Here is a 64,569-nt window from a genome sequence, read left to right as displayed (position 1 = left end):
ACCAGGATTCGATCTCGGGACCTCCTGATTCGGAGGCAGGGTCACTAGCGACTAGGCTAGGATGCCGGACTAGTCGTGCAGATAAATATGAAGCAGTGAATTGAAATATGAGCTTTAGATGTTTTTTCAGTATCTGGACGTCCCTCCCATAATAGAAAGTCAGGAAAATAACGCCAATCTTTTGGAAGAATTGATTTGGATAGCGAAAACTACTGTAAGATTTATTTTATTTTTATTTATAATTGAATGTTAATGTTATATGAATTACACTTCGGTTTAAGTTTATAAAGTAAAACGTTAAGCTTTTACTGCGGCAACAACAACCATTTTTTTACTGCCAAAAATGGCTAAAAGGCAGATGTGCAAACCAATTGCAAGCCATACGATGATTATCGCTTGCTTGTATATTATGACGATAATTAAATAGCTAATGTAAACAAAAGCGAACATATTTGGGCGGTTTGGGCCGATTTTTTTTGTTGAATTTCGATAAAATCAAGTGAATAGATGGAGTTCCCTATGCTACCGCATTTATTTAGCGCAGTTTTACCGTAAGTATGTCCAAAAAATCACCCTCCGAGTTACGAAAACGTATGGAGTAAGGGAGTTCTGCCGCTAGAGTGCACATTATTAGCACCTATCGTGAACCATAGACTATACATACTGTGTCTTAAACTGTTTTTTGACAAGTTTTCACTAATAATAAAATGCATCAAGGCGGTTTGTTTACAAAGGGCCTACCGGGAAACGCGAAAATCGAAATTTAGTTATCTGCCTCTTTATAGCTCGAATGCATAAGAGTGATAAAGAGGTTAGATAACGTAATATAGATTTTGTTGTTTCGCGGTAGAACATCAGATTGTGATGAATTGTGGTAGTGGCGCCCGCCCCCTACGCAGTTTCCCGTAATATTCCGTCCCGTAACATTTTTTTGGTCCCAAATTGGGATTTCGTGTTTAATCCGTCCAAAATGAGGACCTCTTCGGACTCACAAAGTGTCATCAATATCAAAATCGACAACAAAATAAAAAAAGCCTATTTTGCATCCGAAACGAAAAAACCAACTGTCCGCTTTACGAATTTCATTCTTATTACAGGCATCGGATTATCAGAGACAGTTCGACGAAACCTCTGAAAAGTTGCTCAAGGCGCTGTTAGAGAAGAGAAAAAGGTTGAACCCATCATACTTGCGGGTGATGGCTCGCTACGTCGGCCTCGGGCTTCTGAAAACTCCAGTGAATCACTAGTCTCTGACTCTGGGCAGTTTGGAATTCACTTTGCTTTGAAATTGTTTGTGAACGTCTGTTTCGTCATGTAAATTATTTTGTGGTATTGTCTATTTATCATTAAATTATTAGGTTCGATATTTGTTTTTATTTTGGTCCATTACATTTAGTTATGCCGGTCACGCCACACTGGTGTGGAGTCGTCGGTAGCTTGACGACTTGTATATAAGTAAATGAGGATTCGCATATCACTCAATCCTAAAACGTTAGTGTGAGCATACAATGCAATTATTGCGTTTGGTTAACTAAGAACTGAGGGCGAAAATCGAAATTAGCAAATTGCTGGGATCTTTCTCTTTTACTCTAGTGAAGGCGTAATAGGGTTGTTTCCAATTTTTTGAAACGCTTGTATTACATTCTATATTAACTAAAAGTTGCCCTAAAATTGAACTTTTATACTAAAAACGGCTTTAAATATGTTAAATTAACAAAATATATTTTGACGGAAGCTTTCGTGCCCAAAACGCTCTTTGAAAATTGTGTGACGTCACAGTTTAAGGTTTGACAGATAACTACATACGCACGTAGAAGATACGAACTGTCAACTGACATTTTTCATTTTTTTTTCTTCTTCTGGCTTTTACTCCGTGCCAATTTGCACAGGGTGAATTCGCCAATGTCGGTGTTGACTTTCACACGAGAGGAAAAAAACCTATTAGGGTTGTTTCCAATTTTTTGAAACGCTTGTATTACGTTATATATTAACTAAAAGGTGCCCTAAAATTCAACTTTTATACTAAAAACGGCTTTAAATATGTTAAATTAACAAAATATATTTTGACAGATGCTTTCGCGCCCAAAACGCTCTTTGAAAATTGTGTAACGTCACAGTTTACGGTTTGACACATAACTACATACACACGTAGAAGATACGAGCTGTCAACTGACATTTTTCATTTGTGGTTTATCGCCTAACTGTCAACACTGTCAATCCGAGAGTTATGACGTCATCAGAATCTTCAATGACGTTTCGAGTTTAGTCACGTAACGTGTGCCAAAAGATATTTTAAATTCAATATTTACAAAAATATGGTCATTACAGGTTCCCTAAAAGTAGGTAGTTTAACATGTTCTTATAATCGAAAAAAAATTATTGGGACACAATTCTGCCCTAAGATTTGTAGATGGAAACAACCCTATTAAAGTGACAGAAAGATGCCCGCAATTTGCGGACTTCAATTTTCGCGGTTATAGAGCCCTGATTACAAAGGTTACGGTTACAGGTAGGATCATCTTCAGAGCTTTTCTACACGATGGCCCATGGCAGTGGAATGAGATAGCAATATCACTTGCTCCCTCTAACGCATAAATGCGTCCCTTGGACTGGCGTACGTTGAGCCATCGTTTAGAGGAGCCATCAGGGTTATTACAGCGGGAGCTGCAGCCCGTGCCAGCGACAGTTTATGGTGCTCCCACATTGCCTGTTGATATAAAAGGTTATACAACATCGTGTGACAGGGACATCATGATGGTATTGGTAGTTATTTGTCGACCCTGTGTCATTAACCAAAAAAAAACATGATAGCGTGATTCAGTATTTTTACTCCACAGAATAGCGCCATTTAGCGTCAGATTATTTCGTCAGAAATATTAATATGCAATAAAATCAGTTAGGTAAAGAGATCGTGATGCACAATAGGACATAACTAATATTACCTAGAAAACGGTACGATTCATATTTTCAAGGAAAAAGTATAATTTTATTTAATGGATACGGTACAAGTAAAGCAACGGTAATTTCATAGTTTTGTTTGATTTTCTGTAACAAAAAAAATCCGGCGAAACAAGAATCAGGGCGGCTACCGGGAAAATCGAAATTCGTCAATTGCGGGCATTTTTCTCTGTCACTCTAATTACGTGTTAGTGCGTAGCGTAGTGATTATATGCTCTTTGAGTGAGAGTAAAAGCGAAAGATCCCCGCAAATAGCGAATTTCGGTTTTCGCGGTAGGCCCCCAGACTAAAAACGAGAATCAATCTGAATATCTACGTTATTAATGTAGGCACTGAGAAATTAGTACGCAATAAACGAGGAAAAATCTTGATAGCGCAATTCAGGATGTTGTACTGAACTGAATAGCGCCATCTAGCGGGGGATCAGTGAGCTGACAAAATTATGTACGCAATAACCGAGGGAAAATCTTGATAGTGCGATTCAGGATTTCGTACTGCACCGAACAGCGCCATCTAACGTGAGATTCGTGAACTAATGTATGCAGCTGGAATATCAAAAGAAAAATCTGGACAGCGCGATTCAGATAACCATCGCGGTCCTATACGCCCCTGTTACGGCTGGTTTGATCCGTACTGAATGTGACAATATAAACTCGGTCTAGGAAAGTAGTGGCAAATAAAATTTTGGCATGTCTAAAATTGCTCCCTTAAAAGGTATTAAATCTCAGTATCTACTTTTACTAGCCCGAATCTAGTATCCCTGAAAGGCGAGAAGTCAGACCACGCTAAGTTTTCATCCGAGTGCTACGTCAAGTATAGTATGGAGTTTGTCGGGATATATGTATCTATATTATCCTATTCTTGCTGCCAAGTTTGTGCAAACTTAGGGTAGTCAGAGTCTATATCATTAAATTAAATGAAAAGTACAAATTATGGTTTTACATTTTTTTTATTGGTTTTGAGTTGATCACTTTTGGGGAGCACTCTTGTCGGAGCTCTTGGAGTCCCGCATCGAAGCTGAGCGCCTGCGTCTGAGTTCTTCTTGGCGGCGGACCTGAGAAAATAATATAAAAAATTCAATATTGGATTTCTATCTCTATATCTTCTATCCCTTTTTCCAGGCATAGTACGATTTATACGCGCGAATTGAAATTCAACCTTAGCCATTCGATTTAAAGTTCAAATTAGATTGCACTTTCGGAAAATGTGACTTGTCTTCAAATGAATCATCAAAGCGGGATTTATTTGAATTTTTTAAAGGGATAACCTTGTAGATTGGTGCGGCCTGGAAAAGGGTTAACGGTTAAATGGAAAAAATCACCAAGTTGAGCGCGGGACTTTGGAACATTCCGATGCGTTAACCAAGCAATATTTTATAACGGCGCAATTTCAACTGCGATAATAAAAAATCTGACCTTCCAACCATGATGGAAAGGAAACTAGGCCTTATTAATATTAGTCCTTAGGTTTCCTCACCATTATTTTCACGATGTTGCTTGGAAGACAGTTTAGATATTATAATTTTTTGTTACATCCAGCTTACGTAAGATGGTTACGATATCGACGCCATTTAGTTTTTTATAATCGCACGGTGTTTTTTAAAAAGTTCTGTCATAATCATAAATGTCTGCAGAAAAATATTTTTTTTTTAGTATGTGTGTGGCTATTTTAATATCTCCGCTTACATTGACAGTATGCCGAGGGGTAAGAAACAGCACTTAATCTTACAGCATGATATGATTTCCATAAATTAAATCATGGTTATATGATATCAACTGTCACAACTTTTGTCTTCGTACACGATAGACGTTTTCGTATGGCAGGAAGATATGAAACCCTCCCTTTTGCGTGATCTGACAGTACTTACTACCATAATTCTCAATGTGCACTGCGCTTTAATATGCGGGTCCACACAGAGCCAACACACGCGCGAGACAATTTCCTCGCCCACAAAGCAAGTCTACACTGGCCGTGTTGTGCGCGAGGAAATTGCGCGTGGACCCGCCTAAATGACTCTTGAGCAGTTGCGAACAGTCAAGGTATTAAATAACGAACAGACAAAAGTGTCAAAAATAGTAGGTACTGTGTGTGTACATATTTTTGGCACGTCGTCCCTGTCGATTTTTATTTCCTTCACTGTACCAAGCGCGCCCTAACAATTGAGTGAAATATCACTGGTTGTGTTTACACGCCTATACTGTCCTGCTAAGCGAAATCTCGATCTCAAAAGAAAATTAATTGCAAGATTCTTAGTCATTTGGCTTCTTAGGAGAGTGGTATAGAGGGAATGAGTCATGGTTATGGTAAGTTACCTTGGATTCCTTCTTCCTCTGAGCGAGCAGTTTGGCGTAGTCTGCCTCGGCGGCCTTGCGCTTGGCGAGGCGCTTCTTCTTCAGCGCCAGGCGGTGGCGTCTGCGCTGCAGCACCACGGGCGTCACTAGTCTCTGGATTTTAGGGGCCTGAAATATACAGAAAATTCATTGACATTTAATTCGTTTTACACTAGTATATGACTTATATGAGGTAACTAGGTATATGCCGGTTTTATCCAATTGTACTATGTCGGTGTGTAGTATGTAGTATTGGAGTTCGTCACGTCTTCTGATACAAATGGATATTTTTTAAGGGTCAGAAAACTCTTTATAGGCAGTAATCACACTGGCGCGGTTTCTGGATACTGTGTCAAGTGTGATAAGACACCATTTGGACCTTTGCCCTTAAAAGTATCATGCTGCAGAAAGAACCTAATACCATAGATCCAGACAACCATAATCACCTTTTATATCTGTGGTATTATGTTACTGACTAAATTACAACTAAGTGTAGGTAAGCTGTAGGGTATTACAGGCGACGTTGCTCCGATTTGCGTGTGGGACATCGCTCTTTACGCGCATAGCGTATGATAACCCCGATATCCATCGTCCAGACAAGTTTGAGGTGAATGATCTACTTTCTTAATTTTAGAAATGTTTAGCACACTTGTAAAGAACACAGGTATGAGACCTGTGTTACCTGCTCGGTGCCAATATGCTTTTCCCTGATGCTGCTGCTTGCTACTATTTAGAGAATAGCAAACAATATTTAAATCAGGGCATTCTTTACATAAAAAAATAAAATAGTCCTAGATGGCAATACATTTTGTTTTTTTACCACAAGTAAAAAATATTTATAGACTTTTGTTAATGTTAGAATTCTTAAGCAACAAATAGGCTTGTGACAGAAAACCCCGCTCTTCTAAAAAAGCAAGGGCAGAAACCAATATGTTTGTGTATATAAATCTGATCGCAAAACGAAATACTTCTTTTATACTAAAAAGTAGTACTAATTAGATGATTACAATAATTTAAATTTTCTTAACTAATACTTAAAGAATTCCTAATGATGACTTTTCTGTATCCAAACAATATTAAAGAAAGGCAACACAAATGTTAAAACCGGTTTTAGGAGATAGTCACAGCTAGAAATTTGGCTCCATAATATTTTCCTCTAAAAAAAATACTACTTTTGATTTTTGTGTATCAATACAATCTCTATCATAACATGTAAGACAATCATGATATTGTACACACCTTTGATCTGGGCTTGGCATTCTCCTTGCCCTCCTTGGGCGGCAGCACGCGCTTGACGACGTAGCGGCGCACATCGTCCTCCTTGCTCAGGTTGAAGAGCTTGCGGATCTTGGACGCACGCTTGGGTCCGAGGCGGCGGGGCACGTTGCCGTCGGTCAGTCCGGGGATTTCCTGTGATAAATAAAAGTGCGTTTTAATTAGCCTTTCATTTTCATAATCAAACGTTTTTCTATATCGATAGAATCTGATAACGAAGAATAAAATGTAATCCTTATTTACTTATGCTATTTAACATGAACAATATGATTGAAATTTGTAGTATAATACGAAACGCGTAGTGAAAGTGTGGAACAGTTTGCCCGAATCCGTAATCAGTGCACCCTCAGTGAATTCTTTTAAAAATAGACTCGACAAACATTTTATTAATGGACAAAACACAACTGCAGGACATTGATGTGCACATATCAGCTATAAGCTGCCTGTGCATTTATAAATAATAATAATAATAATGTTGTAAGTACTTATACTAAAATATATAGTTGTTAGTGTATATAAAAAAAAATGCTGAATATTAGCTATTATTAGCTAAGTGTGTGATCTAATTTTGCATAATGTAAAGATGACCATTAATGTTTACCACATTTAATGCAAATAAATATATTTAATTTAATTTAATTTTTATAAAATTGTGAAATACAGAAGAATGCTGAATAACATAGGTGGTTTTTAATATATTGTATGGGAGATTGCATGTTTACAATATTAATTGAGAATCATCAAGTTGGTTATTATAATTCAGTACAGTTAAAAAACCATTTATTGATATATAACACAACATGTGAAATACTCTTATATCATATGCTTTTTGATATAGAATATACTTTCTCAGCCAAGTAGAAAATATACATTACAAGCTACAAATGTTGGGTGTTAAAGTAAAGCAAATGAACTTTGTAAGTGCACAAGCCTGTGTTTAACACCAGTCATGTTATACCCTGCCGCATATAATTACACAGATTTGCAGATCTGGGAAACAGTAAGAACAGGGATGTTTGTGTGAAAACATGCTATAGCAAAACATTTTTCACTGAAAGCTGAAAGAATACAGTTATTGCAATTTCAGCTAGTTAGTTGATGTCAAATGTAAATTAACCTCTAGTCATTACTTGGAATTTTGATGCATAAAATTTTGTGATAAATGCAATTTTGATTTATAAATGAAAATAACCACAAACACCTTTATACAGGTCTCTGGGCAGCTTAATACATAAAGATTCAATTGCACTGCACTAACTTTTACTTATTCACCGGAATCCTAGGTCAGCTTTTTATATATCGAGGGCTTCAGGCCAAAGGGGCGTATACGCAAAAATGCCATTTTTCGTTTTTAACGGCGTCGTATTCGTCTTGTAACAATACGTAAGCACAATTTTTTTCATAATTTTATCATAACAATTAGTTAATTAAATAATTAAAAAATCATTTGGCGTATAACTGACAGTCATCATTTTAATGTCGTTCCAAAAAGGCGTACTGAAGGCGTATAAGTGATATTTTCATTCAGTCCCCAATATTCATCGGAGTATAAAGGCGTACGTACATACTTCTCCCACGTGACAGTGCGAACCACGAAATAGTGTCACGCTATATAGGCGTACATACATACGACCATAAACTTTTACCAACTATCCTCAAAGTGCGTCGCGGCAAAGAGGCGTATGAACATACGACCGTACAAAAATTACGTTGGCCTTCAAATAATGCCTGGCCAAAGGGGCGCGGAGACAGCGTCCTTGATTGCTGCATATTGCTATCCCTTTCTGTCTAGCAGGTAAGCGCACTAGGGCCGCCTGGCTCTCAGTCAGTGTCTAGTGCTAATCAGTATGGTGTGCATCTCGTGCGAATAATAACAATGAAGTGGAGCGCTCTGATGCTGATGGCTCTGCCCTGGGCATTCAAGAATGACGTGGGCGGCTGTCTCCTCTGCCTCCATGTACGCTCTGCAGATGGGGCTATCTGTAACACTTAGGGTTAGTAGGTGTTTGTTTAGTGGGGCGGTACCGGTTATGGCCCCAGTCAAAAGCCGGAGCTGTGGCCTCTTCAGCTGTCTCAGTCTCCTCGACAAACTGGGGTCGATTGTCGGGAGGGCTTCCTTCGCCTGCCTGCACGTGCCTAGGTTAGACCAGTACTGTTGGTGTTTTACCTTGGTGTTGTGTCGCAGCATGTTCCAGAGCCAGGCATAAGGCAGAGGTATAATTGGCTCCGGTCCTGCCACCCTCAGTTCCGAACCTCCTCTCGCCAATATGTCGGCCGCATCGTTCCCTCGCGAGTTGCCGTGTCCCTTGATCCACTGCAGAGTTACGCTGGTGGTGGTACTTACCTCTGACAGAGCTTTGTGGCATTCGTAGATTAGCCCTGAGGTCAAAGTATAACTTTGCAGAGCTTGTAGTACTGACCGACTATCAGAGAGTATGCGGATGGGGTATTCCAATACTTTCCTTGAGGCGATTGCGTGCCATTATGATGCCCATACATTCTGACTGGAAGACTGTGTTGTGGGCACCTAGTGGTGTTGAGATATGTATGTTTAGGTCCTCTGAGAATACTCCAGCGCAATTGCCTGACCTTGTCTTTGTTCCATCCGTGAAGATTCTCAGCTCTCTTGGGTTAAGCCCTTCACGAGGTTCTTCGTGTAACTGTATCTTGTATTTCTTGTCGAACACGAATTATCTGGGTATCCTGTCAGTCACCGCTTCTATTAGCGGTTCCTTACCTATCGCCTCGTAGAGGATCTCGGTGTGTGGTACCCTAGGTGGTCTCCAGAGATTAGATTTTTTGAGACGTACCGCCGTAGCCGTAGCGCTTCCTGTTGTATAAAGAGGTGCAGCGGCGGCAGGCCCAGTAAGGCTTCCAGGGCTGCGGTTAGTATTGTCCTCATGCAGCCCGTGGTCGCCATACAGGCCAACCTCTGGAGTCGTAGTTTAGCTTCAACTATGGATAGTTTGGTGCGTGGCCACCAAACTATCGCACCTTAGCTTATTATTGGTCGTAGGGCTGCCTGGTAAAGCCATAGAGTTATCTTTGGGGTTAGCCCCCAGGTTCTACCCACCATTCTACGACATTGCCAGAATACGACTGTGGCTTTGTCAATCTTGCCGTTTAGGTGATTGCTCCAGTATTACCCCTAAATACGTTACCTCCGCAGATAGTTGGAGTTCAGTGTCGAACAGTTTGAGAAGGCGGAAGTTTCCCAAGTTGCGTTTGTTAGTGAACATAACCAGCTCAGTTTTGTTAGGATTGACTGAGAGTTCGTTGTTAAAACCATTTGCAGTTGCATGATTGCCGCTCGTCAGTATCACTATGTCGTCAGCATAGCCGATTGTGTAATAGTGATTATTGTTTAGTGTGGTGATCAGGTCATTCACCACAAGGTTCTATAGTAGTAGTGGCGATAGGACTCCTCCTTGGGGGCATCCTTTTGCCATTAATGCCTGCTGTGTTTCGCCCGTCCCGAGTTTGATGTTTCGTTGGCACAACATGTTGTTTATCCATTCTGTCATAACTGCATTCGCGCCATGTCTTACACGTGCTGCTGTAATGCTGCTGAACCTGGTCCTGTCGAAAGCACCTTCTATATCTATGAAGGTTCCTAAGCACATGGATCTGTTTTTGATCGCCACCTCAATTTTACTTACTACTGCATGAAGTGCTGATTCTGTAAATTTGCTAGGGCTGTAGGCATGTTGGTTTGAATGCAAGGGCACATAAATTAGCACCCTCTCTCTAAGGTACCTGTCACACAACCTCTCTAATGTTTTCAACATGAAAGAGGTCAGGCTGATGGGCCTGAAGGATTTGGGGTCCGAATAGTCGCTTTTACCTGGTTTCGGTATGAAGATAACCTTGACCTCCCTCCATTGCTTCGGCACGTACCTGTGAGCCAGACCGGCGCGCAGAACGATGGTCAGCTTCAGAGTGAGATGCTTCCCGCCCCATTTAAGAAGCGCAGGGAAGATCCCATCCATTCCTGGAGATTTGAATGAGTCAAAGCTGTTTAAGGCCCACTGCGTGCGCTGCGGGCTGATTACCTCGTATGTCTGTAGCCAGTCGTCCTCCGTCGGGGTGGTTGTAATTCTTAAGTGTTCATTCCTCTGTTATAATTTGATGGAGACGTAAGTGGGTTAAGTTGTTAGCTATACTACTTTTAGATTTATTAGTAGAGAAGATTTAATATTGTTTCTTTTTATGAAATGACGATAAATGATGTCGTATTTATTTCATTAGAAGTTTTGAATAATATTTTATTGTTTAAGATAGTTATAATTTTGTTACCAGTGGTACCATTAAAGAAGGAGTAATGTTTATTGGCTGAATACAAGTTTTGATACGTTTTAACCTTTTGTTTTAGTTAATGCACTCTAAATTTAATCGTTTGATTGTTTCTTGACTGCTTTTTTAGTAAAGCTGTCATTGTGTTGTCTTAGCAATTTCTATGCATCCTTTACTACCGATTTCAATACTTTTCTGTAAAATCGTTCTGTACTACTCGACTTTTGAGTGACTACCATTTACCTAATACTATCACAAATAGTAAAAATGATCTTATTGGAATTCAGTTAAGTCAGTTTTCTTAAGTAAGCCCACACGTCTTAACGCTAACTCCCACCGAACGGCTAAACGACTGCTATTATAGGCAAAAAAATCAGAGTAAGCGGCGTGATTGTCTTTCGAAACACTTCTTCTTATCGTGTGGGTTGTAAGATTGATGTACCTTAAAAACCCTGGTGTTAGAGTTGTTGAGCCGCCAAAGGCCTCTGACATGGCTCTCATGACGAGAACCACCGGATAGATAGCAGCCGGGACCAACGACTTTACACCGTGCCTTCCGAAGCACAGAATCATCTTACTTTTCGGACAATCAGGTGATTCAGCCTGCAATGTCCTAGCCATACCGGGAATAGTCTCACAAAGTCACAAAGCGACTTTTGTTTAACAGTGTCCCCACCGGGATTGAACCCAGAACCTCCGAATCGAGAGACAACCGCTCTAACCACTAGACCACGGAGGCTATTGAAACACTGAAATGCTCAAAGTGGCAATTCAAAACAGTTACTTACCCAATCGGTAACCAGCTCGAGTCGACATTGCTTACGCTCGTGGACAGTTATGACACTATCAAAACCATCAGGAAACATTTTAATGGTAAAATCTAGATGAACTTATGAATATTTACTCAAAATATTATTTGGCGCCCTATTATACGACCACAAATAAAGGATACTTACACGATAGTTTCGTCAGCCCAGACGGGCGTATAAAAATCAGAAAAAATAGAAGAAACTACACAATGATGACTAAATTACTGTAAAATTAAAGTATTTCGAATTATTAACAGTATTTCCACCTTTCATGATTAAATTATGGAATAGAAAAAAAAATGAATTATACGACCATAAATCTCAAGTATTTTTCTAAAAATTTCACCCTAAATGTCGGAAATTACTGTCGTGGTAAAGAGGCGTAACTACATAATTACTGCTTTTTAGAATACGTAGAACGAAACTAGGCATGACACATGAAAAAGATAGTAATTTAAATACTCTATGCAAAATTGTAGAACAATCGGTACATTGTAACAAAAGTTATTCAGTTTTTTGTGTCTCCTGAAAAGTAGGGTTCTTGCTTATACGCCCCTTTAGCATGAAGCCCTCGATATGTTTAGTACAACCTACAACCTAAGAAAATGATGTAATTTTATTCTTACCTGGGTGCCCTTACGGACAATAACCAGGGCCAACACAGACAGGTTAGCATCAACAATGCATCCGCGAACTGACTTGCGCTTCCTCTCACCATCACGACGCGGTCTGTAGCACGAGTGGCCCTTGGACATCAGAAGACGCACACGGCCTGCAATAAAAAACTGTTTTTATTTATTGTGACATTTTTAAACAATGCAGAATGTTTGTAGTAGTTTAATTCCTGTTAAACATAGGGTGGAGGGTATGTACCCAAGAGAGGGAGAGAGACCTCTAATGAGATGGGATGATGACATCGCGCAGGTAGCTGGCCATACCTGGAGCAGAGTGGCAATAGATCAGAGAGAGTGGAGAAGGTTGGAGGTGGCCTTTGCAGAAGGGCAAGCAGACAAAAAATACAAAAGATGGGAAATAATAGAGAGATAATGTGCTAACTGTTCTTTGTTTTATCAATAAAGGCTATTTTAATTTAATTAATTATAGCGGCAACAGAAATACATCATCTGTGAAAATTTCAACTAACTATCAGTAATAATCTTAGTAATAGGGTCCCATATTATCCTTTGGGTACCGAACCCTAAAAAAAGCAAGTAACAAGAACTAGATGTTTTAGATGTTTCACATACAGTTTAAAAGTGAAAATTAATGGTTTCGAAAATGTAGATGCTAATAATAATGTCCAGCACACTTGTAAAAGAACACAGGCATTAGAGCCTGGGTTTCCTGCTCGGCACTGTTATGTTTTCCCCTGCTCTCAAGTTTTGCTAGTCTATAAAGATTAGTAAAAATATTAAAGATTCAGGGTCTCGAGAAATATAACCTTAAAGACTTGACACCATTACCTAAGTAAATTCAGACATGTAAATAACAATGAAATGTAGTCAGGTCAAAATCATATTTAAGAAATAGAATATATACTAACTGTTGGTCAGGACTCCCTGCTTCATGGGGAAACCTTGCTTGTCATTGCCACCGGCGACGCGGAGGACGTAGCCCTTCCATTCGTCTCCCAGCTGGTCAGCCTCCACCTCTGCGCCCATGCGCTTCTCGTAAAAGATACGGAGCTTGTGCTCGTCCACAACCTCGAATAACTTCTGGCATCCCGTTGCCGGGTACGAGACGTTCAACTAAAACAATTTTGAGGTTATAAACACTACACAAATACCAATTTAACTTACAGAAACGGGTACCATTGAGTAAAACTTTTAGCAATCATATTATTTACAAACTCAATAGACTGTTTAACGAGAAATATAAAATAAATTAACACATGATAGTTTCACTCCACAACAAGACTAGGAAATATCTAATTTATTCCCAGGAATCGCAACACTTGTTGAATAAAAATTGTAGCTGGTATTTAGTTTGATATATGAACTATTGCAGTTTCACATTATTTTGGCTGTATAACAAGTAAAAATATTAAATAAATATTATAAACCTTCATGACTGCGGTTGAGTTCTTCGAACGTCAGCCATGAAAAAGAACCAGAGACAAGTTGATGTGCTAGAGATGTTCTTCAAGAGACGATGAATATCGGTTAATTGTAAATACCGATAATGAATCGAAAAACTTCCCATTTTCGTATACCACAAACTTATTTGAAATAATTTAAGAATAGATTTAATTGATTGGATTAGAGTAATAAAATATATAATATTCTTATTGACATATAATCTCCTTTTACCTCCTGCAATTGTCTATGATGCTGACATTCGTGTTTAAATATCAAATGTCCATTTATCTGTCTAATTATTCCTATGCACGCTTCTAGTTCATTAAAGCCAAGTTTCCTTTGGCATTTCGTTTCTATGTATCAATTTAATGAACTAGAAGCGTGCATAGGAATAATTAGACAGATAGATGGACATTTGATTTGATCTGTAGCATTAGTTTATGAGACTGCTAGTTTGACAGTCCAGACGCGGTTTATTTATTTAGTATAAATTTTATTTGGACACTTGGAGAGACTTTACACCTCCAAATTTTATTAGTATTAGTATTCTGACATTGGGGACCTTTTACATCTCCAGATTTAATGTGTTTTTAACCATAGAGACTATACATCTCTATTGTATTGTAATAATTATTTATTTTAGGATTATTATAATGTAAAGTTTACCCAGGTATTGGCTGTTGTATTTATAAATGTTGTTATGTATTTTTCATGTCACTATATGATGTTACTATAAATGTTGTATTGACTTGTAAAAGAGCCCTTGAGGCCTACTTGCAGAATAAATATTTGAATTTTGAATTATGAATTTTGATATTTAAACACGAATGTCAGCATCATAGACAATTGCAGGAGGTAAAACGAGATTATTATGTCACTTATTGATGATTTTATAGGATTATAAATGAATCGTTCAGCGTGAAAAATAAGTATGTGTGGTTAATAAAATAATGATTTAAAAATCACTAAAGCTAATAGCTTTGATCTTCATTAGCAATTTCAGCCACAAAATAGAGATTTGTAAATAATAAATAAATGCACTGGTGCTATTATAATAAATATATAACTCAACTTTTCAGGATGCTATCACTAGATCCTGATCCGTTGCCAATGAGACATTTTTGTCAAACAAACCAGAAACTTTTTGGAGTCTGTTAAAAACTAGTTTGAGTTGAGTTTATCGAGTTATAAGTATAATATTGATAAAATTTACCTTTTATGTCAGCGGAGTTGCGTCATCGTCATCTAATAGGTAAACCGGGTCTTCTCCGAGACCACAGGGACAACGCCGTCCTCGAAACGTCGGAGGTAAATTTTAAAACTTAATACGCGATTAAGTCCCGTTTGTGTTGGTTAATAATGTGTAAAAATCGTGAAAGTTTAAATCAGTGTAAACTGGGATGGTTAGTGAATATAAACACTGTATAAAACCTTCTTTAGCAATTGGGCTACACACTAATACGATGCGATGAAGCACGTGTTTGTAATATAAACATGTGATTTAAGAATTTAAACAATAAAAGACAATTTTTTATAAAGAAAAAAAAAACAAAAATATAAGAGAAAAGGGTTGTTTCCATCTACAAATCTTAGGGCAGAATTCTTTTGGATTATAAGAACACGTTAAACTACTTTTAGGGGACCTGTAATGACCATATTTTAGTAAATATTGAATTTAAAATATCTTTTGGCACACGTCACGTGACCAAACTCGAAACGTCATTGAAGATTCTGATGACGTCGTCACAACTCTCGGATTGACACTGTTGACAGTTACGCGATAAACAACAAATGACAAATGTCAGTTGACAGTTCGTATCTTCTACGTGTGTATGTAGTTATGTGTCAAACCGTAAACTGTGACGTCTCACAATTTTCAAAGAGCGTTTTGGGCGCGAAAGCATCTGTCAAAATATATTTTGTTAATTTAACATATTTAAAGCCGTTTTTAGTATAAGAGTTGAATTTTAGGGCACCTTTTAGTTAATATATAACGTAATACAAGCGTTTCAAAAAATTGGAAACAACCCTAATAGGTTTGTAGAAAAATATTTCATTAATGAAGAAATACTTTTGTTAAACTTGCGTTTGTTAAAATCGGTAATTACCGGTAAAGAATACACTAGCTCTATTTTTATGACAGCTGTCATTGGATGTGACACGACGTTGGTTGGTCCGAGTTGCGCGTTGGGTAAATTGTTTTCACAGTAAGGCTACTGCTTATTATAAAGATGATATTTTCATGATTTTTGTTGTGTTTATTAGGAACTCTGATAAAACATATTTTTCTGTTAAATATCGTGCTGCATACACTCTCAAAGTGTATCATATCAATGTCATTATAGAGTTTAGCCTGAGTTTGGACTACATCTTGACAGTTACTTCACCCCGCTATTCCTCGCCCTTCACCTTCACTTCACTTATGAAAAGTAAGAGGCAGGATAATGTGAATTAGCCGTGATTAAAGTATTAAAATATTTAAAAAATGATAAAGTGATGTATTAAATTTACTAGTAAATAAACTGCCTCACACTGTATCAGTCAGTACATTGCCAAAGAAGCTGGTGATTGTTTCGGTTGGAAGATTTTTATATCTCATTCGGTTGTACATTTAGAGGAAGAGGAGCTATCATCATGAGTAATCAAGAGAACCTGGAAATGGCCCATAGGCAACATGTTAAATATTTCATGCGGTTCCTAGATATTTTGCCTTCATCATTGTCTTCACATGATACTACAAGGTATGTGTTATTGTGACTTCCTAATGAGAATGTTGAACTTTTCAGTAGTCGCAAACACTTTGATTACATATTTTATTGCTTTATTAATTATACAGCCAATAAAAGCTAACAATTAAATCCAATGTTCCAAGAAACATGTGATTTGTATTTTCTTGGTAACTTTGTATTAGGTTTTTTATGAACTTGATGTTATTTGTACTTGTTACTGAAGTAAGTACAAGAAGAAAACTGTTTATGATGTTATTATGTCTGAAATGTTCTTGTAGTCTGGTAAGCTTATCATCCAAAAAGTGTATTTTTCTGTTAGTTTTCCTGTTATTAAACTTTTTATTTTAAGTATTAGATGGTAGTTTTTGTATTATCTAAGTATGTATATATTTATTTAGGTATGTACATCATTGCTTAGTTTTCATAGTACAAATCTGGCTTTGTTTGGTGCTAGGTTGGTTAGAAGATTATCCCCAAATATTTAATAATTTAGAGTCCAACTAAGTTAACTTTGGACAGGCATTGAGAGAGTGTGGAAGTATCATAACAAATGTCAAATTACTATGAAAATATGACATATTATAATCGGCACTTTCACACTTTGTCACATCAAATTAGTTCAGAAAAAATTTGGCTCTCCTGTGATTATCACTGGGATGTTAAGCCTTAAATGAGGATGTAAGCATTGCCTGGGACAATTCACTTAATGACGGGGACACCGGGTCATCAAGCTTCAAACGTGTAAATGTCCCAGTGTATTTGGACTAAACTCATTTCTTATTTCAGGGTAACAATAGCATATTTCTCAGTGGCCGGGTTGGATGTGCTGGGCTCCATTACATCTATATCTGTGGAGCTCCGGTCCCGGATTATAGAATGGCTGTATCATCTTCAAGTGCATCCAAACAAAGAGAGTGAGTGCTAATTTTTTACTTGTTTTTTAAACACATAATAACAGTAAAAACTAAGGCAGTAGGATAGGAATCCTGTCCAAAACATAAATACATTGGCCATGTTTTATGGAGACATAAAAAGTGGTATTTAAAATAGCCTTAATTTTGGCACCTTTACTGTTCACAGGAAAGATGTTTTTTTTTTGATACAAAACATGTATCCTGAACCCTAACACGGTTCTGCCTCCTTCCTTCTTCTTTTTCGCGTTGTCCTGGCATATGATATTTCATACATAACATGGTTCTGTCTAGTTCTGCTAAAAATCTAGACCTATAGTGTCCAAACCTAGGCACAGCCTAGGTAGGTGCACGTTTATACTTTGGCGAATTGACATTGACAAAAAGTGTAGATCAGGGTTTTTTAAAGTTGGGTCCGTAGCATGTTTACCAGGGGCCTGTAGTATTTTTTTTATTTTTTTATTTATTACAGATAAATCACAATTACAGAATATTTGATCAAAAAGTATCGTTAAACCACAATGGTTTGTTTCGATACTCCATTCCACAGTATTTAATAATTAGAAATACAATGCAATACACATATACATCCAATTCGTAAATGACATTATAATTGCAAATATCACAAACTGAGCGCGTCTGTTATATAGTAGACCAGTTACAGTAAAAATACTTATTAGGAATTAAATCTTATTAGACTTATGTGTAATTGAAACTTATAGTAAAAGTATATTTTAAAATAGGTATGAATATGGGTTTTTATTCTTTTCCTAAAATATTTTTTGACAGGGGTCCGTGAAATTGTGAAATTGATTGAAATGTTCAAGTGGTCTGTGACTGCAAAAACTTTAAGAAACCTTGGTGTAGATTATGCAATCCAGAAAAAAACTAGTAGGAATTATCCTCATCCCCATCCAAGTCCAGATTTTCCTAACAATTTGGATTCATATCGCAAAACATGGTGGAAGCATAATAATTTTACAATTTGTTATACTCTCACAGATTTAAACTGTGAAATTGCTGCTGTGTCTGATTCAATCATGCAATTCTCATGCAGTAATTTTAATTTTAAGTTAAGCCATTTGTTGAAACATTCAAGTTTATAAGGAAGTGCCAATGTTGTCTCAAAATTTAAGGAAATACATTATTAAATAATTTCAGCAAAGTATTTTAAGAAATTTAATTATATTTAAGTAATTTTTAAATTTTGCCAATAAATGGCACACAGACAGGAAAAAATAAAATATGCAAGAAATGTAGAAAAATTGAAATTTACTTTACTGTCTGAAATAAAGGATTTATACATTTTATACATTTTATACAATTTTTAAATTTTAGGAAGAAGTACATTTTTCTCATACTTAGTTTACATTAAGATTTGGCTAATTCTGTCTTATACCTATTGTTTCTATTCATAGGGATGTTGTATTAATTGTGAGGAGACTGGATTTGTCCTTTATGAAAGAATAATTCTTATTTACTTCACGGTTGCGCAACACGCCTGTGACACCATTGGTGTTTATAGCATCCGTAACTTGCGCTGGTCATTTAAAAAAAACCGGGCAAGTGCGAGTCGGACTCGTCCACCGAGGGTTCCGTTTTTTTAGTATTTGTTGTTATAGCGGCAACAGAAATACATCATCTATGAAAATTTACCATCACGGTTCATGAGATACAGCCTGGTGACAGACGGACAGATGGGCGGACGGACAGCGGAGTCTTAGTAATAGGGTCCCGCTTTACCCTTTTCCTTAGTCAGTACTGATTACCTCTGATTGTTGGGTATAATGTTAAATAAACATGATTTATGTTGATAAATGTATTTACACAGCCTTGCATTGTACGTGAGTGGTATTGTGTGCTGTTGGGTAAACATTGTAGTTTCTTATCATTTTAACGGCTTTTATATGGCGGTTAAAAGATTATAAGTAGCTCCACTTGATTTACTTTACTTTTATGGCTCAAACATATGTACATGTCTTTAGTCACGACACAATTAACTTAAATATAGTATTTTTCACCACACCAACTGGTAAAGGCCCTCTTGATTGTTCAAAAACGAATGAGAAAGTTGCATTTTATCCACATGTGGGGCAAAGTAATCAGATGCAAATTTTTTAGTTGTTTCCTTGTGTTAGCTAGTGGAATTGACTTTTAAATGATGATTTTGAATGATTATTTTTTTTACGTTCATTTGGATTTGATTTCATTTGAATTTTTTGGTATTTCATAGTTAGTAGTTTCCTCGTGTTGGTGTGGTGAAAATTTTTGTGTTTCACTCGGAGGCAAAGTTGGTTTAACCCTCTTGCATTAAAACTTAAAAATTCTAACATGAAAAACTCGGCCTAATATTTGAAAGAACGCCCGACATACTTTTCAAACTGCCAGCATTCCTGAAATGTAGGTACATCACAACCGAATCAATGGTACCTTTTAAAATAGACAAAGAGTTATATTTTTAAACAATAAACGTTTTCTTTCACTGCGTGACCTCTGTGTCTCATTATAGAAACCAGTATTGCTCACGTAGTCAATGCGAAAAAATAAAAACCATGTACGAGTACCTAATAGTCCTAGTCCATATATGATAACTTTGCAACGATTTGAATAGAGCAAAGTGACGAAGTGTCATTGTAAACGTCATAATTTCATAGAAATTTGGCATAAATGATGACATTCCACACGTTGTCATTGCAAATGCCATGCAGAGTTCGCTTAGTCCGACTCTAATGGTCTAACTTAGCCTTTATTTCCATAATTCGTCTACTCTATACAGTATATTACTAAAAAATATTTAAAATCCTACGTTTTGAATTACCAAACAAGATTAAATGTCGTAGTATTTTGATACTAGATTGACCGACTCCGGTTAAAGTCGCGGGAAACCGTTGGTTGAGGGCAGTGAATGACCATTCGTTGTGGAGGTCCTTAGGGGAGGCCTTTGTCCAGCAGTGGACGTCTTTCGGCTGAAATGATGATGATACTAAATGCAAATTTATGTAGCGACCCTTATTTTCAGTAAATCGCACGACTGATATTGGGGTTTGCTATTTATATCTGACAGATACTTTTAATAACTTTGGTTCCTTATTGTATTTCAGCTGGTGACATGTCAATGTGCGGCTTCCAGGGCTCGTCAACCATCAACATAGAGCTACACCCCGAAAACGCGCACTACCGCTGCGGGCACCTCGCCATGACTTACACTGCGCTATGTACCTTGGTCACACTTGGAGACGACCTCAGCAGAGTTAACCGGAAGGCGTTAGTAGAAGGTAAGTCGGAGGGACATAACTAACACTTGTATTAACAACCTAGACTCAAAAACGCGCACTATCGCTGCGGTCACCTCGCCATGACTTACACTGCGCTATGTACCCTGGTTACACTTGGAGACGACCTCGGCAGAGTTAACTGGAAGGCGTTAGTAGAAGGTAAATCGGAGGAACACAGCTATGACTTGCATTAACAACCTAGACTCAAAAATGTGAACTATCGCTGCGGGCACCTCGCAATGACTTACACTGCGCTATGTACCTTGGTCACACTTGGAGACGACCTCAGCAGAGTTAACCGGAAGGCGTTAGTAGAAGGTAGGAGGGACATAGCCAAGACTTGTAAGTGTTATTATTAACAAGCTAGCCCATAACGCTCACTATAGCTGCCACCTTGCCATGACGTAGGTACCGCCTTGTGTCACACTTGGGGGCGACCTTAGTAGGGTCAACTGGAAGGCGTTCGTAGAAGGTAAGCTCTGTTTTTATATCACAGATTACGAGTCTCTCTTTCCGTAGCTTAAATGACTTAGCAACAGTTTGTAGTTAGTGAAAAATAAGCAGCTTGTATTTAATTTGGACATAACCACATGTTCATATACAGTACATATACAGCTTTACTTTATTGAGCATGATCGTGTGCCTTTTTTTTTTTTTTTTTTTTTTTTTCTTCTTCTGGCTTTTACTCCCTGCCAATTTGCACAGGGTGAATTCGCCAATGTCGGTGTTGACTTTCACACGAGAGGAGAGTGTTCGGTAATATTTTGAGCTTGTGGAAGGATGTGGTAGGGAGAACCTAAAAAACAAATAATTGTTATGGACATCACAAACGAACACATGACGTATACAATTGTTAGCAAATAAGCGGGAAGCGGATGACAGAACGTTAATGGTGCCAACATGAAGGAAGTGAGAGAGAAGAAAACCATATAAATGTATAATGTAGAGTATGTATAAAATTAAAGATATATAATTAGGTCTGAAAAGATAATACTTTATTTATAGTTTAATGTTATTTGCTTGTAAATATTTAATTAGGATAGAAGTTAGAATAGGATCCATGTAACAAAGTAGCGAGCTGAAGCATATAGGTCGTGGAACATTATCGGGCAATACATCGTACAGTGAGTAGCTACACTTTGAGCATGCAAAGAAAATGTGGTCCAAGTTGCCCTCATCAAGCCCACAATCACACAATGAGTTCGCACGAACACCTATCATAGCCAGAAATAACGGAGTACATACTTTGCCCAAACGTAAGCGACAGATGGTGGATATTACCCATTTCGGAGACGTACGGAATCGATAGAACCACGGTTTTCGAGATATACGAGGTTGTATACAGCCATAATGTCTACCTGTCACTAATCTCGAGGTATCCCATTGCTCCTGCCATGTATTAAATAGATCCGACAGTGAACCACTCAGAAGGTCTGTACTGTAAATATCCTCTTTTATTAATCCAATGTCAATAGCTCGTTTTGCCCATGTATCAGCCATCTCATTGCCGCTAATACCACAGTGGCTTGGAACCCATCCGAGAACAATATTTAGGCCCCCTAATTCACACCTACGCAGTACAGCTTTGATTTCTAAAATCAAAGGAAATTTGGCTCTAAGTTTGAATTGGTTGCCTACAATAGCCTGTAGGCAGCTTCTACTATCAGAGAAGATAATAGTTTTTTTAATACTATGGGTCTCTGCATATTTGGCAGCTTCAAGAATAGCAACTGCTTCACCTGTGAAAATCGACGCTTGAGGAGGACACCTAAATGAGAGGACAATATTGTACCGAGGAATCCACACTGCTGCTCCCACACATCTTGCAGGATCTACCTTTGAAGCGTCAGTATAAACCGGTAAATAATCTTGCCATTTATCTAAAAATTTATTAAATTTGTTGTTTGCTGCAGGATCATTTTTGAAAATTCCTATGTCTAATATAACTTTAGGGGTATATATTAGGGTTTCAAATGCCGCTTCAAATAAAGGATTAGTGCCGGATGTATATAAACTTGGGTAAATATTAATTAATTTTAAAAAAGATATCATTATTTTAGGAGAAGTTTTATGTGTCCAATATTGGTTTTCAGTGAGTTCCAGTGCAAGTGACCGCAAACGTGGAAGCAGCAAATGATTGTAGTAAGAACTGGCTTTGATTAAAAATCTATCGGCAAGATATTGTCTGCGGAGAGGCAAAGGAGGCTCAACACCTTCCACCTGCATGGCGTTCTTGGGAGAAGAACGCATAGCTCCGAGTATGATCCTCAAACATTTAGCTTGTATGAGATCTAATTTACCTAGTCCATCCTTATTGCAAGGTTCCATTAAAAATGACCCATAGTCTATATGACTGCGTATGATGGCATTGTAGAGTAGCTTCTGACAGTATGGATGTGAGCCCCACCAAACACCTGACAATGCTCGCAGAATATTGATATTTTTTTCACACTTACCTATTATATACTTGTGATGTGAAATGCCAGACATTTTGTGATCTAAAATGACACCTAGGAATTTTACTGACTCCTTACTTGGAATCATAACACCGCCATAACGGACATCTGCAGCAGGCATGATTCTTCTGCGACTGAACGTGACTACACAACTCTTTGTTGGCGATAGAGTAAGACCATGTTCATCAAGCCAATCTTTGAGGTAACCCAGAGCTGTGTTCAAACTAGCAGCGGCTTTATCTATTGACTTTGCTGAGGTGTATAAGACCAGATCATCAGCATACTGCAAGATATTACAAAAGGATAAGACAGATTGCTCCAAGTCGTAGGTGTAGATACTGTAAAGCAGAGGGCTGAGTACAGATCCTTGCGGGAGACCCCGCCACAAAGTCCGAGGTGGATGATAAGAATTACCATTCCTAATTTTAATTGACCTACCCATAAACAACTTGGTGACAATATGTACAATCTTCGCGGGAATGCTCAGATGTAGCATTTTTGCCCTGAGCACCGGAAGAAGGACATTGTCGTAAGCCGCAGAGATATCTAGAAAACATCCTAGCAGATATTCGTTTTTGGAAAAGGTAAGTCGGATATCAGTTGCTAAAATGTTTAAACTGTCCATTGTACTACGGCCCTTTCGGAAACCAAATTGAGTGTCAGCTAGAATGCCCTTATTTTCTGCAAACCATTCCAGTCTATTTTTAACCAGGTGCTCCAGTATCTTTCCCATTGTTGCAGAAAGAGCAATCGGCCGATATGAGCTAGCCTCGTCTGGGTTTTTAGACGGTTTTAGGATTGGAATAATTACTTGGGTCTTCCAGTCTCCTGGGATCTCCCCCGTGTCAAAGGCATGGTTTAGGATACCAAGTAGATATTCCTGTGATGATGTATTTAACTTGGACAAGAAACAATATGGTATGCCATCCTCTCCAGGTGTAGTATTCCTTAGTCCATTAAGCACTACACTAAGCTCTGAGAATGAGAAAGGCTTATCCAAGTCGCTGGAGGTGCATAGCAACGGGGGAAGTAACAAGCAGGATGCTTCGGGGACAGTTGGAGGGGCAAGTCTATCTGCGAACTCTGATAGCCAGGGGGAATCCGTGGTAGTCTTAGACTCTGGATTAAATGAACCCCTGAACCTCTTTACGTTTCGCCATATAAGTGTTGAGGGGGTTCTAGGAGAGAAGCTCTCGCAAAACCCCCTCCATCCCTTCTTCTTAGCCTTTGCTAGGAAACGCTTTGTACGGGCCGAGATTTTTTTTAATGAAATAAAGTCATCCAAATTTCCTGACTCATTGAAAGCTTGCTCCGCAGCATTTCTTTTTTTTACGGCTGCTGTGCAGTCAGCGTTCCACCACGGGGGTGATGGAATTTTATGTTTAACAGCTCTCTTTTTTGGGATAAACTTATCGGCAGCTTCTAATAAAACATTTTTAAATTTTAAATATTTTTCGTCTTGACTAATTTCGCTCGTGTCCCACTCTTTTATATTTTCCTCTACATAAAAAGCATAATTGGGCCAGTCTGCTGATTGTATTTTGTGTTTCAGCAGCGGTTCAGGGGAAGGAGATGGAAGAATAGATGAAGGCTTAGTGATAATAATAGGGAAATGGTCACTGCCAAATGACTGACGTAATACCCTCCAGGATAATAAAGAAGATAAACTAGGAGAACAAACAGATAAATCGAGAACTGATTGGGGATTCTGGCCTGGGTATACCCGATGCGTGGGAGTTCCATCATTAATAACTCCCACATTGATGACATCGAACAGATCCAGCAGGGCTGACGAAAACGAATCTGAATGGTATGATCCCCAGGAGATATTGTGACAGTTAAAGTCTCCTAAAATTATAAGAGGAGGTGGGACAGATGTGAGAATAGATTGTAATTCATCTATATCAACTTCTTCAGGATGGGGGATATATATAGAGATGAAATTAATGCCCATAACCTTCGCAGCTACGGCATTAATCCCATCCGAGTGAGGGGGGATCGGAATTTGGAAGAAAGGGTAACAGCGCTTGATCAATAACGCGCATCCGGCGCGTCCGTCACTACGGTCTTCCCGGAGACATGAGAAGCCCGGGACTCTAAAAAGAGCGCCGGGACGCAACCATGTCTCCGAAATAGCCGCAATAGACACGGCGTGGTCGTTGATGAGCTGAATAAGGTCAGGTTTTTTTGGTATGATACTTCGACTATTCCATTGTAGAAATGTGACCGGGGGGGCCATTGTGGAATGTAAGTCTCTCCGCGAGTGTAACCATTAAGGGTGCAACGTCGTTCGGTAGGAAATCGCTCCATTTAGCGATGATGTTTGTTAAAAATTTCAAACAGAGTTCCATTAGGTCTTCATTGGGAGTGATTCTATTGTAAGAAGAAGAGCCATTCAGAGCTTGACCATTGGGGAGTTGAGGTGGGGGGGTTCGGACGATATTGTTGTGAGCTTCTCTATCATAACCCGGGGACAGAGGGACCCTCGTCCGGGGTGCTCGGTATACGGTCTTACGATACGAAGTGGTGGGCGGAGGAGTGGGCATGGAAGTATTAGGGTGGCATGGGGACTGGGAAGATCGGGAAGAGTCTGTAACCTGCTCAAACATGACTCTTGCTATATCTGAATATGGTCTGCGAACTGCTGAAAACTGTGCTGCTGCTTCTGCGTATGAGATGTTCTGCTCAGACATGGCAAGTTTAATGGCTTTTTGTCTACCATATTCATTGCATACTTTATCTGTAGCAAAATGCCTACCTGTACAAAAGATACATGTCACATGTTCTGGGGCTACATTGCATCCATCACCGGGGTGTTTCTGTGCACACTTATAACATCTAGCATCAGACCGGCACTGTGTTTGAATATGACCAAACCTAAGGCACTTCCTGCATTGAATTATTGGCAGTTGATATACTTCTACCACTAGAGAGGTGTAATAGGCGAAGATTTTCGACGGTAAGGATTGCCCTTCAAAAGTAACTACAACTGATTGGGTTGGCACCCAGGATGAGGAGCCATCATTGTTTGCCACCTTCCGTTGCAGACGTCGAGCCTTAAGAATCTTCCCTTTGCCTTCTTTGAGATTCGTACCATTGACTAATTCCTCCATAGTCCAATCCGAAGGAACTCCACGAACAACTCCCATACGCGATACATGGTATGAGGGGATATCAGCTGTAAACTTATTTTTGTCAAGTAATGGGTGCTTTAAGAAGCTATTTGCATCAGCTGCTGTGGAGAAAGTAACTGCTACTCTGTTGCGACCTACCGACTTAATACCACCTTCCTTCTGGATGTTGTTTACATTTCCTTGAGTAAGCAAAAGGCCTACATTGATGGGTTTCAGAGAGGCATTGGACGATGGAGCGGACTCTCTAGAGACATGAACTATAAATGGTCCATCATCTTCGGCATTGTACTCTCGGTATTTGCTGTCTAGACTGGGGTGTTTGTATAAATGTGGGTTGAACTCGACTGTATTATTTTCATTTACCTCAACTGGATTATTTTTATTAAACTCTGCCACATTACTATTATTAGGTTCGACTGTATTATTTGTATTGCCCAACTGCTTGCTAGTCTCTATCGGGTCGATTACAATTTTTTTTGGGGAAGGCTCCAGCTGGGTCGGTGACAAATTTAAGTTGCGTTTACGTGAGGTTGTCTCCCAATTCATGTCATTATCACCGGCCTCATCTGGAGGCTTCTCCTTTTCATTCCCATCCATCCAAACGTCTACAGTATTAACCTACTGTATTGTGTAAATATACCACCACCTGATTAGTAAATAAGGAAAGTTGTTTTATTTATGGGAATAACCTAAAAACGAACCACTCACTCAACGCGCTACTCCTCAATCGATCGTGTGCCTATTTATACATAAAATGCTCATAAATGACACGTTCTAGTTTTAATTATAGTTATTTTAATTTGTTAATTACCTGCATGCTCACTCATATTTTATGTGTTATCTTGTATTTTCTCTATTTAAGTGAAATGTTAAATTTCATTTGAGAAAATAAATTTCTTTAACCACAAAACCGAATAGATTTATGGCTGACATGACGAAAAATTACATATAATTATCGAACCTGCTTATAAAATTTCACGAGAATCGGTTGAGATGAGAAATGTGACCTGTATAGATAAAATATATACCTACCTATACAAAAGTAACCCAAACTGAAACGGATAACCTTCGCTCGCTCTTCGCGTTTGCTCTGTTTAATATGAAAATGACAGTTCGATTAGCCATTCGTATTAAGATAGATCAATTCGAAAACTTCGAGCAATCGATATCATTCTAGTATAGGTATATGAATGAAAAATAAAATTTGGTGAAAGCAAGCCCAATTAAATTTATATTTATGTTCCACGTTGATTAATTTGTAGAATCTATGTTTTATTTAATATGTACCGTTCCAGGTGTAAAGGCGCTTCAGACAGAAGAAGGCAACTTCGCAGCGACGCTGTCGGGCTGCGAGTCCGACATGCGGTTCGTGTACTGCGCGGCCTGCATCAGCTACATACTCGACGACTGGTCCGGCTTCGACAAGGAGAAGGCGGCCGATTACATCATCAAGTCGATAGTGAGTCATTTTCCTATCATTTTGTTGTGTTAGCCTTTAGAATTTTTATACGACAATTATACGAAATATTTACACGAAAACGTACGTACGTAGCAAAGAGAATTTGAAATAGACGTGTATTGTCAAAGAAAACTTTGTAGCGACGTAAATTTACTGCCATCTTTCGACACATCATTAAAACTTTTAGAAATCAAAAAGTGGCGCCATCTAATAATAAATCAAAGGCCAAAGGTATCGCAGCATCGTTTCGAGCCATAACCTTTATGTAGTGCCCGGTAAGATGGCGCCACTCTTTGATATTTAACAAATTCAACACATATCAGTGAAAGAATAAAGATCAAAGTTAAATGGCGTTCTAAAAGTTTTAATTATGTGTCGAAAGATGGCAGTAATGTACGTCGCTACAAAGTTTTCTTTGACAATACACCTCTATTTCAAATTCTCTTTGGTACGTAGTTAGTTTAGCCATACCTATACTTTTGTACGATGTTTTTTCGTTCTAATCGAAGCAAAAACTAAGAGTTCTGCCTCACTTATAATCATGAGGTCACGTCAACTTTCAAGTATAGATTTGTATGGCGCGAAACTCGAATTCTACATGGACCTAATGTAGCTCTACTAGTTATACAAGAAGTGATTCATTATTTAAAAAAAAAGTCGTGTGCACACTCTGTTTTTTCTTTAATACAGCGATGTGTTTCTTAAAGATATATATCCGAGAGATAAAAATGCCTGAAGCAGTTAATTTGCAGCATAGTGGTAGGTAGCTATTTGTACAGATAATTATTCTTCTTTATTAATTATGCGTGACTAAAAAATATAAAAATCTTGACAATTTTAATCCCTACAAAGCAGAATCATAAAAATTATTCATTTAACGATGATTTATATTATTTCCAAGGAACTTATTAAAAACTCGCCACTAGATACTGATACGTGATTTGATTTATTTCTGAGTTATTTTTCAATTGATACCATTGATTTGAATTGACCAATTAGACTTCTGTCTAACGGTGTATAGCTTTATACTACTGACCTGAAAATGTAGTATTATTTCCAACTGTGTATTTTCTTGCACTTTCCTTCACCTAAACCTTCTTTAGAGCCATACTGTTTGATTACTTATATTTTTCGCATGTCTTTATTATATTTACTGAAAATTTCCCAGTTTTTAAAATTAACATTCGTATGATTCCATAAGAAATATATTGAAAGTGTCATTTGAAAAGACCCGCGTTACAGTGGCGCCCCTAGCCCCCAATTTAGCTCGTCCATAACCCGTTTTTAGATGGGTTATGGTGATTAATATGTTGTGGTTCTATAGAAAAAAATAAGACAAAAAATATATTCTTAAAGGCAACTTTGTATGGGGCCTGGTCCAAAAACTAACAGAAATGAGAGGTCATTAGATAGGTATTTCTATGTATGTACTTAGCTTAAAAAAGATGGGCAAAAATAGCTACGAATTGGAATCCAAAAGTTGGCAAAAAAAAAGGGCAAACCAAAAACTAAGGAAAAAATTGGAAAGAAATGGCAATAAATAGACAAAAATGGAAGAAAATGCTGGACAAATACCTAAATATAATAGAAAAAGGCGATTCGGAAGAGGCCTAGGTTAAAAGACCTTACGAACATGTTCATAGAAAATGTTAATATAATAAGGAATTGTTAAATAGAATGCCAACAGTTCGTATAATAAAGGCTTTAATAATAATAATAATAATGTATGTACTTCATTTCGTTCTATGGGCACCAAGCGGAATTCCATTGCAGAACCGAGATATTTAGTCAAAATGTTGTCACCCTTATTACCTAGGCAATAGAATCCAATGAATAAATGAATTGCTGCAGCGTAGATGTTCGCGCACCGCTGGGCGAGCGCGGCAAATTGTGCTCATAGAACAAAATAAAGTTCATAGAAATACCTATCTAATATCGCATAGTCCTTTCCTACCTCAACTACTACCGTAAAAACGCTTCTAGTATCTAGTTGGAGTCTAACTTTGCGCCGAGTTGAACAGATAAAAATGAGGGAGTGTCAACATAAATGTCACATTTTCATAGAGACATTAATGGTAACATTGCCGCGCTTTGGCATTCCAAATGCGATGTAGACTTAGATTGGTCCGATTCTATCACATTTTAATATTTTTACGTTTATTTGGGCACAAACGGTACAATAATTCTTACAAATGGTAATATTAATTAATACATAAACCAATAAAGTTGCCACTAACTACTAGCGTATATACAAAAAAACAGAACGGAATAACAATTATATCTACAGATCAAGCATTTGTAAGCATTCAAAAAAAAGAGAATAATGAAGTTAAAATATACTAAACATTATTCAAAGCATTACTTAAACTCAACTAACGGAATATTAAACATAACATTGTGCGATAAACTATTATTATTACACTTGCACGCTTCATCAATGAAGGAATTCGCTTTATATTTTTTTCGCGTAAAGGGGATGTGAAAGAGTTTGTGATGCCGTGTGTTCAAACGAGGAGTTCTAAAATCAATTTTATTTATTAAATAAGGAGTCAATATGATATGTTAAAATTTGATATAAAATATTTAGTTATATATCTCAGGGCTACGACTACGGCATCGCGCAGTGCCCCTCGCTGGAGTCGCACGGCGGCACCACGTACTGCGCGCTGGCCACGCTGCAGCTCACCGGCCAGCTGCCGCGGCTCTCCCCGCAGCAGCTGCGCGGCCTGCAGCGCTGGCTCGCCCTCCGCCAGCTCGACGGCTTCCAGGGCCGCCCCAACAAGCCTGTCGACACCTGCTACAGCTTCTGGGTCGGAGCATCGCTTAAAATGCTCAAAACATTAAAATACACAAACTACGGCAGCAATAGGAGCTACGTTTACGAAACGCAGGACGTTATCGTCGGCGGCTTCTCGAAGTGGCCGGATACTTGTACGGACCCGATGCACACGTATTTAGGTTTGGCCGGGCTCAGTTTGATAGGGGAGAAGGGGCTTTTGAAAATTGTGCCTACTCTTAATATAACTAAACGGGCGTTCGAACATTTGCAAAGTTTACACGAGAAATGGGCCAAGGAGTCATAGTGATGGCATTTTTTTAGGCGTGGAATACATGGGATCGCGTGGATTCGAGCGATTTGCATACTGTCATGAAAACGGTTATCTAACTATCTTTATTGCGACCATATAAGATCTACAAATGTTTAGTTAAGGTCAATGTGGGGAAACCGGCTTATAAATTTTTTGGGTGATAAGATCGTCAAAGAATAGATTGATAAAACGTTTATTAAAATGCTGCAGAAACACACAATTTACACATTCATTACAAACTGAACAAAACTAAAGTATACAATTCAATTAGAAGAAAAAATAATCACTAAACACGAGAAATGGATATACTTCCTGTACGCATTACAGCAAAAACAAAAGGGTTCCGAGCTATTTCACAGCTCTTTTGAACAAAGCACTGATATTCTGTCGGAACCCGGATCACGTTACAGTTACGTACAATTAAATATGATGGTAAAATACTAGTATTTTAGTGTAAAAAACGTAATGGTGTAAATATGTTCCGAAACGAAATACTTAAATAAAAAATGGCCATAAGATAAAAGTAAGAAAATGCGTAGGTTTAGTTCAAAATCCATCTGTATACGTACTTTGCTCAGACACAGTGAGAAAGGAAGAGCTTCAATCCTGCTCCACCGACCTGTATGTGTAAAAGCGCAGGAGTTAGAAGAGACAAAAGTGATTATAGACGGTCTTGTCTGATAGACGGTTTTCTCCACATTGACCGTCATTGTTAGTGGATACTATCGTCAAAGTTCCAAATCGGCTGATACATAGGGCAACGCTGCGAAACGCGATTTCGTGTATACTGCATTTAATATCTTGTTATCTTGTTGAAATCAGATTAGAAGGATATTGTGTGATGTTTCATAATTTTAAGTTCGCGAATTAAGCGAAGCTGGCACAAATAAATCTGAATTAACATATGGGTCTGTATGAGTTTGGGTGTGAAGATTTGTTTTGCTTCGTGACATATCTCTAAATCTTATTTTTATGGATTGTTTGCATACTTAACAATTTATATTGTCTTTTTTTAATTAATGTTCAATGTTCCTGTATGAAATGCATTTTGTTTTATAAACTATGAATAAGTACTTAAAGGTCGGTGCATACGTCACGTGGGTGAATTAACTATTTTTTTTTGTTTTTGTTCAGCTAGGCGTCAAAATAGTACCACAGTTTTTAGAATAATCCGTGTACAGTAGCTATCAGAAATATCGGAGCAGCCAAGGTGCTCAAAAATATCTGAACACGCACGCTAACGCTTTGACAATAGAGACGTGTTCAGATATTTGTGAACACCTTGGCCGCTCCGATTTATCTGATGGTGACTGCGCCATATCATATTTTACGGTCACTGATTTGTCCAACGTCAACTTTTGACAATCGAAGTTACGTAAAATTACGGAAGGTGTGTGGAGATAAGGAACGAAATCTCCATGTACCAAAAAGTGTCATCAAAAAACTTTAAATAGGTGGCGCTACAATAAGAGTACTTGAACAAAAAAATCAAATCATAGACAGCGCAATTCACTCCGTCAATAACGCCCAGGTTCTTAGCTACTCTAGCGCTACTCTGGGGAGATTTGGAACTATTATTTATAGCTGACAGCTGGACACTTTTGCAACAGTTCTACCATAAGATATGCCACTCCTCTTAATTCCACACTCCATACGCAAAATGTATGGAGCTGTACAGCGCCATCTCGTTTATCTGTCAAATTTGAAGCACGAAATTGTCTTAGCTTTTACACATCTCACTGAATCAATGTAATTTTGCTCGAGATATAAAATTGAAGAAATTTGAACTTAATGTAATTCTATTGTATGTTAAAATTTCTTTAATTTTATATATTGAGTTATAAACTTCTTCCCGCCGTGTATCGATATTATTATGCTTGGAAGATAGCCAATTGCAGAAAGGGCTTAAACTACCACAAACATGAATGATCTTTTAATTCAAATGTCATTGTACCAGGATTCAAAGAATGACCAAAGCTCCCGTAACCATGGCAACGTGTGACAAGAAAAAGTTGATTCACCCACGTGATCTTTGCCATGCGAAGGGTAGTCTGTTTTTTTTTTACTATGAAGTACTGGGAATAGGAAGTAGAATGGAAAGCTCGTTGTTTGTTTGCATAGAAAATGTATGGCGCAGTACATTATAGTTAAAAAAACAGACTGGGGCAAAAGAAACACATGTAAGGAAAATAAACGGAGATATCAAAAACTACATTAAATGAGAATATAAAAAAACTGCTTTTATAAAATTAACTAAAAATGCTTACCCAGAACAGCCCAGAAGGACTTTCCTCATGCGGTTACTGTGCAAAATAAACTGTTTCTCTTGTGGGGTATTAGTACAGCTTACAGTAAGCTTAAAATTACTCCTTTTCCCGTCTTGAATGGTGAAACGGATCGTATGCAGCGACCTTAAATAGATGCTTTCTGCCTCTATACTCAGAAATAACAACGATTGTAATAATATAGCACTTAAAGCACTTTGGTACAATGTATGTATGTGTCCCGTGCCATAAAACTGTGTGAAAGTCGGCAGTATTGCTGTAGTTAGGTATTTATGAAATTATTGCACAAATTTATGTAATTTATAAGCTTTTATAGGTATAATTAAGGCTTTCATTTCGTCGAATTTACTTGTCTTATAACTAATAATATATATCTTTACATGTTTTTGTTAGCTTATTTTAGTTAGGGTCCAAATGATGGGCAAAATCTTTATTTTTTTCTAAATGTCCCTTAGCTTCGCATTGGTCCGGTCAGCCTATTTCTTTCTCGCTTTCACTCATAGCTGCGTCTGTAACGGACCGATCTCGATCGAACAGGCCTCGGACCGTACCAAGGTCGTGGTCCGGTACGCCCGTCTGTTATAGCTTTTGTGTATTGTGTATTTAACTTGCCCCAAAAATGTGTTATAGATACTTGCCAATATTATCTTCACATTTCAAGCCTCTACTTTTTAAATGTTACTGGATGCCTAGCCAAAGTTACAATCGTTAGCGCTATGATAACGTAACGCTTTGTGTCTCTCTGTCACTCTTCCATATTAATGCGACATTGACAGTTGTGTTTCGTTCGCTATGAACCGTAAACGATTGGCATGTTGGCTACGCACCCTGATGCTTCTCAACCTGTCGTCTACCAAGTTGTCAAAAAAGCACCCCGACCCAATCCAAATCCCGAAGAAAATCTACTAACTCCCTTATTCATAAACGTCTACTAAAGTTAACAAGCCGCTAATAATCGTTGGTCCCTTTCCGACGTATTGGTATGATGGAAAGGGACAAATGATTATTAGAGGCTTGTTAACTTTAGTAGACGTTTATGAATAAGGGGGGTTAGAGTGTACCGGCCAATTGTTGCCATTGTTACGACGGATTCTATTAGCACCCGAGCAAATTCGCAGTCGAAAAGCAGCTTTATTTTGATTTTAATGAAACTGATTTCGATTGGGGTTAAAATGGCCGGAAAACTCCGGACGTAACATATAATATATACATTATTTAAGTAACAAATACGGGGCACAAAAGACTGGACGGAGAACTCTGGCCGGGATATATATAGAGGGGTGTTTATCTCTCAAAACCTTGATAAATGTATAAGTATGCCTTTTTTGGCCGGAGATATCCAATCTGGGTAGACGTCAGGGTTAGTCGATCAGCCGATTCGATTTTAAGCATTACATAGATCGATGGTGACGTAGCGCCCTTAGTGACAATCTGGGAGAACTGATACATAGCGCTTTTGTGTTAAGGCGCAAAACACACATAGGAAAAACTAGTATTAAGTAACATTCGGATGTCAATGTGAGGAAGCCCGGCATATAACTTTTTGGTTGGAAAGACCGTCATTGGGTGCAGCAGAGTGTGTGTACAAACTCAAGAATGAGAAGCGACGAAAGAGTTTGTGGACTGTCTTACTTGATAGACGGTCTTCCCCACATTAACTTTATCTTAAAAATTCTAACTATATCCAAGATACACAATACAAACACACAAACAACAAAGCTCATACAATAAATAAAGTTTTATACAAAGCTCTGACCGCTCTTCGACGACGCACTGCTCCGGTCTTCGTCTGTGGAATTCAAGTTAGATATTGTTGCTATGTGTAAGGTGTTTTTATTACCTCGTAAGGCCACTGAATAAACGATTGTATTTATTAAAGTATTCCAAATTTACGCTATTTGTTTAAGTTACGATTAGTTTATGAATTGTTTTAATGGCATTTATTCAATTTACCTACGGAGAAACTAGTTATACCTAGATTACCTAGGTGACGCGCAGTAGAGTTGGTGCCTGCGTTGCGTACGCATTTATATTTTATTGTTTGTGTTTAAAAAATAAATACAAAAGATTTTTACCGTTTAATTTGTGGTTTCATTGATTATATCTACAGACGGCTTTGAGGCCGATCCGATGAAATGCGTCGTATGGGATGTTCATAGTGTGATTCTGGGGCCTACATACAAAATCACTAATAGTACCTAGCTTTTATTTTATTACGCAATCCGGACCAAGTCTCAAAAAAGAAACTATTTGGTTCGACTCAGCGATCGTCGCGTTTCATTGGGTCGCGTCGCATGTTGTAAGAAACCTTGATTAGGTACCTTGCGAGTAATTTGTATCAGTTTTTTTTCATCGTCATCGTCGAGAATGTTGTACGGGCGAGCGTATTTAAAGCTAGACCAGTAATATGTGATCACGCGCCGTATTGCGGAATTTCATTGGAACTACATTTTTAACCTTTTGAATGCTTAGGAGCAGATCTGCTCCATATATATTCAACCAAAAACTTAAACATAAAGATGACATGGTTGCTAAGTAAATGGCAAATTTTTGACAGGCGCATATGAACGTTAGGTACCCTATACATCAGAATAACAGCGCCTTCTTGACGATGATCATATATATCTAGTCAGGCTTTAATTTATATAATTTTTAAGAAAAAAAACCGACTTCAATGAGGTAGACCGGTGAAAGAACGATTATTGTTGATTTTGGATTTCGTACAATGAAATTAAAAAGACGTGAGAGTCAGAATGGCGGGTGTACCTAAATAAAATTAAATGAAAAGCATACCATATTTTTGTACCTAATTTGTACTATTTAGTACCTCCGTTAAAAAAATTGTACCTCACGGTACATAAAGTTAGTAGTTTTTTAAGACATGATTTTCTGAGTTTAGAATAAAATGATATTAGAAACCTAAATATCATTTTTGAAGACCTATCCATAGTTCCATAGATATCCCAGACGTATGGGTTTGATGAAAAAAAATTTTTTTTTCTTAATTTTATGACGTATTAAAAAAAAAACTACTTACTAGATCTCGTTCAAACCAATTTTCGGTGGAAGTTTGCATGGTAATGCACATCATATATATTTTTTAGGTTTATCATTCTCTTATTTTAGACGATACAGGGGGGGGGGGGACGACGACGACACATTGTACCACTTTGGAAGTGTCTCTCGCGCAAACTATTCAGTTTAGAAAAAATGATATTAGAAACCTAAATATCATTTTTGAAAACCTATCCATAGATACCCCACACACTATGGTGTGGGATGTCATTGGATATGCTTGAAACGAAAAAAAACGTCACGTATCGTTCAAAGCGATTATTTCCGTAAATATTCAATTAATCAAAAAACGTTTTATGATGACTTCTATTCATTTTAAAAGATCTATCCAACAACATCCCACACCATAGCATAGTATCGAAGATAAAAACGAATAAAATGTGGGTGACGATTTTCTCGAATTGTCGCTAAGAAAGGATTAAATCCTTCTTTAAAAGATTATTTTTCATGAAATTCAAAGTGGTGAAAATAGGGTTGAAAGTATTTAAAGACTTCTACGCGAACATAGTCGAGGGCGGACATTACATTTGATAATTACATCGCCGACTCTATCGCCCGCAATCACCGAACGAGTCGCACCGTCCAACTTTCCCGTAATCGTTTTATGAAAAAGTTGTAACTCCCATCGTTTCATTAGTTTTCCCGCTGCATGGCGCGGATAATACCTACTGCCAAAGAGGTATGGATGGTGAAAAAGGTGTAAAGTATAACGAAATTTAGGAAATATCGTGTTCCCGAGCCTGGTGTAGATGGCGCTATACGACGCTGTATGTTTTGTGCGGCAATTGTCAATTTTTGAAAACATGAGTTGCCGCATGTTCTCTAGCAAACAAGTTTTGTCAGTAATCATAATAAATAAATATAAATAAAAAGCCTTTTATTTTCGTCTAAATATTACAGTTTATGTTGGTTGGTAAATTAATTTTTGTTTTTTGCTTAAATAACGGAACGTAAAAAGAGCGTACCTGAGTCGCCTAGCAGGAAGACGTCCTATGGGACGCCCCAGGTATCGCTGAAGCGACATGGTGGAGGCGGATCTGCGCGAGCTTAGAGTCGACAATTGGCGAGAGGTCGCACAGGACCGAGAAAAGTGGCGCTGTCCTGTGTCGGAGGCCAAGTCTCATTTTGGGTCGCTGAGCCAACGGAGTAAGTAAGTAAGTTTTTGCTTAAATACTAGTTTTGTAATTGTTAGTTTATTTATAAATATTTACTAAATAATTTGTATGTATCAGAAACCCCAGGTAAAAGCCTCTTTCAAAGTTTGCCATTTTAATCGTTCTAGTGCGGTTTTATGCCAGTTTGGTCCTACTATTTTTATGACGTCCTCGTCCCAGCGTGAGTGTGGTCTTCCACTGCGTAGCTTGCCTTGAGGTCCTTTCCATAGTGTAATGATTTTTTTGTCAGTAACAATAGAAAAAATAATAACTATACTCATCCCTCTTTGGGGTTATAATACTAGCATAGGAAAAAGACATGTAGAGTATGCTTCTCTCAGCCTATCGTCGGCCAAAGTCGCAAACCTCTCAAGCTGGCCATGCACACTAGGGTATGCCTGCAAAGGTAAAACGGAGCGTGTGTGGCATTCACCTGCGCAGTTCAATTTCCTGTACAATACATACAGCTTTACCTGTGCAGTTGAACTGTACAGGCAAAACTGCCTTGAAAACCCTTGTATATATGGCCAGCTGTTTATCTTCCGAAAGGACTTAAGAGGTTTTCAACTTTATTTGTTATTAGCTAAGGTAGAAAATTCCTAATGTCCTTAAAATGGAGTTACGAGGTTTGCGATTTTAGCCGACGCTATGCTGTACTTTTGCCATATTATATTCAAGCTGTTCAATTTAGAGCAGGAATTTTTCTTAGACTGTACGAGTAGACCTCTTCTACTATTATTAACTCTTCGCTTACTGCGAAACAATAGGAATTAATGGGATACAAACTTTTCTTTTTCACTCCGAAGTTTGCCAAATTAGCATACCTGATTACAAACTTCAACCCTTTTATTAGGATGTACTGTACCTAATTACTTTTGTAGCGAGGTAATAATTTATTGAGCCCGTCTTGTACGTAATTTAATTTCCTAGTATTATGTAAGTACATGTACTTTGTGAACTGTCTATGAGTTTCATAATTTCATAAATTGTAAAGTTAGGTTTAACTTGTTTTCCACGTGTTTTGAAGGTAAAGATCTACCGACCTTGCAATTAAATAAGTGATTCTACTAATAATTTATGTAGGTATAACTTCGTAAATCAGTTCAGGTACACTGCATTAGAGCTACCTCGGAATCAGCGTACGCTCACTAAAGTGAAAAAAAACGATCAGATCGATATATCAATTGAAAAATTATTTTTTTCACGGCAGCAGCTGGTACAAGGGTAATTTGCTGCTTAAAAACAGTGAGCAAATCGCATTTTGCTCACTGAGTGAGACAAAATAACATTCAAGTGACCTTTATATTCGAATGTCATATCTACGTGTGGGGCCTAATACAAGTTCGAAATATTTGGATTCTATTGTCTTTGTCCCTTATACGTCATTAGCAAAAAGAAAGAGACAAAAATAAGTGCATACGTAATTCAACGACATATTGACGGTTAATATTAGACACCCGAATAAGTCAGACCGCATCGTTCCAAAATACCCTACGAGTCTCCAATCGGAATAATTAATTAATTAAATATAAATTTAATAAAAACACCATAGTTTACGTGTTTTAGTATACAATCAAAACAATGAACTTAAAAAATACGCAATTGTTAGGCAAAGTAAATAATTCTACTTTTAACGATCTCTACTATAGTTGACAAATAGTCGTATCCGCAATTCGGACTGTATCTTACAAAGTTTTATTTTTACAAAAAAAAGTAGTCGATTGAACTGTCAATTAATGAAATTTCTTATGTTTTGTTTTATTGCGGTAATTAAACTTAATTGTTAGAATACCTTGAAAAGAAAACATGACTGAAATAGTGATGAAGACGGATTAGGTAAATTTTTTCAGGTTGTATTTTTACCTTTCAAATATGTTTACACTGCTGTCGTGAATTTTTTTGTGTACTACACGAGATCAAACTTTGCTCTCTTGTTGTACAAATAACTATTTCGTGTTATCACTCTTATCAGCTAAAAATGCAATAGTTATTTGTTTTACAACTCTCTTGAAAACCTTACAACGCTTAAGGTTCCACTTTTTGAAGCACTCGCTACGCTCGTGGTTGAATTTTGAATTCTTTCACTTGCTGGGGTACAAGGGGTTGAACAACTATTTAGCGACGAAAAAAGCGGTGGTGGCCGAGTGGATATGACGTCCGACTTTCAATCCGGAGGTCGTGGGTTCAAATCCTGGCTCGTACCAATGAGTTTTTCGGAACTTATGTACGAAATATCATCTGATATTTACCACTAGCTTTTCGGTGAAGGAAAACATCGTGAGGAAACCTGCATACATCTGCGAAGAAGTTCAAAGGTGTATGTGAAGTTCCCAATCCGCAGCGTGGGGACTATAGCCCGAGCCCTCTCGCGCATAAGAGGAGGCCTGTGCCCAGCAGTGGGACGTATATAGGCTAAATTATTATATAATTATTATATAATTATCTACCTATATTAATATATTTTGTAAAGTTGATTAATTTAATAAAAATAGGATCGCTCGCAGACGTATCTTCTTGATGGAATCGAATACAACACCATTGGAGATTCGGATATTTTATCTCCTCGGAATCCATCGGCATCGGCGGTCGCAAATACGCACAAATAAGCAATTTACAATTCTGATCCTCGGAGTGAGCTCACCTATTCATCATTTAGATTTATAGCCCCTTATCTAGCCGATCTGTTTTCTTGTTTAATTAATGGAAGTAAGAAAATTTCGGTCCGAATGCATAATTAAACTATCAGAGTCGGCTTTCGATCCTAGCCGATGTCTTTCGCGTTTGCGGCAGATTATTTATTACTTTCTTTGTTGTATTTTCTCCTGGGCTCGCAGATCAGATTATTAAAGGTGTTTAAATAACTTTTCCGCGAACCCTTTTCTAGAGTTTAAATCCGTATAAACTACCATATTATGCAATGCATACACATGAAACTTTAACTAATAGTGAATAATCATTGTAACATTGCAATTACGTCTTTCTTTTTTGTTTTTATACTATGTCGGTGGCAAACAAGCATACGGCCCGCCTGATGGTAAGCAGTTTCCGTAGCCTATGTACGCCTGCAACTCCAGAGGAGTTACATGCGCGTTGCCGACCCAGAACCCCCCTCCCCTCATTGAGCTCTGGCAACCTTACTCACCGGCAGGAACACAACACTATGTGTACGTCTACCGAGTTTTCAAAAAATTGTAAATAGTTTTTGAAAAATCGATTCTTTTCAACTTCGTACGTTGCCCCGGCTTCAGTTGAAGGCCGTTGATCAGTCCGTCAGTTGTGGTTAGGAAACGGGACCTAAGAAAAGGCTGAGACGGGAGTTTTAAGGTCAGTTTGTCTAATATTGGATTTATAATGTACAGTCGCTGCATCTATAATTGGCTCCCCAGCATAGATGTAAATTGTAAGCTTACGCAGGTTGGGTCATCTATGTTTGCAGCTGTATATGTAAACTGATTAACGTGAGTTTCTCAAGTAAAAGATTTTCAATATAATTGGGTATAATTTTGATCGTAGTTAGCTTAGTTAAAGAAATCTTTAGCAGTCAACGTATCTTGCGCAGTTTGAGCACATTTTCAAACACGAATTCTTCTTTCGTGTCGAGGTTCCCTTAAAGAGTGGATGCTCGGAAAGCAGCAGTGCTGACCGTCACGTCCCTCAGGTCAGAGGGGCTAACGCGAAACACGTTCGACGTGTTGCCTCTCTGTTGCACTTGTAAATTTGTAAGTAAATGTGACGGGGAGGTAACATGTCGAACTTGGTTCGCAATAGGCCCTAGATTCCGGGCAGGAGTATGGGCACACGGGGCACGCGGACAGGCTGCGCCATGGTTTGCGGTGCTGTGTTGCAAGCGCATTGAGTAGTGTCCGCGATGCAGTCCCCATCCGGCTTTGTTTTGTTTACAACTGTCGACCTGGGACCTGAAACGAATTGATATTGATGTAAAAATAAATGTATACAGTCACGCAATACAGCTTTTCTAGTGTCAGTAATGACTATATTGTCTTTCTGTTTCTCATTTGGATTAGAAAGTCAGATGGCAGTTCCTTTCGAAAACAACAGGTCCTGCGATAATCCTTGATATTAGTTTGCCAACTACCCGGATTCGAGTGTAAATTTTTGTAATTTTTTTTAATATATACAAGCCTTTGTCCTTGATTAAGGGTAACTTGATCAACAAACAGCTGTGTCAGAGGCCAAATGAGGATCTATTTACACAATAATTGGATAGAACATGTGTGGAAACAAATGACGGTTCTAATAAATTAGGAAGTGTACATCTAATATACATAACTTTTTAAAGAACTATCTAAAAGGCTGGTCGACTTCACAGGTGACCGAAGAGCTGGCAGCTTTCTCGCACAACGTATTAGCATCGCTATACAGCGGGGAAATGCTGCCAGCATCCTCGGCACCATGCCAAAGGGGCCAAATTTTTTAGACATATTTTAATTTTATTTAGTATTAGTTTTTAGTTTTAATTTAGTTTTATTTAATAGATAAGTTAGTTTATTTTTATAATGCCCAATTAAATGTATTTTGTTCTTAAATCAAAGGTCAGAAAAAAAAAAAAAAAAAAAAAAAAAATACATAAATGTAAATATCTAAGAGCTAGCGCTAGCGCCACTTTCACCACGCACGCTGACAATCATTAATTCACCGTACATGCTGGTTCAACTAACAAACATTGACGAAAGGTATCGTCATTTCTTTCTAACTCAAATATACACAGGCAATTGTCGTTCTCGGGTGACAATTTATCAGGGTGCTAAGCCAACGGGCCAATCGTTAACGCTCTGTAGCGTATAGCGTAGCGACCGTAGCGTAGTCATCTCTCTCTATTACTCTTCAATATGAGTGCGGCATTGACAGCTGCGTTTCGTTCGCTACGGAGCTTTAAGACGAAAGCCCCCAATAGGACCCATGCGAAATCGACTTATCGTACAAACGTAGTCCTCATTTTCCATTATTGAAAATATTTTGACACAATTGGTTGTATATCAACCACATCTATATTTGTTTTTTTTTTCTAATTTTTGATTATTACAAGAGTTAGGCTCATTTCAAATTTTTCATGAAATTATATTACGCCCCTAATTTTTACAATAATTAATAAATCGAAAAAATTCGAACGTAGGGGCTTTGGTTTATATACATCAAATTATGCAAACATATTTTTCATAATGTCAAGAAAATAAAGAGAGGAAAATGAAGACTACGTTTGTATCGAGAAGTGGCCGTCCCCTTTTCTCTTAACGATTGGCAAGTTGGCTACGCACCCAGGTCAGCGACAGGTATAATATAATACCTACTCAATTGTGGCTGTTGAAGTGTCGACCACTTTCAATTTTAATTCTACACTAACTCAAATTTAAATGCAAGCCTGCAATCAATAGAGCGTCATAAATAATGAATTAATCGGAATAATTAATTGTTACTTAAGCTCCGAGTCGATAAAGCGGCGGTTGTCGATTTCCGCCGAATTAACTTTGCATTATGAATTATTCAGATATTTAATGTTACATCGTTTCCGCGCGGCCGCGCCGCGTGCCTCGGAAATGTCTGTGCTTTAAACTTTACTGATATACGTCAGTATCTTTGAGGCAATTCGAACTCACTGCAATAAAAAAATAAATTAAATATCATTCATTAACAGGCAACTGAGACCCTCGGGTCTTGGAGACCCGGAGCACACTCCATATTCAGGGAGCTGGCGAAGCGTTTCACTGATGCTACGGGTGACCAGAGAGCTGGTTCCTTCCTTGCCAACGAATTGGCATCACCATACAGCGCGGCAATGCCTCCAGCCTTCTGAACACCCTACCATCCGACGCCGACCTGGCCCCCATTTTTTACTTGTAAATTGTGTGTAAGTATATATACATTTTTTTTATAACTTTGTATTATTTTTGTTTTTATATTTTATGTTTATTTTCAATAAACGTACAATAATAATAATCTTAAAAGTTATTATTGTTATAATAAACATATCATTTCGGAGATTTACAGTTGCGTCGCGTGTTCCGGTGTAGGATCTGGCAGATTCCCACGGAACCGCCGAAGTCCGAGGTGGCGATGGTTTCCAGCAGTGGCCGCTGCACGAGAATTGAATGACATAATTTAGATGTCGATCTCATGTCAGTGTACGTTCGAATTGGCCTGTATATAATTTTGTTATCATTCGCGCATGCATTTCACTCGTACTTATTTGTATTGGCGCGAGCACGACGCAGGCGAAAACTTTGATATCGGAATGTAAGTTCAAATAAGTATCTTAGGCTTTCAAATATATATTCAAACTCCTGTATATCTAAGGACGGGCCTTACGGGCACTAAGAATGGTGCTATGTAGATCAGTGGTGTCTGGAGGAGCCCAAACTTAGTATGCTTTGAAAAAAATTTTATTTATAAAAAAAAAAGACTGAAATGTAATAATGTGGTATATTTTTAGAATTGCGTCAAAGAGCCCTTTCATATGATACCACACACGAGAGGTTTCTGAAAAAAACCATGCTAAAAATATGATTCAGGACTGCGGAGTGCTAAGTCATAAGTGGAGAGTAGGTGAGTGGGGAGGGGTCCTAAGGATTTTTTTCTAGGAACTGCGGGTCAACAATTTTGTTTGGACCTCTAGTATGCGTGTGCTAAACGGCTAAACTTAAACGGATTACCACTATTTTTGTTACCTACGTAATGTCTGGTGCTTTTAAATAATGTTTCCATTCGTTCAATTCACATCTATTTAAAATTATTGGGTTACCTACCTGCCTGTTTATATTCATCATATTGGAATATTTCCTTGTTACTAAACCTTGATACGTAGGTATAAATACCTAATGAATGCAGACAGGCTGTCAATCGACATTTGCGTCGTGTTTCCTTTTTTCCTTGAAAACGTCGATGGCTCTTAAGAACAAAATTAAAATGTAAATTATTTTTAGGCGTCTGGTCTTTTTTAATTTATGCAAATGGCTGAATGAGATCGTCTTAAATCTTCGTTTCAATAGGTATGGGCTGTCGAAACGACAATAAACTTTATTCGAAGTTTAAATTCCAATTTGCACGCCAATTATTGATGTAAATTGAGCGTGTGTTGTTAGAAGTTAGCTTTCCATTATCTTTGCCTGACTAGACATTTAAAAATCTAGCTGTCAGCATTTCAGAGCGGTAGAATATTTAAATTAGGTATTATAAAGAGGAAATATCAGCTGAGCTCGTTCTCAGATTTGAAATTTTTTGGTATACAGTCGGCCTGATTCGAAAAATGATTAAGACACGTGTCTTGGAAAGATCTTTAAAAGATCGATAACTATACGACATGTCAAAATTGACGTTTATTTCGATTCCGCTGTGATCCCAATAAGATCTATCTTCGATATTCTTCGAATCGAGCTGCTTCTGTCAATTATACGATATAAGATAAATGAGAACTTATCTAAACTAGAATTATTCGTTATCGTATTTAATTCTTTGGATCGGGTCGAGTATCTAATAGGTATCTGAACGTTAAGCAAAGTAATTACTTAAACCCGTTAATGTTTAGGTCATACTGAGCAACTTTTACTATGGGAGAGTCAATATTTTTTCGCGATTTTAGGGTTGGTCTCATATATAGTATAGTCATTCGATTTGAAGCTGGCCCGAAGCGACTAATCTTTTGTCTATTGTTAACTAAAACCGCGCGTGCCACTGCCTATACTATGAGACCAACCCTAAAATCGCGAAAAAATATTGACTCTCCCATAGTAAAAGTTGCCGTTGGGGGCCAGCTACAAATCTAACGACTAAAACAGTTGCTCAGTATGATCAAACCGTTAACGGGTATGGGTAATTGCTTTACGTTCAGATACATACTGCATATCTCCGTCGCGCTGACGGGAGCGGCTCCTAAAATGAGTGCGATAAGGACAACTGTAGAACTGGGATGAAAAAAAAATTATGTGTCTGACCGCTTTGATTTTTGTATGTTCTGCGTCTGTTTACGGCGCATTTATTAGGCCATTTTTAGCTCTTTTTGAAGTAACCTAGTTCTTAATAAGTATTAAAAAAAGAATATCAAAAAAGTTTGTCCCGGCATTATTGCTACGGCTCATGGGAGCCTGGGGTGCGCTTGGCAACTAATACCAATAATTGGCGTAGGTACTAGTTTTTACGATAGCGACTGCCACCTGACCTTACAACCAGAGGGTAAACTAGGCCTTATTTGCCTTACTGTTCTCACGATGTTTTCCTTCACCGAAAAGCGTCTGGTAAAAGTGGTAAATGTCAAATGGTGTTTCGTACATAAGTTCCGAAAACTCATTGGTACGAGTTGGGGTTTGAACCCGCGATCTCCGGATTGAAAGTCGCACTTACCACCATCAGGCCATCAGCCCTCACGTAGTGATGTCTAACAATGATCAGCTAATATTTTGACGCTATCTCAGAGCATAGCTGAGACAGCTTTTAGACTCAAATGGCAGTATCCGGGCACAGCACAATGATTGAAAATCTGATAGGCGCTGAGACAGACTGATTCAAGAATGGCAACCATGTTCCAAAACTGCAAATAGACCCGAAGCCCGTTTCTGATTTTAATTTCTTGTTCTGAAGAACAAGAAGGTAGCAGACTTTCTTGTTCAGTTAATTGTCAAAAGCGTCATTTCTGGACCAGAAATGTCAACAATACAACAATCAACAAAACAAAACAACAACCATCATTCACTCGGCGTTGTATGGTGGTCAGTGGCGGGGCAAGACCAAAGTTTTATGAGGGCAAGGTACATTTAGCGAGGCCTTCTGGTGCCGCAAGAAATAACGATATTTTTGACGTTGTGTCCGAGATATACTTATTTGAGGCGCGAAGCCTCGGACCGCGAGGCCGTAGGCGGTGGCCCACGTCGCCCACGCCTAACGCCGCCTCTGATGGTGGTTGATGGTCTCCTCTATTTAAAAAAAAAAAAAAATAATAAAAAGTCATTTATTGTCGCAAAAAATAAATAAATAGTACATACAGCAAGCAGCAGCAATCATGATTGACTAATCGTTTTGACTGAGCAACTTGATTCGACTAAACAGTCAACCACAGTATGAGAACTATGATAATATACCATATAGAACTATTGTTTACATTCAAACTCTTAAGTGCGACAATGGGCTCGGGACTCAGCTTTTGCCGCGAGTCTGGTGACTGCACAGCGCTGTTTTTCAGCCCGTACCTATCTCTTTGCTTATATAAAAACTAAAATGACTTGCTAGCTATAGGGAGAATTAATGCCTTTATAGCCTGCGTTCACATTAAAGTAGGTGCTCATTTAAATTAAAATTAAAGTTTTATATAGGTATAAATTACTTGTTCACGTATCTTTGTCTAGCAATGGGGCCCTTGGCGTTTTCATTTTAGTTTTATTATGTAATAGGCCCCTGGTCTAATATAGGTTACGATAAATATGAAAATACCTACGACTACTCGTAAGTATACTATTAAACGAGGCTATCTTCGATTCCTTTAAAAATCTTCGTGGCGGTGCTTCCTTTTATTCGACCGTTTCTAAGCCAGAGCTATCGTATAATTGAGGGTTTAGATCTAGTCTAGCACTAAGCACACAAGTGGCTCAGTCTGAGCCGGTTAAATCCGCTTGAATTGCCCGAAGACTTCCAGCGTTTAGGGGTTTAACGCTTTCATTCACACACAAACGTGTCGGTATTTCATCAACTCGCGTTTGAAGTGGGTTCACAGTGCCTCCGTTCCTTGAAAAACGTTGAAATGACTGTTGAAACTTTTTAACAGACTTCAAAAAGGAGTAGGTTCTTAATTCGCTGCGATCATTGTATTTTACATCATTTCACGATTTCCCGGAGACGGTTGAACCAATTAGGATTTTTTGGGTTTCACAGTTCGTTATTATTTCGATCAAGTCTTTATCATTAATTATTACCACAAGTTCGGATTCGGAGGCATATTGAATCGTGAAAGTATCTACGAAAATAAGGTTGTTCTTATTTTTTTGTTATTACTGAGTTTTGTTTGTCATTTGACGAGTTGGTACGGTCCCATTGTCATCAGGTCATCACAGATCAAAAACTTTTTTTTATATTATGGGCATTTGATTTTTTTTCAAGCAGAAGCATCTGCGAACGATGCTATTAATATATAGATAGATGGTGGAGCACTTGGCTAGCAATCCAGTGGCCGTGAGTTCAAGCCTCACCCAGAATTTTTTCCCCTTTTAAATGTATTCTAAGTTCATAGGCATTTGCTTTCAAAAAGAGTCATTTGAAAATGATCTCATGTCACACTGTTTCGTTAAGTGGGATTTATGGTGATGATTATTTACGTAACGATGCGTAGACTTACGTAGCCTTGAATACGCCACCGATTTCAAAAACTAAGTAATTACCAGGATGGTTATTAATTTTATTATTATTAGTTATTAATTACTTTTTGGCAGAAAATTGCTTTATGACGGGATAGGGACTGGACAAGGATAGGGGTAGGGTATATAAAAATTATTTATTGCTTTCCATTGGGTTGGTTTTTTGAAGGCTTCCTTTTTTTTTAAAGATAATAAATGAAACTGTATTGGTTTTGTTTTCTTTTTCAATTTTTGTATTAACCTTTTTATTACATTTTTTGAATTGGTATTATATTCGTATCGTGGTTTCGTTTCTGAATGCCTTTGACCAATCGACGAAAGTCGTTATTTACAGTTGAGTCATACGATAATTCCTTTGAGTTTAAAGATACTCAGTTTTAAGATAATAATGGAGAGTTTTTATTTTACTTATATGTATTAATTATATTTTTACCTACATGAAAGGTTATAGGTTTTCTGTAGTTTGTAAAAAACTGGCAAGCATTTTTTATGATGTTTATCCAATGCGGCTCTACTACTCAAAATTAAAAATTGTACCTGTGTCTAATTTGTTTCTAACAACTAGAAATATTTACATTAAAATAGTAATGCCAAAAAACCTGACACTACATGTAATAAATCTTTTTAAACAAATGTAACAAAGTAGCTAAAGTTTATTTATGTTTATTGTTTAGGTTCCTATAAGGTGTAACAAAAATAATGGGGATCAGTTTAAGAGCTCGTAGTAATATTGGTGCCTTTGTCACTTTTTTATCACCGCACCTCCCGCCGCCAACGGAGCAAAGCTCATCCTCACTTCTTAGATACATGGCACACCAAGAAATTTCTTCCTAGAACGTGCAGAATGTGGAATGAGTTGCCTCCTGAGTTATTTCCTTTTCGCTACAACATGGGATTCTTCAAGAAGTAGGTATTTAGGGTCAAGGGTCGGCAACGCTTAAGTGTCCATTATGTCCATGGGCGACGATGACCGCTTCCCATCAGGCGGTTGACTATATTATAACATAAAAAATCGGTATTGATTGAAAAAAAGTAGAAGAAAAAATTTTGTGACGCGAAAAATTTTTGCTTTTGTATGTAGTCGGTCAACCAATCGGACAACCTGTCCCTTAGAAAACAAAAATCGCATTTTTTTTTTCTTCTACATTTTCTTAATCAGAATAAGTTAGACCAACGAGTATAAGCATTCCACTCCTTAAAGTTCGCATATCGATTATTTTAGTATGTCTACACTTTCTAAGGGTAATTTGTTTTACGGGACCATAAAAACGGCTTCCCGCGGCTCTTAATTATACCAATAAAAGCGTTAATCAGTTTCTTCCCGGTTTAAATGTTTGTAAATAAAAACCCGGGGTCGGCTATTGAATAGAAGAGGAAACTCGGCACTGAATACAAAAAGGAGGAAAATTCCGTGATTATTCTTTTCAAATGTATGCTTTTATAAATAAACTGTATTTTTTTCCACTTAAGGAAGGTTTAATTTATTTTTATCGTTCTTGTGAATATTTATTCAAAAGCAGCACACAACCTATTAAGTAGTGGAGACAAATTATAGCTATCTCTTTCACTATTGTATAAATCGATTGAAAAAGCTATTCTGTAATTTACAGAATACTGTGACAGAATAACTTTATTAGATAATGTTTTAAGGATATGCCATACACATCTAGAGAACTAAAAGCTAAAATTATGAGACAGCATTATATTATTTTAGAACCATTACTACAGGGAACGTGCATGAACTGTAGGGGGAGCACAGGAACTCACCGTTTATTGGTGCGAAGTATGACATGACAATTGATAACAAGTTTAAGCTTTTATGTAGCCCACAAGACGGTAGAACCTACAATGCACCAAAAAATGTACGTGAACTGTAGAGGGCAGCACTTTCTTTGGCGTGAAAGTGTCAATGTACAGTTTATGTTTTCGATTCACGCCACAAGATGGCAGACCCTACAACGCGCACGGTCCATATAGAACCCCTACTCGTACGGACCATTACGAAACCATAATGGAACCTACGGAGCCCTAATATGTCGATGTAGCCGTAATATGCGTTTTTATCCAATCGTGAGCGTTTTAAACAGCGTGACGTATCACGAGACCACAGATTAATAAATGGTTAACGAGACGTCACACAATGTGGTACATCAACGCTACGTCGTAGGCCGTAACAACGTCACGGCCCGATTCGAAGAATGAGTAAGACACGGTTAAGATCTTGGAAAGATCTTTAAGAGATCGATAACTAAACGACATGTCAAAATTACCGTTTCCGTTGGTTCTATGATGTTTTGAGTTCTGAAATAATAGTTAGCAACTCAATAAACAGAAGGTTAGCAACGTGCGCGTACCGCAAAGCTGCCTGCACTACACGGGGCAGATAGTGGCAGCAGCTAACACTGCAGTACCTAAGTCGAAGCTGGCCGTCTATCTGCGAGCTGCAAGCGACTAATGAAGCAAAACCAACTGCAGATACTTGTGCTATTTTGGATATGGTAGCGCATAGGTAGTCGTTCGTTTAGATGAGCCGGAAATTTTAAGGCTATTAGATAGCCTTAAATTACTATTATTACTATATTTAGGGTTACTTAATAGATAATGGTTTTCTTATTAAGCAATAAATGTGACGATGTAGTTTGGTTCAATCAATCAATCATTCATAATTTATTAACAAGTACATATGGTACATGGGATGTTACAATAAAAATATGGAATCTTAATACATTCGGCCGTAATGTGATTTTTCGAGTTTTGAAGTGATAGGCCCTCAATATGCAGAACGTTAGCAATGCAAGCGTACCACAAAGCTGCCTGCACTGCGCGGGGCAGATAGTGGCAGCAGCTAACACTGCAGTAAGTCGCAGCCGGCCGTCTATCTGCGAGCTGCAAGCGACTAATGACGCAGAACCGACTACAGATATGTACTCGTGCTATTTGATAAGAACTGCGCTGTTGGTAGGCTTTAGTATTCTATTGATCATGAGATCCGAAAATTTCGAGAGACAAACGAACTAGGTGCCGCCATTCAATAAAAGGTTAAAATTTGACATGAACATTTAAGTAATATATTTCTATGTCTATGTCTGGTAATAGTTTTCGTTGTTAGAATAGTAATGCGTAAAATGTGCCTACTTTGTTCCAATACTTTGCTCCACTTTAAGGAAATTTTTACTGAGTCTTACTGAGAGTAGAAGAGAAAGATCCCCGCAATTTGCGAATTTCGATTTTCGCGGTAGGCCCCCTTGTGCTGGTATATGGGCTATTACAAGTTTATCCTTCATGATGACGTATTTATAATACGGTTTCCTTAGCATTTGTTTTTGTTATCACTGACCAAACTCTGAGAGGTGAATAGGGGTCATAGTGAACAACTTTTACTATGGGGCCAACCCCGAAATCACGAAAAAAAAAAATCTGCCGTCTCATATATTTCGGTACCTATCAGAGTCAATGTTTTCTATAGAACAGCTGTTTTTTTTTCAGATAACTAGTGCTTGCGGCAATAGGGCTGTTGATACAATAAGCAATTTATAATATTAAATAAAAAATATATAGCAATAATAAAAAAATACAAGACTTCAAAATTTCAAAATTTTACCTTTTTAAAACACCTAAAAGGAAAATAATAATGGTACTTTTCGATTCCTTACATATCATAAAAAATGATTTTAGAGCAAGTTTATGCGAGTACATAAACGTAATATTTCACTTACAAAATCGCAATTTCGTAATCGTAATTATGAGAATATTCTGTATGTGCATAAAAATATTGCCGATTTTAAGAAAAATTGTGACATTCATAATATTAATACTAGAAATAAACATAGGCTCGCCGTGCCCTTCACTCGGCTCCATAAAATTAAAAAATCATTCATGGGTAATTGTGTGAGATTTTATAATAAACTTCCAAACCATATTACTGAGTTATCAATTAATAAATTTAGGAATCATGTAAAGCGTAAACTTATTTCTAAAGCTTATTATACCACACAAGACTACATGAATGATAAAACAACGTGGGATTAATTGTGATTCGAAATGATTAATTATTTATTAAATTTGAATAATGATGATGAAATGGATATTCCAATGCATGTATTTCCTTTGTTGTTTTTATTATATTTGTTTGACATTTAGAATTTATTCTAGAAACAATCTAGACTAGTATTTTTTATACATTTTTTTTGTATGACTATATTTTGTGAATATTTTAGTATTAAATTTGATCTATGAATTATATTCATTAGTATTATATATGGAATAACATTTACAACATCAATAAATTGCTCTGATAATTAGATTAAGATAATTATATGTAATACTATCTTACTATTCATAAGTGCTTGTTGCTAGGCCTACATGAATAAAGTATATTTGAATTGAATTGAATTCCTTGTTTTCCATGTATCGAAACGCCTTCTAAGCAATCGTGACGTTACACCGTGACGTCACGTTGTATTGCCATTTAGTTAGGAGCGTTTCGTTAGTAAAGTGCGATTGTTAGATTTTAACTATAATTACTATTAATAAACAATGTTAAACTAGTTTATTCTTGTGGAATTAGGTTGCCAAAGCGGACTCCGTGGGCTCCTTTAGGACGTAATTAGGAAAATGCTAAGATGAGGAGGAGGGGAATTAGTTTATGACGTCATGATCCCTTGTTTGACATGACACGACTTATAGTCGGATTTCTGTGAGAACTTTCTTTTGACAGTTATGATTTGACATGTAGGGCTCCACATAGGTTGTTTTCGACAATTAACCTAATTTGCGAGTTAATATATAAGATAAGTAGATAGTTGAAAACTCTTTAGTGGCACACCTCAGTAAAAGATACAGTTTAAAGAAAAACAATTGATTAATGATAGACGCAGATAACAGGCGGTCTTATCGCTAAAGAGCGATCTCTTCCAGACAACCTTTAGGCAGCGAAAACAAACAATTAATCAAAAAGAGTAGGTGTTGCAAAAAACGTTATCTTTCATACACACAATTTAGGTAAATAAACATACATATATAAGAAAATACAATGTAAAGCGCAACAATAAATATGTAAGACGCAAATTAAAATGTACCAACATATAACAGCAACATATCAACAACAAAGTACAAAACACTAAGGGAGAGATAGGTAAATTTTAAGTCATATTAAGTAACCTGGATGCCAGCTTGGACCCTTCGTCTCAGTCCAAAGGCGCGCTGTACGAATCGTCGACGATCCCAAACTCACAAGCGGCATTGAACCATTAAGTCTAAGGAGAGTCTTTGCCTCCTCGTGTGTGTTCTACCGCTTGTACAATGGGTTGTGCTCTGAAGAATTGTTTGACATGATGCCAACGGCCACTTTCTATCACCGCACCGCTCGCCGTCGGCAGGGTGTTCATCCTCATACCCTAGAGCCTAAATGGTCGCGCACTGTGCGGTTGTGCGCAGCTGTGGAATGAGCTCCCTGCCGAGGTTTTCCCGAGGGTATACAGTATGGGGTTCTTCAAAAAAGGAGTGTACAGGTTTTTAGAGGGTCGGCAACGCGCATGTAACACCTCTGGAGTTGCAGGCGTCTATAGGCTACGGTGACTGCTTACCATTAGGCGGGCCGTATGCTTGTTTGCCACCGACGTGGTATTAAAAAAAAAACTTTTAATACGGGACCAACCCCGAGTTCGCATAAAAATTTTGGCTCCCCCATAGGAAACATTGACATCCGCTCAAGATTTATTTTTCGCGAATTAAGGTTACTTAAGGCTTATAATTATAACTATAAAACTTGCTCAGTATGATCTATAGTGTATAATTATATATATATACATGTACGCCATTGTATGTACTTTGTCGGTCGCCCTCCAGAAAAACGGGTGAATGACTTCAGGCGATACGTGGACCACAACTGGTTCCAAGTGGCGAGGGACAGAAAGTCTCGGGCGGATTTAGAGGAGACATACTTATGTCCAGACACGGTTAAACTGAGGCCTGCAACGCACAACTCTTCTGGTGTCCAGTAGTGATGGTTGCCATCAGATGAACAGTTAGCAAACAACGCGTCAAAATTATCTTCTGTAACAGCTTAACTAAACGTGATGGTTTTTATGTAAAATAATTAAAACTGTCAAAGATATACTATTGAACGCAAATTTTAGAGATTTATCTATAATCGGAAAAGTTATCTGGAATATCAGATACTTTTGGCGCTTTGTTTCATAAGCTACTATTGATGCTGACTGTACCTTGTAGGTAGCTGCTTAGAAACCCTATCCTCCTCAAAGCCATGTTCTTGACCGGTTTTATCTACTTACGTCCCCAAAGCTACTAATCCCGTAAAGCAAAGAGCTCTAATCGCCCCCCGCGTACAAAGGCAATTCCAGTGACTCGGATCGGGTCCACGGGCCACTAGTATGTAAATTCCACTGAGTTCGCAACTCTGCGGAATTGGGTGCCGACTTAGTAATTGCCATCACGCTAATCGTTCCTTCTCCCTGTCACAAACTTAATTGTAAATTATTTACCGAGTTCCAGAAAAGTTGTGTAATTAAACGCTCAAAGGCACTAAACAAATTGTTTAATTAATATTTTAACTCTAAAGCTACATATTAAATTAAAGTAACTTTAAGTTAATTCAATTTGATGGTAATTGCTTGCAGAGACAATGGCCAAAGAAGACGCGAGCCAAAGGAGTGAACAAAAAGGTGGGAGTTCATTTGTAATTGTTTTGCTTCGTGAATGCGCAACACAGTGGATTTGACTGGCGCGCCGTAGAGTGCTTGGGGAGATGTCTCATAGAAATAAAAAACTCTCGCATACAAATATCAAAGTAGCAATATACAGTTTATAAACTTCCTATTGTACTCATATCTCATCTCAACTCAATTACTTATTTACATACAACGTGTAACATAAATAGTGGGGCCCCGTTTAGGGGATATTCGGTATCAAATAAAAATTATAGAATAGAAATAAAAATTATAGTATATAGAAAATTCTTGAAAATTGTGCACCGTAATTATTACGCTTCATGTTATGGTTACACGATTTAATACTTCTCACTATGCTTATCATGATGTTGATTGGTAACGGATAATTTATCCAGTTGATTGTTCTAATATATTATTACCAGTAACATTGTCTTGCAAGGAGGACTTTAAATCATGAAACTGCTTGCTTGTAGCCTGGTATACTTGGTAGATTTTTGTAATTATGAATGTCTGTCAGGCCAATTCGAATGTACACTGATATCAGAATGACATCTAACTGATGTTATCGTTCATTTCGCTCGCACTTGTCAGTACATGCATTACGATTACTAAATTACATGATTCATCATTCTGATGTCAGTGTATATTCGAATTGGCCTGTGGGTGTCTAATGAGCTAATTATCTCGGGTAAATAGTTACAATATATACGGTTCCATAATAACCCCAAACAACTAAGGACAGCTTTCTTTCTTTCTCATTGACCCGCACCTTGGCACCGACTTCAAACATATGAGTTTTTGTAATGAGTTTTAATTAAAAGACACAAATACACAAATCGTTTTCCTTAACAAGAAAAATAAAATAGTACATTATGATTAAAGTGTGCTAAGTTGGTCATTACACACGAGGCGATATTGAGCGCGCGAGCTGCAAGCGAGCGCGCAATAAGAAAGCCGATGTGTGTAATGACCATAGCACACGCGTCTCATACGACGTTTTTCAACACACTTGCGAGGAAAAAACAAAACTTATAAATTAGATTTATTTTGTCAAAACAGTAAAAGTACCTACACTTTTCAAAATGGTGGCTTACAGTTTTAACATCGAATAATTGAAGTAAGCTACCAACACGTTTTCCAAGAAAGACTGGGAGTTTTTTCTTATTTTCCATTGAACAAAAGTTTCATATGCCGCAAATTATTTTTCACCCGATTTTGATGGTAAAAGGGTATCGTTCTCGGCTCTTGCCTCTATTAGTATTACTGGCAGCGTAAATTTTATGTGTTTTTCATTTTCAATGCTTGAAAATGACATTTTCGTCAATATACAAACTAAAAACATGCAAAACTATTCCAATTTTATGACAAATACGGAAAATGGCTGGCGCGTTATTATTTTTTTTACGCCCTATTCCAATGCGCGCGCAAGGCAAAGGCGTGAACGAAATCGACAAACAGCCAATTAAAAAAATGGAAAAAAGGTATTATTTTCGTATTTCTATTCGACGGATGGAGATCGAATTGATAAAATGTTATGTTTATTCATTAATGTAATTTACGAGATAATTTAATCTATAAGTTATGTTTGGTGTGATAAAACCTCTTTGAACTAATATTTTAAACCTAATAGTTGATTTAAAAAATGTATTACTCGACCAAATTAAGAAGGCTCCGTTTCCATATTACCTATTAGCAATCAGTTACCTTCTTAACTCAGTCGGATAATATAATGAAAAACCACGCGTGTTTAATAATGTCTAGTTTTACAATTTAGTCTTCCCTGTAATAACGAATGTACCTACCCATTGTTCAATTCTCTAATAATATTTTGTCTAATAATTTCATTTAAACTTGTTATTCGTTATTAGCATTATTGTATTACTAGATATTTAGGATTATCATTCTCTCCTCCACGGGACAGGCAAAGCCTAATGTGGAGGTCAGTAAAAACTGTATCCAAGTGAATATTTTTTGAAATAAACAATTTTTACTTTACTTTTACTCGTATCTAGGATTATCAATTATGAGCCAAAAATCGGTGGGATAAAAAACGTCGTTTTGAGCAAGTGTGTTGAAAAAAAATTTATGTAGTTGTGTGCCAAGCGCTTTTGCTCAGAGTAGTTCTCATTCTTAAATAAAATGAAACGCTTGAGAGTCAGCCCTTCGCCTTTGTCCATTTAGGAGCCCTGAGAAATGCACGCTTAAGACAGTGATAAAAGAGAACTTTGTTTAAAAGCAGTTGAATGTGTTGGCCAACTCAGTAGCACATCCAGCTGAGAGACTTTCTTTATAAAATCTTTTGTTTACTTCCACCTGTTTGTTGTGTAATAAAACCTTGCAAGTTAAATGTGACCTACTTAACGTATTTTAAGCTATTTTATAAGTAATTTTTTTTTATTAGTGTAAAATCGAAACATCGGTGGAAAGTCCGCTCATCATTCTCAAATGAATGAATGAATGAATGAATGAATGAATGAAATGAATGAATGAAATACTTTATTGCGATAAACATGGTATACACAAAGGATCACACCTGTAAAATGTTATATTGTACTTTTATAAAACGAGGTCCTAGGTGTTTTATAAAGTAAAGCCCGATCAGAAATATATGATCATTGTCAAGAGGGCGCTGTTATTCTCATGAAATATTTAGTTGCAATGAAATTCCGCAATATGGCGCGTGATCATATATTACTGGTCAGGCTTTACCTACCGAAGAGTTTTGCATACTTAAATATCTATTTAAGTTGTTTACGGGAAGTCTGTACTGAATTAAGGCAGACTCATTGATTTCTTGCCACAATCACCTCGAAGAGCGCTGTGGGCCTAGCTAAGATGCCAATCGTTTGTGCCGTAGCAAACGAAACGGTAATCTGTCTCTATCATTCTTTCAAATTAGTACGATCGCTACGGCAGAAACGATTGGCATCATGGCTAGGCACCCTGATAAGTTGTCGAACAGTGAAAAGCCTGTGCAATTCGACAATGAAATCTTGTTAATAAAAACGTACAATTATAAGCGTATAACAGATTTTTCTTAAATTTCATCAAAACATAATTGAAAAAAATAGCTTAAGAGTCCTTGACTTAACTGTCCTTGAACACATTTACGTTTAAAATGAATGTTGTTCAACAAAGTAAAATAAAATAAACTGGTACCTTGGTATTTAAGTGATGTAATTGTAATAAAAATATAACTGTAATCATTCTTATTTTAAAATTTAACTGACGGCCCGATTCGAACTTTAAGATACGTCAAACATTTGCTAAAGATACGATATGGATTAGATATGTCAGTATCAAAAGTGACGTTTCTTCATACAAAAACGTCACTTCTGACACTGACATTCATATCGTATCCTTAGGAAATTTTTGAAGAATCTTAAAGTTTGAACCGGGCTGTGATTAAAATATGAAGAGCTTGAATACTAACCAAAAAAGTAATTTGATTCACGAGCCTGGCACTAAGAAGTCAGAATTACTTCTTATTGAAAGTGTAACTTTTGTGGACGTAATGAAATTCCCATTCCGAGTAAGTATCTCGTCTGTCCTGATTTCGTCAGTGATTGTGTGTCAAGGTACGAGTATTTAGGGCTTACAGTTTGTATTTTTTTTTAGCATTTATTAAGATTAAACAAGGACCAATAAGTTAACATACTTGTAGTTACGTTACCTAAATTTAAGTTGTTTATTTACAATAACAATAGACATAATGGATGTATACAGAGGATTTCTATAACTAGCTTATATCTAAAATAGGCCCTTGAGGCATTGTACCAAGGATGCTGGCGGCATTTCCACGTTGTATCGCAATACTGGATACATTGTTACCTAAATGTATTTTGAGAAAAATCTTCTCAATTACTTAATTAATATCTATTTATGTTGTTGTTTCGTAATAGTCAAAGAGTCCGTCCGGATGATTTTATTTTTCAACTAAACCTTTTTATGTATCTATGCATGATTATTTTTTGGTATACTCTGCAAAAACAGCTTGATGGATTTTCGTGTACTTAGGCCGCCGTTAAAAGTCTATTTAATTTTATATCTTAATTTTATGTGGGTATTTGATTTTCACTTTTATCTACATATGCCTATATGACAAATTGTAAATTGCGGAATGAATTCAACATGTCGCGCGAGTGACTAAAACGTGAGTTATACATAGTTCGTGTCATTCACGATTAGATTTGTCAAATGTAACCTTCAATAACCTGACAATACAAGTCAAGCCATGTGTCTTCGTGAATCACACGATCTGTAAACTGCAAAGCATAGACTTAAATTGACCGGGATATCGACCGTGATTACCTTTTGTTTTGTTTTCGAGCTCCCGACATTTCGACGCAGTTACGTTACCCGTGGACAAGATGCATGTATCTGCGTCGAAATATCGGGAGCTCGAAAACAAAATAAAAGGTAATCACGATCCATATCCCGGTCAATATAAATATAGTGAAACTAAGCGTGAAGCATAATGTTAGGATGACTCACGTTTATATTCGAATAATTGTACGCTTTTCATTGTGTCTTAATATAGTATTAAAATAATTGTCTTAAAATCACAAACGGCCTTCAACTAAAGTGCTTTCAGTTTATGTTATTCCCTGCTATTGTAGATGGGTAGTTGGGGTGAATAACAATGAATATGCTAAGTGCTATCGTTGATAAGATAAACCGTCTCGAGAAGTGACAAGAAGACACAAAATCGATCGCTCAAGAACCACGAGAAAAATGTATCGTACATTATTCTTAAACATTGTAGCGGAACACACCGGCATTGTGATTAGAAAGTAAACTTAAGCGTTTTTTTACAAGCTTTTATTTAACTTGCCCTGTTAATCTTGCAAGTTAAATTTGACCCACTTCCCGGTTTCCGATAAAGCTGAAAATTTGCATACATATGTAAGTCGGATGACAATGCAATATTATGGTACCATTAAGCTGATCTGATGATGGAGACAGGAGGTAGCCATAGGAACTCTGTCATAAAACAACGCAACCTAATTGTGTTTGGGGTTTTTAGAATTGTCTTGATGAGTATTAGTTACCTGTGGAAAAAAAGTACAGTCAGTGATAAAAGCTTGTCCCAAAAATGAAATTTTTGCCAAAAGCTTATTAAGGGTACCTACTCTTAAAAAGATCAGCAAAAACACACTAGCCTAACTTAAAAAATGATTGCGTAGCAGAAAAAAACGATTGCTCAGCAAAACAGCGTTCTGCTGTAAATGTAAAGTAAGTATTTTATTGGGGACGATTTATTATATTTGGTTTTTTAATACCAAGTCGGTGGCAAACAAGCGCATGATGGTAAGCGGTTAACGTAGCATATTTATACCTTTAACTCCAGGGGTATCACATGACCTTTAGAATCCTTCGTACATTACTTTGAAAATCCCAAACGGGAATCCCTTGAAAAAACCTCGGCGTCAATAACGCATGTAACTCCTGAATCTCATTTTGATTTGATATTCATTCTACATTACTCACGGTGCATGCATTATGTTTGCACAAATGAACAAAATATGGTCACATAGGTTAGATAATGGATAAAAATGATCCCCACACGCCACACGTTGGTTTTAAAGCACTGCCAGCCTAACTAATAATAAACTAGTTACCGAAAATACTTGATAGCTATGCTTTTGTGCCGTAAGTCCCAGTTCTTAAGCTTGCCGAGGCCCGAGGGGCGAGCGCTCAACGCCGCCACTTTTTCACGGACACGAAAAATGCATTTGTGATTCCGTCATAAACGTTTCATTGCGGGTTTATATCGTTGCTGAACGTGCCCCACGTAGTGGACGAATTCAAGCTAGCCAGTGGACTTCATTACCTCATCTAGAGAAAAAACTAATTTATTATACAATCCGTCTAAATGGAAAAACAGTGTTATAAGTTGTAAGTGCCGTAACGTAAGTATACTCGTCTAACAGAAAAAGGGGGATACTGTTTTTAGAGAGTGTGAAATATGTAATATACAATAAGTATTGCTTATATGTAGTGATATGTTTGTTCATTTCACTTGCACTGAAAGTGGGTCATTATTGTTCTATGAAGTGTGCATAATGGGTTTCTGCTCTAGAGCATTTTGAGCATTTTCCCTCCATCTGACCCCTCAGCTTGTCTCCAAGCCACTGGCAAAGACATTTTAGCAGCTCTGCTATCGTTCCCAAAAGGGTCAGCGTCCGGCCTAGACGGTATTTCCCCTCAGCATCTTATTGACCTCACTAGTCATGGCAGTGGTGTAACTGGTGAGCAACTTGTCTCCAGCATTACAAAGTTGGTCAATCTTATGCTGATAGGAGATGTGTGTCAAGAGGTAACGCCGATAATTTATGGGGCGAACCTCATTGCCCTCTCAAAAAAAGATGGTGGCGTACGTCCTATCGCCGTAGGGTCGACTTTACGGCGATTAGCGGCCAAAGTGTGTGTCCGGCTAACACGCAAAAAACTACAAAATCTTTTTGAACCCGTTCAGGTTGGCTTCGGCACACGCGGTGGCTGCGAGGCGGCGGTTCATGCCGTACGCACCTTCGTACAAAGCGACGCATGTGAGGTACTTTTAAAATTAGATGTACAGAACGCATTTAATTCGGTTAATAGGGACACCCTGCTGAACGAAATTAAAATAACTATTCCGGAAATTTATAACTTTTTACTACAGTGTTATCACTGTCCATCCAAATTAATGCACAAAAATAATGAGATCCTTTCGGCTGTGGGTTGTCAGCAGGGTGATCCTCTCGGTCCAGCCATATTTAGTTTGGCAATCAATTCAATCATTCACAGTCTAAATTCAAAACTAAACGTTTGGTACCTTGACGATGGGACTCTAGGTGGCGATTCGCAGACTGTCTTAGCCGATTTATTACAAATTAAAAATAAATTTAAAGATATTGGACTGGAACTAAATTTCAATAAATGCGAATTATATATTTCCGACAATGTAGGTCCTTCTTCGGCATCCCAGATCATTCAAAATTTTAATAACATCGCGCCGACCATCAAAAATATATCTAAAGACAGTCTTCATCTTCTCGGGGCACCCATCTTCAATGAAGCCATCCCTCCCCTTCTGAGTAAATCTATTTCGAAATTTAGTGACTATTCGGACCGACTTCTCAAAATTAGCAGTCATTCTGCTTTGTTTATTTTAAAATTTTGTTTACTCATTCCAAAATTCACTTACCTGCTCCGCTGTTGTCCCTTTTGGAAATATCCCCATCTACTCCGACCTATTGACCTACTTTTAAAATCCCAAATTGAATCAATTTTGAACATCCAATTTAGCGAGCAGGCATGGACTCAAGCCACCTTACCGATAAGATATGGTGGTTTGGGTACCCGTAAAATTTCAAGTGTTGCTCTGCCGGCATTCTTGGCCTCAATTCATAGCTCCTCCGATCTCGCAGGTAAAATTCTCCAAGCCTCTCCGGCTACAAACTGCGAGATCGCGGGCCTGGTTGAGGCCTCGAATGCCTGGCTAGCTGGACCGAGTCAAAATGTTCCGTCTCGACCGAAGATACAAAGGGCCTGGGATAACATAGCTTCAGCCTCCACTCTAAACTCACTTTTAGACACCGCGACAGGCAGGGACCGAGCGAGGCTCCTGGCATCATCTAGGCCAGAGTCAGGTCACTGGCTCCACGCGTATCCTTCGCCTAACACCGGCACCTTTATCGACCCAGAGACGCTTCGCATAGCCGCCGGTCTCCGGCTTGGAGTTGCACTCTGTGCCGACCATGACTGCGCGTCTTGTGGATCACATGTAGATCGCCTCGGACACCATGGGCTCGCCTGCTCTTCGGGTGCCGGCCGCTTGTCTCGCCATGCCGCCCTTAACGACATCCTAAGAAGGGCACTCGTCAGTGCCGGCATTCCCGCCGCTCTGGAGCCCCAAATAGTGCGGAACGACGGTAAACGCCCTGACGGGATGTCGTTAATTCCCTGGAAGATGGGCCGCGCGTTGGTATGGGACGCCACTTGTGCTGACACGCTAGCGGCTTCCTACCTTCCATCGACCAGCAGGCATGCTGGTGCGGCGGCGGACACTCGGGAGCGTCAAAAGGTAGCCAAATATAGCTGTCTCGGCGCTCAATACGAATTCGTTGCGTTTGGCGTCGAGACACTTGGTTCGTGGGGCAGAGGGGCACAGATACTCCACAAGGCGCTGGGCAAGCGGCTGAGGGAGGCAACGGGCGACCCCCGCGCGGGCAGCTTTCTCGCACAGAGAATTGCAATCGCAATCCAGCGCGGGAACGCTGCCTGCGTGATGGGCACCCTACCAAGGGCGCAAAATTTTGATAGGTATTTTTAATTTTTAGCTTTAGTTATTTTAATTGTAGTTAGATTTAGTTTATTATTCATGTTGTGAAATTTTTGTATTTTAATAAGTATTGTTAACTCAATAAATGTATTTATATAATTGATACATACATGAATAATATGGGGATAACTGTTGTACCATGCCAAGATTATTTTGTAGGTACCTATTTTGTTTCGTTAGTGTTTACGACTAATTATATTTCTATTCTATGCTATTTTGCTTTCCAAGAATTAACGTTTCTCTTTAAAAAAAATACTATAAGCAATTGAACAGTTACAGTAATAGTTTTTAAATGGATTAGTTGTAGAATTTACATTCAGATATTTAACTCCCATTTCATAAATCACAATACTTTTAAAATTCAAATCCTGGTAAGGGCATTTATTTATTTATTTATCTAAATTGTTAATTCAAAGTACTGTCAAGATATACTATAATAGTAGTAGGTTAACAAACCAAGGGAGTTAAATATCAGAATGTAAATTGCCCAACTTTACAGTTTCAAGATTTGCACTTAGTATGGCGCCCGTGCGCGTTGGCGGGTTTGCCATCTTATGGCCTAAATCGGAAACAGTACATTAACACTTCACGCCAACGCAAGTGCTGCCATCTATCGTTCTCGTACGTTTTGCCATCTTCTGGGCTACATTGGAAGCATTCACATTTACACCTCACGCCAGAAATCTAACGGCTCCTGTGGTGCCCCCTACAGCTTATGCACGCTCCCTATAATGGTTGTCAAGTATAGTGTTTAACTACTGATAGTACCCACTAAGTGCAATGCAGCGTAGTTTAATGAGTTATCTGTGAAGGTACTAATTTATATGCCTTTTATTATATTTATTTTACTACAGTAATACTATCGCATTTAAGCGGCTGTTTCCTATACGCTACGGGCACGATTGTCACGCCATCTAGCATCCGCAAATCTGGCAGAAAACGTCAAATCACTACATATTGGGATGTTTTATCCCCTAAACTAAAAAACTACTGAACAGATTTTCATACGGGTTTCACCTATCGATAGAACGATTGTTGAGAAAGGTTTAAGTGTATAATGTATGTTCAAATATGACGTTTGCTAACGATGTCGGATAAATCACGCTGTCTAATGAATCGAAAACGCTGCCTAATCCGATTGAGATATAACAACACAATGTATGGTTGTCTCTTTTTCATTGGTCTACAAAAAAGTCCACGATTGTGTATGTTTAAGGAAAACTTATTAGTTATAACCGTTTTAGAAAAAGGTCACATAAATATGTGGTATTTGCAAAGCTATTTACATAGATAGAGATAGATTACATAGATATATAGATCATTATCAAATTCAATAAGTTAGTTATATTAAGCATTTTATACAGATTGCAACGGTACCTTATACCATACCATTTTAATGAATATCTTAGGAGTTATCGTAAATTTAATATTCCATTTCGTGCATATAATTTGTACGAAATGTTAAAAACGCTAACCTTTGTCCGTGCCAAATTTTACCACCGCATGCGCTGTGATCGCTTTACTACTCGTATATCCCCACCATGTACTTCGCACGTAGCCAATACCTACTCCTACTATAATTACTATAATATGCTACTTCATTATAGGTTTATATTACAAGACACGACTACGTTCTATCTGAATTTACATGCAGGTATGTATTGCCAAAAGCTTACAACGGTAATACTCGTAAGTTGTTACATAGATAATCCTTCAGTAGCAACATTGAAATATATTGTAAGCTTCTTATAGTGAATGGCGCTCATACTAGATTTAGTTTAGGAGGTACTTACTGACTTTGAACAAGTAAGTAGACTAGTAGCTCTGTGAGCTGTAGACCTCGCGAGCATAGCTGATGGCTTCTCTACACGATGGCCCAGCGTAGGCAAGTC

The 64,569-nt window shown here is 37.8% G+C and overlaps 3 protein-coding genes across 8 annotated transcripts in view; 2 read left to right on the top strand and 1 right to left on the bottom strand.

Moving 5' to 3' along the window:
• Nucleotides 1-1,364, top strand: part of LOC133526926 (uncharacterized) — a 9,289-nt gene extending 7,925 nt beyond the window's left edge. For 4 of the 6 annotated variants that reach the window (XM_061863784.1, XM_061863782.1, XM_061863780.1 and 1 more), the window contains 2 exons: nt 131-214; nt 1,098-1,364. In XM_061863784.1, coding sequence (XP_061719768.1) covers nt 131-214; nt 1,098-1,247 — 234 coding nt within the window. In that variant the 3' untranslated portion in view covers nt 1,248-1,364. The remainder of the gene's footprint in view (nt 1-130; nt 215-1,097) is intronic. The other 2 variants (XM_061863786.1, XM_061863783.1) reach the window with 1 other exon arrangement.
• A 2,524-nt stretch (nt 1,365-3,888) lies between these two features.
• LOC133526864 (small ribosomal subunit protein eS6) lies at nt 3,889-13,829 on the bottom strand. Its single transcript, XM_061863687.1, has 6 exons — nt 13,728-13,829; nt 13,209-13,413; nt 12,292-12,437; nt 6,528-6,698; nt 5,271-5,417; nt 3,889-4,012 (listed from the first exon to the last, which is right to left on the bottom strand). Exons 1-6 carry the CDS (start codon nt 13,731-13,733, stop codon nt 3,926-3,928), a joined length of 762 nt encoding a protein of 253 aa, XP_061719671.1. The 5' UTR covers nt 13,734-13,829; the 3' UTR covers nt 3,889-3,925.
• Nucleotides 13,830-16,113: 2,284 nt separating this feature from the next.
• LOC133526779 (geranylgeranyl transferase type-1 subunit beta) lies at nt 16,114-35,163 on the top strand. Its single transcript, XM_061863526.1, has 5 exons — nt 16,114-16,484; nt 17,259-17,386; nt 20,485-20,658; nt 27,544-27,707; nt 30,308-35,163. The coding sequence occupies exons 1-5, from the start codon at nt 16,378-16,380 to the stop codon at nt 30,788-30,790; spliced, it is 1,056 nt and encodes a 351-aa protein (XP_061719510.1). The 5' UTR covers nt 16,114-16,377; the 3' UTR covers nt 30,791-35,163.
• The last annotated feature ends 29,406 nt before the right edge of the window (nt 35,164-64,569 follow it).

The sequence above is a fragment of the Cydia pomonella genome, chromosome 17, assembly GCF_033807575.1.
Source record: "Cydia pomonella isolate Wapato2018A chromosome 17, ilCydPomo1, whole genome shotgun sequence".
Classification (NCBI taxonomy): Eukaryota; Metazoa; Arthropoda; class Insecta; order Lepidoptera; family Tortricidae; genus Cydia; species Cydia pomonella.
Note: the sequence above shows the minus strand (reverse complement) of the source record. Positions and strands in the feature narration are given on the sequence as shown.

Excerpts from the sequence above, each read along its gene's own strand:
- LOC133526864 (XM_061863687.1), bottom strand. Across the intron at positions 12,438-13,208 it reads GCAGGGAGTCCTGACCAACA|GCCGTGTGCGTCTTCTGATG; the intron begins GTTAGTATATAT and ends TTTTTATTGCAG. Across the intron at positions 4,013-5,270 it reads AGAGGAAGAAGGAATCCAAG|GTCCGCCGCCAAGAAGAACT; the intron begins GTAACTTACCAT and ends TTATTTTCTCAG.
- LOC133526779 (XM_061863526.1), top strand. The coding sequence starts at position 16,378 with ATGAGTAATCAAGAGAACCTGGAAATGGCCCATAGGCAACATGTTAAA. Across the intron at positions 20,659-27,543 it reads CCGGAAGGCGTTAGTAGAAG|GTGTAAAGGCGCTTCAGACA; the intron begins GTAAGTCGGAGG and ends GTACCGTTCCAG. Across the intron at positions 27,708-30,307 it reads ATTACATCATCAAGTCGATA|GGCTACGACTACGGCATCGC; the intron begins GTGAGTCATTTT and ends TATATATCTCAG.